Here is a 72,089-nt window from a genome sequence, read left to right on the forward strand (position 1 = left end):
TTCAGTTAGTAAAAATGCACCCCCGTGCAAGTGGCTATAGGGTGATCTGCAACATCAAGACTTCCCCCATGTTATCCTATGGGTCTGAAAATTGTCCATCCCTGCATTGTGTTCTGCTGCAAAATTTACATTCCACAGCGTAAATAACGTGTTGCGGATTTTCTATATGAGAATCTCTTCATTCAATTCAATGGCAAACTGATTCTGCAATGAAAAATGCTGCAACCATCAATGAAAAATGAATTGCATCTGGCACAATATAAACACAATATAATTTAGAACATGCTGCAATTGTTCCTGAATGCAGAGATGATCAGTAATAAATGGGGCTCATGTGAAATGAATGGGCCAGGATTCAGTGCGGATGCTGTCTGTTCACAACACATCGCATCCGCACGGAAAACTCGCTTATGTGAAAGAGGTTTATAGGTTGCCTATACCTAATGTGGTCCGTCATCGGCATCACCCTAATTATTAGGCCATAGCTTTACGTTCCCAGCTTTACCCGTACATGCTTGTTTCACGGGCCCGGGAATTACAGGTGCAGCTCGGCAATCAGCAGTGATCTGCATGTGGATTAGGACCAAACCATGTATGGGCAACCTTCTGGCCAAAGTGGAGTGACAGGCTAGAGCTGGTTCAGAGCTTTGGCCTAGCTACTAGCAGTTATGATGTGCCATCAATGTCCAATAGAATGAGGCCCCCTAAGTGAACGAGGGTGCACCTCGCAAGCATGGCCACCCTCCATTCACTTCCATGGGAGTGCCGAAATTAGCTGACCCACGGCTCGGCTATTTCTGCAACTCCATAGAGGTGAATGGAGAGGTGGCTCGCTTGTGCTGTGCACTCTATTCACTTCCATGGGAGTTCCGGAAATAGCCAAATGCGTTCACTCGGCTCTTTTCAAAACTCCCATAGAAATGAATGGATAGCACGCTGCATGTCTTTTTTAGTTTTTTTTCCGTCAGCATTGCATCTATTTATTACGTTCACGAAGATAAATTGAAGAATGACATGCAGCATCTCCTAGCAATCATCAGTGAAAAACAGACTACATCCAGATGCCATTCACATGCTGTCCGTTTTTTTTCACTGAACCATTGCCTTGAATAGACCAGTCCTGTGTGAAAAATTGATGAAGATGGAACATGCTGCTATTTTTTCCTGAATGGACAGATGGTCAGTGAAAACACAATGCTCACGTACATATACCCATTGAAATAAAGGGGTCAGGTTCATTTACGAATTCTATCCATTCACAAAACGGATTGCATCCGGACAGAAAACTCATGTGAAATAGGTCTAACAGGTTTCTACTCTGTTTCACTTCACATACAGTTGAAGTATGAGGCTGGAGCTACATGGCGACATGGGAGTGGTAGTGGCTCTGTCTGTAACGGTCAATCACAGTGGCAATCCTCAGACCAATGCTCCATAGGGCCAGGGCTGTGTTAGCAGGGCGCACCCTCTCTTTCCTTGGGGCATACCCTGATGTTGGGGCTCCTGCCTGATGGTAGTTGGGATGCCCTCGGCGTTATGGTTTGATGCAGGTGCAAAGGAGGAGGTCAAGGTGCAGTGACCGGCGAATGGTCCTGGAGGCAGTAACCAGACCAGTTGTAGATAGCAAATATCTCTGTTTCCAAATAATGCACAGTGGAAATCCTCCCAGATGGGAATTAAAGTATACTACTCTTTCCTTTCCATCTTCTCAGTGTCTCTCTCTCTCTCTGCAGAATCTATGGCTGGCAATATAAAGATACGTTTGGTCAGACCATGTCCAAATGTGAAGGGTCTATCACCAATGTCACCCTCACTACGAGCACAGGAACCAGGCAGGTGGCAGATTTTACAGAACTTTACTTCAATGATGAAATATATATCTTTGGGTTGTACAATGACACGCTATCAGTCTGTGCACATCTCCACAAACTGCCCTCAGTTTCCAACTGTCACCTTTCAGTGGTAACAGTCTAAATCGCTCTCCTGTAGCTGTGTTGTCTTTAACCATGGTCTCAGTCTTTTTATCTCTCTCTCTCTCTCTGTAGAAGCTGCACTCCTTGTCTCAGGCATCTCTCCGCAATCTCACCATACTCTCCTCTCATACCTCTCCATAACCATTCCTCGCGTCCCTACTCCTTGTCACCAGCAAAACTTCATCCCCTCCTTTCTAGCCATTTCTGCAATGGCACAGGCTGTCTGAGCATGCTCGGTATACTCAGTCACATATAGTAATAGATTCACTGCACAGATAGACACATAACTGAGAACCACCCTCAGTTACATATCAAACATAGTAAACAGTGGAATACATGTTATACAAATAATAGGAGAGGCTGAAATAAATATATATGTCTTACAATAATACGTAGTATACTACAGACATGTCTATCCTTTTTACACTTGTCCATTACAGTCCTCTACAATGTTGCAGTCATATTGGGAGTCCTAGTAGAGTGCATCTAACACGTTGCACGGGATTCTTGTTTGACTTTAATGGGAAAGTAACAGGCCCAGTTACGTTTTCCACTTTTGGACCTGTGGGGTTTCGCTCTGGTATATAGGGTAAGCGGACGCAGTACAGAGGCAAAATACAAGTTCTTAACTCAAACTTCAGTGTTTATTGACACTTGCGGCAGTTGCACAAAACAACACGTCACTTTGCAGTCTTTGGTGTTAATTCACACACAATGGAAAGTTCATATTGCACAAGTCACTTTGTTGGCAGTTCTGCCTCCAGTAGTTCACAGCAGGCTTTAGGGGGCCTGTTCCCCCTACACATGGGTCTCAGCCCTCCAGTCCTGCACAAAACCTCAGATCCCAACACAGAGACTCAGCTGCTGAGCCCAGCTGCCTATTTAAGGACAGCCCGGTGTTTCCAAAACTTAAACGCCGGTCCGGTATTTGACCTCACCTGGCTGGAAACCAGCCCAGCTGCACATGTTGGGAGGAGAATACCTGCCTTCCCAGACAAAACCCCTCGCTATGTCACATACCCCCCTCCTTTGTTCAACCCTGAGGGGGTGAACACACGGCAGACAGTGTACCCGGGACAGGGCATCCGCGTTTCCCTGTAACCGGCCTGCCCTGTGTTCCACCGAAAACATAAAGTTTTGTAAGGACAGAAACCATCGGGTGACCCAGGCATTTCTGTAACGCTCCAACGGGTGTGGACTCGCTGTGCCACTTACCTGTTTGGCTTTCGGCCAAACTTGGGAGTGGAATCTAAGTGTTCCCCTGGTCTTCACCCTTTATCCCGCTCCAGGATGCAGAAGCTGGTCTTAGCTGCAGGGGAGACACCAGGTCGCTACCGCAAGAATGGTCCCGGCTAAGTGGCAGCTAGCCGAGCAGGCCAGAACGCCCCGGTGCAAGCACAGGGAATACAGGCAGGTGAAGCGAGCTGTCGCTGGATGGGAGAAGCGCAGCAGCAGAGTCAGATGAAGCAGAGCTGAGTTGGTGATTAAGCAGATCTGGAGCTGTTAGAACAGCAGAGCTGAATAGCTCAGGTGCAGCAGGTGTAACAAGCTGAACAGCAGACAGTGGCGTGGTCGACAATCCGAATCATACACTTTAGAGCAGCGAGGTACAGGAGGATCAGGCAGAGACGAGGTCAGCATACAGGCTAAGGTCGGAAGCAGGATAACAACACAGGAACAATGAGCTGGAACCTTCGCTGTAGAAAACTACAATATTGCTCAAGCATCACAGGAAGGGGGAAGCACCCTTATAAAGGTGGTGCCTGGCCGGGATTGGAGAGAAGGCGGAATCAGGGGCGTGCATGAACCCTTAAAGAAACAGGACGCGTGCGGCTCCTACAAGGTGCAACTGAAGTTGTCGCGCCTGCGACAGTGCAGGAAAGCAGGTCTGGAGCCTGCAGCGGAGAGGAGGAGCCTTGTGTGCAGTTCGACTGAGGTACATAGCAGGATGCGCTGCACGCTGGCGGCTGCCAACTGTCATTGTTACAATTTCTGTCCTTGGCCTGGCTCATCCATTTGAGAAGGGAGTGGTCAGTCACCAGGCGGAACTTTCTCCCCAACCAATAATAATGGAGAGACTCGAGTGCCCATTTGATGGCCAGGCACTCTCTCTCTACTATACTATACCTGGTCTCGGCTGGGGTGAGCTTACGGTTGAGGAACAGTGATGGACGAACATCGGCCGGGACGATTCGCGAACGCATTCAAATGTTCTCGAACTGCAAGTTTGCGGCAGGCCCCGTTCATTTTAATGGCAGGCGAACCTGAAAAACCTTCAGGTCATATTTGCAGCCACCAAATACTTACTAGAAGTGCACAAATAGTCCCACAACATGGACAGTGACATACCAGAGGGGGATCATTGGCAAAAATTCCCACAAAAATATGCTTTTTAATCAGAGGCCATTTTTATGCATCTTAAAAGGAAACTGTCAAAAATGTGCCCTGCTGGAGCCTAGGAAAAAATTATTTTAGGCCACGGGAGTACGGGCCTTAAAAATTAGGCATTCACCTGACATAAAAGAAATTCTGATCATGTGGCTCGAGGTCAATGAATAAAAATTTTACTGCAGGCCAGTAGACTTCAGGCCCCAAACATTAGGCATTCACCGGACAGAAAAGAACAAGTAACTATGTAGCTGGAGGTAGATTACACGGTCATTGGATATCAATTTTACTGCAGGCCAGTGGTCTACAGGCCCCAAAAATTATGAATTCACCGGACAGAAAAGAACAAGTAATTATGTGGCTGGAGGTAGATTACACGATCATTGGATATCAATTTTACTGCAGGCCAGTGGACTACAGGCCCCCAAAATTATGCATTCACTGTACATAAAAGATCAAGTGATTATGTGGCTGGAGGTATATTAGACGGTCAATGGATATAAATTTTACTGCAGGCCAGTGGACTACAGGCCCCAAAAATTATTCATTCACCATACAGAAAAGAACAATTGATAATGTGGCTGAAAGTACATTAGGCGGTCACCTTATAACAATTTTACTGTTGGCTAGTTAGATTACAGGACCCAAAAATTATGCATTCACCAAACATAAATGATCAAGTGATTATGTGGCCGGAGGTATATTAGACGGTCAATAGATATCAATTTTACTGGAGGCCAGTAGACTACAAGCCCCAATAATTATTCATTCACCGTACAGAAAAGAACAATTGATAATGTGGCTAGAGGTACATTAGGCGGTCATTGGATATAAATTTTACTGCAGGCCAGTACAAATACATGTCAAATACATATGTTTAAAAGAACAAAAAATATAAAATTAGATTAAAAACATGGCTAATGAAATCCCCCCTCTTCAACACCTGTGGTCGTCACAGGTGTTGAATTCCTCCGAGGTCCCAAACATTAGGCATTCACTGGACAGAAAAGGCCTTTTATACCGCTGCATTTACATAAGACAGGGACCATTATTTGTTCTGGGTCGTGGCGGATATTTGTGGGCTGTCATGAGGAAATTCAATTAAACGTGGTCGCCACAGGTGTTGAATTCCTCCATGATCCATGCCTCTATAATATTTAGAAATGTGAGGTAGTCCACACTGTTGTGAGCTAGGCCGAGTGCGCTTATCAGTCACGATCCCCCTGCTGCACTGAGCGTCCTTTCGGACAGGACACTTGACGAGGGGCATGCCAAGAGTTCCATGGCAAATTTTGCCAGCTCTGGCCACAAGTCAAGCCTGCACACCCAGTAGTCCAGGGGTTCCTTGCTTCTCAGAGCGTCCACATCGGCCGTTAACCCGACATAGTCAGACACCTGTCGGTCTAGGCGTTTCACTGAGGCTGGATCCGGAGGGCAGCTGTCGATGGATTGGCTGCAAGAATGATCTCATATCCGAAGTGACCAACACATCTTCAAACCACCCTCTTCTTGCATGCGCTGTAGAATTTGTACTCGCAACAGTTTCTCTATGGGTGGAAATTCCTCTGCCAGCACCCGCAACAGCAGAATGCAGCATCTCTCGAAACAAGGCCTGGAAATGCTGCATTCTGACAGCCCTCTGTGATGCTGGTAACATGTCCGCCATTTTGTGTTTGTACTGCGGGTCTAAGTACGTTGCCACCCAGTACTGGTCCTTGCCCTTTATGCTTTTTATACGGGTGTCCCTCTTCTTGCGGCAGTTGCACAAAACAACACAACACGTCACTTTGCAGTCTTTGGTGGTAATTCACACACAATAGAAAGTTCATATTGCACAAGTCACCTTGTTGGCAGTTCTGCCTCCAGTAGTCCACAGCAGGCTTTAGTGGGCCTGTTCCCCCTCCAGTACAGCACAAAACCTCAGATCCCAACACAGAGACTCAGCTGCTGAGCCCAGCTGCCTATTTAAGGACAGCCAGGTGCTTCCAAAACCCGGACCGGCACTTAAACTCCGGTCCAGTATTTGACCTCACCTGGCTGGAAACCAGCCGCACATGTTGGGAGGAAAATGCCTTCCCAGACAAAACCCCTTGCTGTGTCACAGACCTTACAGTTCATCAACAATGTTCAATTTCACAGACCCTGTTTTTTTATATAGCAATATAGCTGATCAGAGTGACTCTTTACAATTGCACTTTAGTGCAGAAACACATTGTTAGTATCATGTTGTCACAGGTAATGGGGAGGGGAAAACACCAGATAACACAGAAGGAAATAGACCGGAGTCTAGGCCTCAAAGCTAAGGGAGAGGGATGGTGACCTCCTAGGAATCCCTAGACCTCTCCCTGACTACTGCCAATATGAGTAGACCCTGAAGGTGGAAATACTCATACACCGGAATCTTAGCCCTGGAGACCCTGGAAATCCCTAGGAGTGGTGGCAGGTAATGAGACTACTGGTTCCTTCCCAGATGAAGGAACCAGTGTCTCCCTGAGGCCTAGAAAACAACAAACACAAGCGAACAACAAAATGCACTTAGCTTAAAGAAGAATGGAAGAGCAGGAGATCCAAAGGAACAACACACCAGCTCAACCAACTCTAGCAGGAAATATCAACCGCATGGTAAGCAGTGTGAGTCAGAACTAAATAGAGCCTCAGTAATGACCACAAGCTGCACATGACAAGAGAAAACAGAGAGACTGTCAGATACCCTCACGCCAGTCTCTCAGATCTTCTCACCTCTGTCATGGGAGGGACGTGACACATGTCTCTTAATGAGGCCATAACTTTTGTATATATTGAACCACTACACAGTTCTTGAAAGCTTTATTGTTGGCACATTCCTCTCAGACACTGGAGCTGCCCTTGGCTTGGCAGTAGTTGCTCTCACAATATAAGTGGTCTGTGTTCTTGTACCCACCATGTTCTGGACAGTGGTAAATATGGAAGATCCACCTTTCATATTCTTTGAGCTGTCTTGCAAAATAGATCCCAGACATTTCCCAACAAAAAATACTGGCCAACTTTACACAGGTTAAAAAGGGTGTGTGGCTTAACATGGGGTGTTATTTGATCATATTTAAAGTTTTGCTTCTTTTCAGTAAAATCAAATGTTTCACTGTTGGGGACACCCTGTGTATTTAAGGGTATTTAGCCTCTGTTTTTTAAGTGTTTCTGCTGGGATTTGACAACTATCTACATTAAAGGCAAGAGCCTTGACCACTAAGCTATATAGCTCAATGTTATAGTGCTGCAGCTATATTATGTCTAAACACCTCAGTGGTAGTTTCCCATGTATTCATATATAGCAGAAGTATCATTTTGTTCTTAGCCGCTTTCAGGTAGCCATGTTGTCTCTATCCCTGGTCTCAGTCTTCTCATCTCTCTAGAAGCTGCTCTCCTTGATGACTCTCCTCTCAGGGAACTCTTCACAATCTTTCCAGACTCTCCACTCATAAATCTCCATAATAGTCTCTCATAGCTCTACTACTTGTCACCAGCAAATCTCTGCCCCCTCCTTTCTATCTCTAGCTTTCTACAATGTCTATAAGTCCAGCAGGGCCATCAGACGTAATGGATGCATGGGTTTACAATGACTGTGTTGGTTTATTCCCTCCCCTTTTTTGTGGTTAATGGTTTTAGCTGTAAGTTCATTCCGAGGTCAGTGAATCTATTTGGTCTGGTCTAAACTGGCAAACAGCAACTCCCTGGGATTGGTGGACAGCATTTCGGGAGGAGTATATATTTAGATCCGTGCTTCAGGGCAGCCTAAGTCCAGTTGAAGAGAAGATCCGGAGCAACTCCCGCCCCTCCTTCCCTTATTGTCATGGTATAACTAGCGGCATGGTCGCCTACTTAAGGTGGGCCGACTAGGTCTGTTAAGATTATTTATTGTATGGTATTAGTAGGCTTGAGTTAGGTAAAACTAAGTCCATGGTTTTATTCTGGTAAAGTTTTTAATTACTTATTACATTTATTCAATGTTTATTTATTGGTAACCCTTAATAAATTCCTTTAGTTATCCAATCTATCTTGTGTTGGTGTGTTTATTTCATTTATGTTTGTGTTTGGTATCTGTGATCTCATGACACAGTCTGAGCATGCTCAGTAAACTCAGTCACATATAGTAATATATTTATTCTACAGATAGATGCATAACCCAAAACCAACCTGTCACGCTCGTGTCAATAATATAGAAACATACATAGAATGTGTCGGCAGATAAGAACTTTTTGGCCCATCTAGTCTGCCCAATATACTGAGTACTATGGATAGCCCCTAGCCTTATGCCTATCCCATGCATGCTTAAACTCCTTCACAGTATTTGCAGCTACCATTTCTGCAGGAAGGCTATTCCATGCATCCACTACTCTCTCAGTAAAGTAATACTTCCTTATATTACTTTTAAACCTTTACCCCTCTAATTTAAAACTATGTCCTCTTGTAGCAGTTTTTCTTCTTTTAAATATTCTCTCCTCTTTTACCTTGTTGATTCCCTTTTTGTATTTAAAAGTTTCTATCATATCCCCTCTGTCTCGTCTTTCTTCCAAGCTATACATGTTAAGGTTCTTTAATCTTTCCTGGTAAGTTTTATCCTGCAATCCATGTACTAGTTTAGTAGCTCTTCTCTGAACTCTCTCCAAAGTATCAATCAAGTGTCTGGGAGGAAAACACCACACCGAGCATAGGAGGGAAAGGGGATACCGGAATAAGGCCTGGACACTAGGGAAGGAAGATGTACACCTCATAGAGAAAACCCTAACTCCAGTCCTGACAGACTACCAGTATGAACAGGCCCCCTAGAATCCCATGTCACCCTATAGGACCCTGGAACTAATGTCAGGACTGGGTCTACCGGTTCCTCCATAGGGAAGGACGAACAGGAATCTCCCTCAGGCCTAATGACAAACAGGGAAAGGCAACACACACATATATATATAAACAAAATACAAATGGTAAAGGAAACACTTACCTTCAATGAAGCTTTGGTAGCACCAGGAACTCAGCCGAGATCCACACACCAGCTATTCACAACTCAAACAGAAGCTATAAACCGCATAGCATAGTGGGAGAAACAACAATAAATAGAGAAGGTTAAATGACCATAATAGCCACACCTGAGAAAAGAAGGTGTGGCAAGCACCAGAAACAACACAGACGTCATTTGATCCAAAAGGAAAACATGTCTGATCAAACCACGGTTGCCAGTCTCACAGATCTCCTGCCACCTGTCGCGGGAACGTCCTTATGTCTCCGTACGTCCGTGACACAACCTCAGTTACATATGAAACATAGTAAACAGTGGAATACAGATTATGCAAATATTAGGATAGGCAGCAATATATACTACAGCAAATGAGAAAATCTCCAGACACTGGTAAAAATGACTTTGGATCTTTAACTCTTTCACTTGAAAAAAAATCCACAGCACATGTAAGTATCTGACACGTTTCGGATGTTAGAACTCCCTTAGTCATAGTACTAACATTTGAAACGTGTCAGCTGATACATGTGCATGAAGGCTAGAGATTTTCTTAATTGCTGTGCTTCGGCGTCCTAGCGCCTGCTTTGCTCTGGGTCTCTGTGAGGAGCTTGCTGTAACCTGTCTTGGTAATATATACCACAGCCATTTTTACCCCTTATAAGCTAGGGGTGACTCTAAGTGTAGGTGTAGTTTACCCCGTCTCATCTATACGAAAGCTATACTGGGTACATTACAAGGCATGAACATATAAAATAGCATTAACTCTTTGCTGCAATTGGACGTAGCTGTACATCCAAATTGCATGTTACTTGCAGCTATGTCCGAACTCCTAACCGGGGCTGTGTGACACTATAAAGTGTCACAGGCCAGGAATCTCCGCTAACCAATCGTAGCATAGACAGTGTTAAAATGCCGGTTTCAGGCTCTGATCTCCACTCTGGAGATCAGAGCCTGAAATCAAGCATGGCACTCAATGTCCACTGTGCCCTTGATGCCATGCCCTTGTAGCCTGCCCTACACGCCCCCTGCAGCCTGCCCCACATGCCCCCATGCAGCCTTCTGAAGTATTGTATGTGATGGTGGCGGCTCAGAAACTGAGCCGCCGCCATCAGCAGCAAGTGTCAGCTGTAACATACAGCTGATGCTGTTCTGAAATGACTGAGATCCTGGTTGTTTAAGCCCTTAGATGGCGCTGTGAGTAGCCACCCACGGCATCCATAGGGTTAACAGAGGGAGGTGGCTCCCTCTCTTCCCCATCGGGCCACTGTGCTGTGATGGCAGTGACCCAATGGTTACATATTTTACTGCAAAAAAAAGCTTCCTCATAGTTCAGTCAACAAAAAAATGTATGGCCCTTAAATAGATTACAGCAAATTCCATGTTAGCAAATCTAGGAATGGCTCCTTCCTTTCTGACTACAGCAGTTTGCAACCACATATGAGGTGTTGCCATATTCAGGAAAAAATGCATAAAAAGTTGTGGGGTGCATGTTTCATTTTCACAAGGGGTAACAGGAGGTTACCCCTTGTGAAAATGAAACATTTGGTGCAAAATCAACATTTTATTGTAAAAAATATAATTTTTTACCACCAAGTGTTTCTAAATTCTTTAAAATGCTTGCAGAGTCATATCTCCCACTGCACTCTTCAATAAATTCTTTGAGATTATATTTTCCAAAATGGGGTCACTTTTTTGGGAGTTTCCAATATTGAGGTATCTCAGGGTCTCTTCAAATGCAACATGATGCCCAAATGTCCAAAGATTATTCCAGCAAAACCTGGCCTCCAAAAACAGTATTGTGCATCTTCCCTTCTGCGCCCTGCCTTGTACCCATACAGCAGCTTAGGACCACATATGGGGTGTTTCTGTAAACTGCAGAATCAGGGTAATCAATATTGAGGTTTGCTTTTCTGTTAACCCTTGCTGTGCTGCAGAAAAAAAGGATTAAAATAGAAAATCTGCACAACAAAATTACATTTTAAAATTTCACCTCCATTTTCCTTTAATTCCTGTGGAAGACCTAAAGGGTTAGCAAAGTTTCAAAAATCAATTTTGAATAATTTGAGGGGTGAAGTTTCAAAAATGACTTCATAACTGAATCGGTCCTTTTTTGTTTTTGAAAACTTTCTTAAAAATTAAAAAAAAAAAATTAAAAATTCTAAGCTTTCTAACATCCTGAAAAAATTATATTATTTTTACAAAATGATGCCAACATAAAGTAGATATATGGCGAATGTAAAGTAATGACTATTTTATAAGGTATAACTCTCCATCTTGAAAGAAGAGAAATTGAAATAGCTAAAATGGCAAATTTTTATGAAATTTTCTGCAATTTTTTTTTATAAATAAAGGTGAAACATATCAACTCAAATTTTTTGCTTACATCAAGTACAATGTGTCACGAAAAAAACATTTCAGAATGGCTTAGATAAGCAAAAGCATTCCATAGTGACACATGTCAGATTTGAAAAATAGTCCAAAATTGTCGGCAAAGGGTTAAATAACATTGTATAATATATAACAAGAGAAGTTTGCAAGTACCCTGTTCTGGAGTGCTGCACACAACCACAAATATTTCTGAAGCTTGCTGTCACACGACAATTTTGGAGCTGTAATTTAGCAGTAAAAACACTGCCAAGTAGCCAAGTCCCAGGCGACTTTCATTGTGGTCTATGATGACAAAGTAATTCTCCTCAATCAACCACAAATCTAACAGGTGGTCACATCGCAATCCCATTGGAGATCTTTAAATGTGAGGTCGCGATACCATATCACAACACCTGTCACGGTGTAGCCCCATATTTTACTTTGTCTTGTTATGGCATGGTGGAGTTATGTCTACATTGTTGTGTACATTTGCATACCTGGAGTTGGAAAATATGTCCATATCTTATCAGGTTTTTCTGAACCTTCTAATAAGTACTGCTACAAACAGATAAGAATTCAGCAATTGTGGACTGAAGAGCTGGTAACCAGAAAGTCTTCCTGTCAGTCACCTTATGTAACATTCAGTCCAAACAGGGCATGCAAATGGTCAGGTTACTACAAACAGACTCTTTGTTGGCTACAGTCTATTAGCCTAATCCTGATTTGTGCAGAATGTTTTTATGAAGAAACAAGTATTTCCTGTCCACACAAGCAAACGAAAGTTCAGCTTTTTAGATGCCATGGAACATGAGACATCCTCTGGAAGGAGCCCTCTGTCTCTCTCATTCTCTGGCAGTGGTTTTCTGGCTTTGTATCAGATTGGAGCAGTCAAAGCCCTCCTTGACCTGGCCCCAGAAATATTGAAGTCCGCACCACAGGTGTATGGAGCGTCCGCAGGGTCTCTTGTTGCAGCTGCTGTGGTCTTCAATGTCGATCTAGGTAAGAACTGCATGCGGTTTATTACTTTACACTATTGACACTTTGATAAATGTTACATAACACTAGGTTATTGGACTTCATTCTGAAAAATTAACCCTATTCTTCTAGCTGTTTACATACTTGTTAATGTGAGGGGCACAGAGAACATGCTGTATATACATGGCTTTATGTGTAAAACATGTTTCTGGAATGTTTTCAACATGGTGCACATGGTAGTATATAAAGTTCCAAATTTATAGCACTGTTGGGTAATGCGGTAAAAATAAGTAATTGTTGTGATGCAAATGCAAAAGCGCCTGTACAAAAAATTGTTGCCACTGTTGTAGAACGTTTGCAGAATTCCCCAAAAGTTTGGAGCACTTAGGGTATGTTCACCTACACTGAGTTTTTTCAGCATGGATTTCGATGTGGATTCCATGGCCAAAAGCTGCCAAGAAAACTCTTTTGATTTCACTGGGAAATCCGTCTAGTAATTTACATGGTGCTGTTTTTTTCAGCTTGTGGTTTTAAAAATTACTGCGTCGAAAAAAGAATTCATATTTTCACTTTTTTGCTGTCAGTGTTATCCAATACATTCCATAACTGTAAGGGTTACATAGCATCATAAATCAATATTTATGAGTATTTTTGTGCATTTTTACGTGATTTTTGTTGCAGATTTTCTGTTTATGTTAACAACCCACTTGAATCCTATGTGGAAAACCATCCTACAGAAAGTGTATCACCGAAACAATTGACATGCTGCAGATTCAAAAAAATATTTAAAAATTAAAAAAGGTCACTTTCTGACCAGTGATTTATACGCTGGTTTTAATACCCCTGCGTTGGCAGTGAATGTGCCTAATTTATGCATGTACCGGCGGCATACAAGCTTAGGCTACTTTCACACTAGCGTTCGGAGCGGGTCCGTCTGATGTTTCATCAGACGGATCCGCTCCTATAATGCAGACGTTTGCATCCGTTCAGAACGGATCCGTCTGCATAATAACTTAGAAAAATTTCTAAGTCTGAAAGTAGCCTGAGCGGATCCGTTCAGACTTTACATTGAAAGTCAATGGGGAACGGATCCGCTTGAAGATTGAGCCATATGGTGTCATCTTCAAACGGATCTGTCCCCATTGACTTCCATTATAAGTCTGGACGGATCCGCTCGCCTCCGCACGGCCAGGCGGACACCCGAACGCTGCAAGCAGCGTTCAGGTGTCCGCTCGCTGAGCGGAGGCTGAACGCTGGCAGACTAATGCATTCTCAGCGGATCCGCCTCCACTGAGAATGCATTAGGGCTGGACGGCTGCGTTCGGGGCCGCTTGTGAGCCCCTTTAAACGGAGCTCACGAGCGCACATCCGAACGCAGGTGTGAAAGTAGCCTTAAACATATGCAAACTCCCTTGCTGGCATAGATTTAAGCCCGTTTCTATGCCAAAAACTAGTGTACAAAATGATAAATGAAATGGGCCTGCCCTTTATGCGCCCCCCACACCATGCCCCCTTTTCTCACACTGCCGTAAGTGACGTAAGTGGGGAAAAAGCTGCAGATTTTGCCAGAAAACACCTTTGCACCAAAATGTACGCCTAATATACACCAAAAAGTGGCATAGATTGGTTGATAACTGACCCCCAAATTGTGCATGAGATTTGTCAAATCTCATTCACCTTGCTGGTACTGTATTAGGCCTCTTTCACGCAACCGTATGGCTTTTTCAGTGTTTTGCGGTCCGTTTTTCACGGATCCATTGTTCCGTTTTTTGTTTCCGCTTCTTTTCCGTTTTTCCGTTCTGTTTTTCCGTATGGCATATACAGTATACAGTAATTACATAGAAAAAATTGGGCTGGGCATAAAATTTTCAATAGATGGTTCTGCAAAAACGGAACAGATACGGAAGACATACAGATGCATTTCCGTATGTGTTCCGTTTTTTTTGCAGACCCATTGACTTGAATGGAGCCACGGAACGTGATTTGCAGGTAAGACATGGTCTATCTTTTAACGGAAGGAAAATACGGAAACGGAATGCATACAGAGTACATTCAGTTTTTTTTGCGGAACCATTGAAATGAATGGCTCTGTATACTGACCGTATACAGAATGCAAAAAACGGCCCGTAAACGGGGAAAAAAAACGTTGTGTGAAAGAGACCTTATGCTGTGGTTTTTCCATATGAAAATCCCTTAGGGAACGGCCATACATTCAGTATCTTTGATGCAGTTTTTTAAACCAAAACTAGGAGTGAATTAAAAAAGAGCAGAAGCAGTATTTATCCCTAACCCTTTCATTTTTCACCCCTTGCCTTCCTGGAGCCATAACTTTTCTCCGTTCACATAGTGCATCGGGACTTGTTTTTTGAGGGACAAGATGCACTTTCTAATGGGATCATTTAATATAACATAAAATGTAATGAGAAGTTAAAAAAAAAATATCCAAATGGGGTAGAAAAAAAAAAAAAAGATTCTGCCATAGTTTTACGGTTTTGTTTTTACAGCATTCCTTCTGCGGTAAAAATGACTTGTTATTACCTTCATTTTAGGGATCAATGTGATTATAGGGATACTAATATATCATTCAGCAGGCACTCTGTGACACTGCCGAGGGGGGTCCTGTGACCCCCCCCGTATCGGCGACCGCGGCAAACTGCAGGTCAATTCAGACCTGCGGTTTGCTGCGTTTCCGGGTTATTCGGGTCTCTGGTGACCCGATAACCCGGAATAGGATGGTGATCGGTGGTGTGATAATACACCACCAATCACCATCCTTATATCCTGAGAGGTGATGGTGACATCACCTCTCAGGATCGCTTCCAATTGGCTGCACAGGCTGGTGGGGCGGTTGACTTCCCCCAGCTCTGCCTCCTCCTCCACACTGCGTCCTGGAGCGTGGAGAGAGGAGCCTCGTGGAGCCCAGCACCCCTCATCTGTGCCCAGCACCCCCCATCTGAGCCACCACAGTTACCTAGGGACAGGTTTAGGGACAGCTTAGATTAGGCAGGGAGATTAGGGAGAGTTTAGGGGAGGGAAAGTTTTTTTTTTTCAGCATCACCCTGATCGGGTGTCTGGGGTCCACAGCACACTCAGCTGTGTGACCCTAGATTCCCCCAGGGGTGCTGCAGTTTGCCCCCCTGCCCCACCGCCTCCCCACACACATTTTTTGGGGCACAAGCACTTTTAGCACTCTTAGCATCCGGCCACTGTTAGCGCATCGCCCACCCCACCGCTGATCAGCTTCGGACCACTGATCAGCGAGTTAGAATCTTTTTATTTATTTTTTACTTTTTTGGGCTTTTTTTATTTAGTTTTTTTTTTTTTCTGTTAGGTTTAGGGTAAGTACGCAAACACCCGTGCCCCCCCACACACACTAAATAAAGTTTTCCACACACGCGCGCACACACACTCCCCTATGGCCCGCCGGACGTTCTGGGCCGAGGAGGCTGAGCCCCAGTGAGGACGAGGATGACCCCACTTTCCTCTTGTCATTCGCGTCCTCCTCATCATCTAGTGATGATGATGAGCCCCCAAAGCGGCGGAGACGTCGCCAGGTGGAGCAAAGGGACCCCATACCAGGGACCCTGCGGCCCACACTAGTACGAGCAGCTCTGGGGCTCGTACTAGTTTTACGGCCCACCAGATAAGTCCACCTGAGCCCCCTACCGGTGAACTTGCATGTGTACCCCAGAGGATTTTGAGCCCATGATACCTGATTTTGTTGGCCAATCAGGAATCCAGATTTCCACAGTGGGCTTCAGTGAATATGACTATTTTAGTTTTTTTTTCAGTGACCACTTTGTGAATCTGATGGTGGAGAAAATGAACTTGTTCGCCCAACAGTTCATTGCTCAACACCGGGTTCCTTTTTGGCTAGGTCCGGTGGCTGGACTTCGGTCAGTGCAGCCGAGATGAGGATGTTTTGGGACCTCGTGCTGCACATGGGCCTAGTAAAAAAAAAAAACAGTCTCAGGCAGTACTGGAGTGGGGACGTCCTCTACCAGACCCCACTCTACTGTATGGCCATGACACATTCCCGTTTTGAGGCTATCCGGAAATGCCTGCATTATGCAGATAATGCAGCATGTCCCCCCGAGGTGATCCTGCCTATGACCGACTGTACAAAATCAGGCCGGTCATCGATCACTTTGGGGTCAAATTTTTGGAGGCCTATGTACCTGGAAGGGAGGTCGCTGTTAAGGAGTCTCTCATTGCTTTCAAGGGGAGACTCATTTTCCGCCAGTATGTTCCCTCTAAGCGGGCGAGGTATGGCGTGTACAAACTTTGGGAGGGTACCTCAGGGTACACTTACAAGTTTCGTGTGTACGAGATGCAAGATTCCCGTATTGAACCCTCAGAATGTCCTCCCACTCTGGGTGTTAGCGGGAAACTTGTGTGAGACCTTATGCACCCACTGCTAGATAAGGGTTACCACCTGTACGTGGATACGTTTTATACTAGTATTCCCTTGTTCCAGTCCCTCGCCGCCAGATCCACGTCCGCTTGTGGGACCGTGCGGAAAAATCAACGCGGCCTCCCTACCCACCCCCTCCAGGTACCTATCCCCAAGGTTGAGACCCGTGCCCTTACCAGTGGAAACCTGTTGCTGGTCAGATATAAGGACAAGAGGGATGTCCTTGTACTGTCCACAATTCACGGTAACGGCATCACCCCTGTCCCTGTGCGAGGTACCGCGGCAATGGTCCTCAGGCCCGATTGTATCGTCGACTACAATCGGTATATGGGAGGAGTTGATCTCTCTGATCAAGTCCTCAAGCCATATAACGCCATGCGCAAAACCCGGGCATTCTACAAAAAAGTTGCGGTCTACTTGGTACAGGTTGCCTTGTACAACTCTTTTGTGCTGTCCCGGAGCGCTGGCAGCACAGGGAAATTCCTCCAGTTCTATGAGGCAGTCCTCAAGGGCCTGACCGGGGCAGAGCAGGCCGGAGTACCTTGGGAACTGGAGGCGCCCGGATCGTTGATGGCCAACACTTTCCAGGTGTGGTCCCCCATACTGGAAAGAAGGGACGGTCCCAAAAAAAGTGCAGAGTGTGTCACAGGAGGGGGATATGGAAGGACACCACCACTCAGTGTGACACGTGCCCCGATCATCCGGGCTTCTGCATTGACAGTTGCTTCAGGGAGTACCACACTTCCATGGAGTACTAAATTTATAATCCCCTTCCCCAATTTTAATTCTATTTAGCCACTGACAATCGCCCAGAAAATTAAAAAAAAATTAAAAAACTATGGCTCTCATGACCTAACCCCTCAGATGAACACAGTCAAAAAAATTAAATAAAAACGTTGTAAATTTTTTTTACACGTTTTTATTTAATTTTTTTGACTGTACGCAATATGTGAAACTTCACATTTTAGCAGGTCTGCATGTATATATGGAAGCAGAACCCTACCTAAAACCCTGGACTGCAACAGCTACACTATATTAGGATATAACCTACACTGACTATCTCCCACTAACTATATGTATTATATATATAAGCTATCTAACTATCTAATGTAGTGTGGAAAGCACAGAACACAGCAATGACACTGCTGTCTCTCTAAGAACTTTAAAAAACTGTAGAAAATGGCTGCTGGGGAGGTTCTTATATAGTACCTACCGGCAGCTTTCCTATTGGTTGTTAGGGATGTTGCTAAGCTCAGACAAAGACATTGCAGCCTTCTCATTGGCTCACAAGCAAGAAGGGAGGTTACTGATGAAAAAAAAATCTAGAATATTCGAAATTATGAATATATAGCACTATATTCTAAATATTTGCGAATTCTCAAAGTGCCGATATTCGCAATTAATATTCGCGATTCGAATTTTCGTGATCAACACTAGTGCTTTATATAGTAGTTTCAAGAGTTTTGGCAGCATTTTTAATTTGGTTACATTTATAACATGTTTTTAGGGCACTTTTCAAGTCCAATAGAGAAGCCTATAGGAAAAATGGCAAGCAGCATGTTGTGTTTAAAAAAAACATGGAAAAACACCCAAAAAACTACCAGAAACACTGTAATTTTGTAACTGTAATTTTCTCTAAAATTTAAAATAACATTTGGCTGTAGAGTTTTTGATCCCCCCTAAATTTTTTTTTTTAAAAAGCCATTAAAAATAGCAATAATTATCACAGGGAAAAACACAGTGTGCATGAATCCAGCATTATGATTAGTAATGCAGTTAGGGCCTGTTCATACTGCTGTTTATGTTGCTGGAATTTTGGTGCAGACTTCAAATTCCAACAGTGGCCACATGGTGTCTGCCTCCCATTGTTTTCAATAGGAGGCAGTGCTGCAGTTTGCACAGTCAGAGTTTTAAAGTCGCAACTGTGCCAAGAATGGACATGCCCCTTCCAGGTGCAGTACCCAGTCAGATGCTCCTTGAAGCTGCGGTGGGTGTCCGTTAGTGGGTCAGCTTCATCCATGAACAACTGCACCAGAAAAGTGAACAACAGGGTTAATGTCTGCCATGTAAACGTATCCTTAGTGTGGCAGCAAATAGTATATATCGTAATATCTTAAAGGGGATGTCCAGTCCTCAGGATAGGCCATCAGTATCTGGTTGCAGATTACCTGTTGAGAAGTAGTTCTGGCACTGGACCAACACAGCTCGGTCCATTGTGTAAAAGACAGAGCTGGTTACTACAATGCTGTTCCCATTCAAGTGAATGGAAGCAGTTCTGCAGTAACCAGTTCCACACATTATGCAATGGACAGAGCTGTGTAGTTCCAGCATTGGAGATATTGTTTGCCTTCGTTGAGGATATCAATATATTAAAGGACTAGACAACCCCTTTAACCATTGGAGTATACAAAGAATAAAATATACCTTATGTAATATACAGCGTAAGGGCTCATTCAGACGGCCGTATGCTGTCCGCAAAAATACTGAATGCTATCCGTTTTTTTGCGGATCCGCAAAAAAACGGATCTGCAAAAAAACGGATAGCATTCAGTATTTTTGCGGACCCATAGACTTCAATGGGGCCATGTCCTGATTTTCACGGACAAGTATAGGACATGTTTCATTTTTTTTGCGGATCCGCAAAAAAACGGATAGCATTCAGTATTTTTGCGGACAGCATACGGCCGTCTGAATGAGCCCTAATACAAATGTCCCTGCTAGAGTTAACAAAAAATATTTACTTCCTGTTATGCTCATCCTTCCAATTGTCAAACAAATGATCTTCTGCCATTGACCTGTATGTGTAAATGAAGTACGAACTTTAAGTATAACTATAGTATGTTACATAAAAATCATTGAAGCAAAATAGAAGCTTATTTAATAAATGTCAGTAGACACTATTTATTAGAAAAATGCTGGTTATCCTCGCATGGATTCTACAGTTTCATATAGAACTCGGTTTCTACTACACATGTATATGTTGAAATCACCATTGCAGGCTGACCTCACCCACGGTCGGGGATTGTTTGTATACATGCTGCTTAGCATACCTCGATGGAAGGCTGCAACATATCACACCGTATAGGCATAAGTGGGATTCATTGCGAATGGGCTCCCAAGAAAATATGGTATATATGTTTTTTATTGTATACCTCTATATAGAATAGCATAGTCTTCTATGCTATTCCATACCACAGAAAAGGTATATTGGTGTATACTGGCATGCTCGAAGACAAAAAGACACTCCTTTGACCTTCTTCAGGTAAATGGGACCCTACAGACATATTCGGAATCTACACTGGCAGCTTTTCCTGGAGTATATGCCAGATGTAGACTGTGAAGAGTCTAATCTTTAAGAACCAGAGTGCTAGTTCTTGTAGTTGATGTGTTGTCTTGACCACAGTGCCTGGGTATGGTTTTGGTCATTAAAGTTGTTCTTCTTCTTTTGAATGTATTATCTGCAATATTTATTATTTAAAACATATCATGGTAAAATATTTAGAAAATTCAAAAACTGTTCTTGAATATTCTGTGTCTTGGAAGCCTCCAAAACTAGGTACTGTAAGTTTTCAGCATACCGTACATATACTCCTCAACATTGCAAATGCACCACAAAAAAGGAATTATGGAAATTATGGAAATCAAAGGATCAATAGATATGTTAATGATATGCAAATGATTAAAAATGCCAGCAAAATGTTCAAAACATCTAAATTTATTCAGTATTGAGCATAAGCGCCATGTTCAGAAACACACATACTTATACGCCTTGGCATGCTGTCAATGAGGTCGTCTGAGTAATGTTCTGCCATACTGAATGCACTTGGGCACGCAAATCTTTAAGATCTGCTGCTGGCAAGTCCCTTTTGCAATTTCCGACCAATGATGTCCTAAATGTGCCAAATGTGCTTCATTTGAGACAAGACCAGAGATTCTGCAGGCCATGGTAGCATGTTTACGCCACTCATGCTGCTCACAGTAGCAGAAGCAACATATGGCTTGGCATTGTCCTGTTGAAAAACAGTTCCTTGGACAATTTGGAGAAATTGCCTTACCACTTGTCCATGACCAAATCAATGAAATTCCTAGCTGTTAGTCCACTTGAAATGAAGACTAGAGGGCTCCTGCTACAGTACATTATGGCACCCCACAACCTAATACCAGTTTTAGGACCTGTGACATTCCTTTGGGAAGACCTCTTTAGGATGTTCTCCATGTGGTCTCCAGACCATCACTGGCTATCATTACATCTGAGACAAATGCGGAGCTCATAGCTGAAGAGGATAGACCTCTATTTCAGCCTCCATTGCCATCTTGCTGTGCACCATGATAGCCTTTGAGAGCAGTAGCGTGAGGTTAGTGAAATTCCTGTAGCTCGATGTCTGGCTTGTAGCCCAATGTGGTGCAAACTCCTGATACTTTGTGTATTATTTGCCACCCTAGGCTTGGTATGTAACATCCAATTTCACTATACAGAAGAGATCACTTCATACGCAACATTCTTCAAATCAGATGATCCATCTATGCAGAAATTCTCTTCTCTGCCATTCCAGTTCATTGTCGTTCTCCTAACTACGGGGACACAAGACAAGTTGAACAGTCCTGGTATCTTGGCCTAGGCACATAGCCATCTGCCAAAGTGATAAACCTAGGTCTCTCAGTTTAATAATTCTGTCTCTCCGTTTGTGACAGGTGGTGGTCATAACTGGCACGTCGATGAACAGGCATTGCATAATCACCCCACATGACTTGATCTGAGTTTTGAGGTGTTGTGTGGCTAGGAAACTTTGCTTTCAATATGGCTTTTATGCACTTCCCACATGCCATAGATTGGAGCTAGGTTCTAGAATATTTGATCACTTGCAGATTTTAGCAACACCTACTACCTCGATTTGCACAACCTGACGGCTTGTCCTTGGCGTTTTTCAATATTGAGGAATGTAGTTACAGAAGTTAAGAGCAAAGGTCATGGGTACAATATTTATGACACTTTACTTCAGCATTTTGGCTATTCTTGTAGTCAGAGACCAGAATTATGCTATTTTTTTCAATGGAAATTTTTATGAATTGTACAGAATGGTTTTGCATGTTCTATAAGGCTTTCCAATACGTTGGAGAGGTTATGTAGTCTTCACATCACATTAAGGATTTCAGAATCTGCTTAACTTAATTACGGTTGGTCTGTGAATGTTGTCATTTGAGCAAATGACCAATCCATCTCTGTGGTGATCTGTGGCTTAGACAGGGCTATCATTGAGGTACGGATGTGACTGAAAGAATTCAACACAGCAGATCAAATTTTCAACATACATCTACCATTGGTTTGCATCTGTCATGCTTGTTCATAATGGTGCTGAAGGTCAGCCAAAATGGTTTAGATCAGCCTTTTTGGCCATTCAATACAGTTTGGTTTCCAAATGTTGCCAAATGTTAGCTGAATAACTTTTCCATAACGTTTACTTAAAGGGGTTTTCCAGGTGTTTAATACTGATGACCTATCCTGAGGATAGGTCATTAATATATGGTCGGTGGGTCTGACTCTCTGTACCTCCGGCAATCAGTTTTTTCTAGGGTTAGGTGCAGCAGCTCAGTCACATTCAAGTGAAAGGGCTGAGCTGCAATACCAAGCACAGCCGCTATTCAATGGACGGAGTGTCGCAACTCGCAACCTCTTCACTTGAATGGCGGGGGTGTCAGTTGTTGGAACCACACCGATCAGATATTGATGACCTATTATGAGGATAGGTCATATTAAACACCAGTAAACACCTTTGCTGTGTTTACTATAATCTTAGACAAATAGTATTGTAGTTTTTCTGATTATCTTTTGTGATTACAATTCTAACTTTTGCCCCTTTTTTTTATCCTTAAAGATGAGCTACAGAAATTTATCTTACATGCAGCCAATGAAGCTAGGAAAACCATATTTGGCCCATTTTTTCCAACCTTTAATTTGCTAGCAATTTTACGAAAAGCTCTCCTCACTTTTTTGCCTGAAAATGCACATCAACTTGCAACTGGAAGACTCCATGTTGCTCTCACACGTCTGTCAGATGGAAAAAACATACTGGTTTCTGATTACACCTCCAAAGAAGAAGTCGTTCAGGTACAGTATCACTATAATTCATGTAAAACATTTTCTTTCTAGAAATCTTGCTTCCATATGAGAGAACGCCACCAAATGCATAGTATTCTCTTATACTTGGTTTTCTTGCGTTTTACATTCTAGTAAAGTAATACATGTTATAGTTAAAATTTTATTGTTTGTTAAAAGGGGTATTCCAGTAACAACACATTATCCTCCATAATATTCAATTCGCCTCAAAGCCGAATTTTCTCGCGCTTCGTGGTAAATAATAAATTTTTCCTGAAATGGCGGCAAAAAAAGAAAACACTCATATCATCCATTTGCTTGCGGAAAGGCCGTTATGGCTATCTTGATTGAAGAAACCGCGCAAAATCTTGCAAGCAGTGACATCACCACATCAGCGCACTGGCCGGGCACAGTGACTTCTTCAATCAAGATGGTCGTGACAGCCTCTCTGCGAGCAAATGGATCAGGTGAGCATGTATTTTATTTATTTTTTTACTACTGGTTAACCCCTGAAAGGCTTCAATGTTAATGTCAGATAACTCAATCAGCAGTGAACATGGCATCTAAGAGGTTCAATGATGGGTGGCGGCGAGATTGCCGTTCCCCATAATTGCGCCCGCTACATACAATGGAATGCGATTCATGACAAAGTATTTGTAACAAATCGATTTTCTTTGTGAAATTCGATGAAGCAGCTGAATCAATTTTTTTGATAACTCCGCTCATCTCTACTGGTCAGTATCAGTTGATACCAGCCTAAATCATATACCTGACTTTTGGCTCAGACAGGATAATATAATAGACATAAAAGAAAAGATGCTCCAGAATTGTTATTACATGAGGAATGCAGGTAATTTCTAAAACTGTGATGCTTGTATACTATAACTAGCCATGCTCCCTTTACTGTATTCCTGCTCCCCTCATTCTTCAGTTATTTCCCCCTAAAGCTCCAGCATCACGCATGTTAATCTGAAGTGACTAGCCATAGAGGTGAGGCTAATCACTTTGCTTCTTTGCAAGGCAAGGTTTTTCCGTGCTGTGATAATCTCTGTCACAGCATGCAGCATGATCTCCTGAAACCTAGTAATTCTGCACAGCGTCTCAGTCTGAAAAGAGTCTCCTCTTGGTGGCAACATCTAACTGTAGTGAAAGTGAGATGCTGTTCTAGTGGAAGAGAGTACAAAGCATGATCTCACAAGAATTAGTAGGTTTTATGAGAACACAGAGGGGAAAAATCTTTGTTTGCTAAGAAGCAAAGTGGTTAGACATACCCAGGGCTTTTTTTCTCAGAGAAAAGGTGGTGGAACTCACCACCCCCTCCCCTGGCCACGCCCCTACCCAACCCTAGGACTGCCCCCCCCTACCCGCCCCTAAGACCGCCCCCCTACCCACCCCTAGGACTATAAAAGTCCAGCCCAGCAAAGAAACCCCCCAGATGGGGATGGCACTGTTAATGGGGGATCTGGGGATGGCACTGTTAATGGGGGATCTGGGGATGGCGCTGTTAATGGGGGGATCTGGGGATGGCACTGTTAATGGGGGGATCTGGGGATGGCACTGTTATGGGGCGGAGGATCTGGGGATGGCATCCACAGATCCCCCATCCTATAACAGTGCCATCCACAGACCCCCCCCATCCTATAACAGTGCCATCCACAGACCCCCCCACCCCCTAACAGTGCCATCCACAGACCCCCCCACCCCATAACAGTGCCATCCACAAACCCCCGCCACCCCATAACAGTGCCATCCACAAACCCCCCACCCCATAACAGTGCCATCCACAGACCCCCCTCCACCCCATAACAGTGCCATCCACAGACCCCCCTCCACCGCATAACAGTGCCATCCACAGACCCCCCTCCACCGCATAACAGTGCCATCCACAGACCCTCCCCACCCCATAACAGTGCCATCCACAGACTCCCCCCACCCCATAACAGTGCCATCCCCCGGCCCCCCCACCCCATAACAGTGTCATCCACAGACCCCCCCATTGCCGCTCCAGTACAGTTATAAAATGTGTAATTAAATGAATAATGATTTCTGCTGCCCCTCAGTAGTATAACTTTCAATATATTGTACTCACAGCCGGCTACTGTTATCGTAATGCAGGCCGGACGGGCAGACGAGCGGCAGCGTCACTGACTGACGTCACGTGAGTGCGCCGCCTACTTTATGAATAAAGCAGGCGGCCCAGGCAGGTGACGTCAGTCAGTGACGCTGCCGCTCGTCTGCCCGGCCGCCTGCATTACGATAACAGTAGCCGGCTGTGAGTACAATATATTGAAAGTTATACTACTGAGGGGCAGCAGGAATCATTATTCATTTAATTACACATTTTATAAGTCTCTACTGGAGCTGCGGGGCCGGAGCACAGTGAACGCACCGGCCCCCAGCTCCTCCTCCCAGTCCCTCCCCGCTGATACATCACAGGCTGCGATGTCAAAAGGTGGCGGAACGCCGTTCCGGTGCGTTCCGCCAGAAAAAAAAGCCCTGGACATACCTCTGTAGCCAGTCGCTTCAGATTGACATGTGTGGTGCTGAGGGCATAACTGAAGAATGAGGGTGTTGTGGGATAGTGGTGCAGGACCATAGAATAAAGTATGCCATGCTCAGGGAAGCATGGCTAAGTTAGACAAGCAGCACATTTTTTTGTTTTGTTTGGTGGCAAGTCCTTTATAAGGTGTGCAAATTAAGGTCCCTCTGCATCTGGTTAGCTAAGAGGCATCAGGTGGTGACAGCTCCATATGGCCCTAAGGTGTCAGGAACACAACCACATGATGCTTCTTGTGTAATGAGGACCTGTTAGTTTTTTTTAAGTTTTTTTTAATGTTATTTTTATTAAATGTTTTTAGTTAATACAATAAGACAAAAAATCAAAGAAGATCCAAGATGACTTTACAGTCAAAGGTAGCTTAAGAGTCAAAAATACAAAATGCCTCAATTTTGGATAAAATAAAGCTCAAGACTGTAATGCTTGTAGAAGGAAGAAAAAAGAGCCAGAGAAGAAGGAAGGAAAGAGAGGAAGAAGACAGGAAAACATCTCCAGCACAGGTTTGACACGGTAGGAAAACATTTATGTAAATTGTCAGGGCAACAGTACCATCTTGACAAGATCTTGTAATTTTTTCCCTGAGTTTGACATGCCACAGATAGTTTATGAGCTCTGGTATAGACCTTTTGCCACTCCAACTCCAACAAACTCAGTCCCAATTCTCTCTCCCAAGCAGTGTTGAAAGAGGGAACCGGAGACTCTGGCTTATTGAGGCAAAGACTATAAAGAGAGTTATAGATGAGTGAAGTTATAAAAATTTGATTTGGCTGCTTCACCGAATTTCAAACAGAAATTCGTTTTGTGGCGATCGCACCTCGCCCAGTCATTGAACACCTCTGATGCCATGTTCAGTGCTGATCGCAGCATCTTATGCTACAATTTAGGCATTTCAGGGGTTAATCAGGGTAAAAAAAATACTCACCCTATTAATTTGCTCGCGTAGAGACCGTCATGGCCATCTTGATTGAAGACACCACGCAAAATCACACTGGCTGGGTGCGATGATGTAATTACTGATGATATCACCACACCCGGGCAGCATGGCAATGTCATAAGTCACCCCGCACGAGATTTTGCGTGGTGTCTGCAATCAAGATGGCCACAACTACCTCATCACGAGCAAATAGATGAGGTGAGTATGTATTTTTTTTTACCAGCATTTCAGGTAAATTTGATTAGTTACCACAAAGCGCAAGAAAATTCTGCTTCACGGTGAATTGAATTATTCATGAAATTCGGATCGAAGTCAATTTGTTTGACTTTGATTCGCTCAACACTAAAGAATGGCTATAACAGAAAACATGGCAAGATGTCCATCTTAAAAACATTAATCCAACCATACCAAGAGAGTTGAGGCCTATAATATGATTTATTGTCTCATGCTGTACTGTGTAATAAGGGTCAATAATTTGAAGTATACAAATCAGATAGATAGGAAGGAATCTGTACCCCAAGATACTTAATAGCTTTCTGTTGCCACAGAAAAGAAAAATTTAATTTCAGCTGCGTAAACAAATCTGATGGTAGAGTTAGGTTAAGGGCTTCAGTTTTGGAATAATTTACTTCGAAGTTACTAAGTGTCCCAAACCTTTTAAACTCTTGCAATAAGAGGGGGAGGAAAATAAGAGGGTTAGTGACAAAGTAATAAGTCATGCATAGAGGGCTAACTTGTGGTGACACTAGCCTATTTTGATACCTTGGATATCTGTGGAGTTTCGAATAGCAAAGGCTAATTGTCCCATGGCAATGACATACAGTAAAATAGGGCGAACAAGGGACATACGTATCCCTGTCTAGTGCAATTAGTAATGGGCAGGGAAAGAGAACCATTTACCCTAATCTGTGCAGAAGGGGAAGTATAGAGGGAGAATATTTTATGCAGAAAGGTCGGACGAATACCTATTCGTTTAAAGGCTGAGTGTAGAAAAGTTCAATTGTCCCAGTTGAAGGCTTTATCAGCATCGACCAAGATGAAGCAAGAAGGGATAGCTTTTTTAAGGGCATGGAAAATCAATAAAACAGTTTTGTTGGTGTTATCATGAGACTCTCTCTTGGGTACAAATCCAACTTGGTCAGTATGAATAATTTTGGGAATTAGATGAGTCAATTTATTAGCTAGGACCTTGATGAAAAACTTTATATCAGTATTAATGAGAAAAATAAGGTCATAATTACAGCATCGGGTGGTGTCTTTGTCAAGTTTTGGAAGGACCGTGATAGTGGCTATTAGGGACTGAGGCGTGAAAGGAGAAGAAGGGGAGACCGTGTTGAATACCTTAGTCATAAAAGAGAGCAAGCCAAATGCGTATGGGGGAGTCAGGAGAGATAGCCGTCAGCCGAACGTTCAGCCATCAGCTATTAAGTCTGTATGGGCTTATTTAGTATATATCTATGGCAGGGATGGGTTGAGGGGTAGGCAGAATAAGCAATGGTCGCCTGAATATCTATATTTATTTTATTTTTTACTAATTTATATTACTGTGACTAAAAACTAGAAACTGGTGGGAAAAGGAGCAACAGGGAACAAGTAAATGAATGACAGTTTATTCAACACCAGTCATGTTGAATTTTAGGTGCCAAAGGGCAGGAGCTTCAGAGCCACCACCTTGCACATGTTGCCCTGCCTCAGAGGTTTATGGTCACCTTCTAGTAAAATTTTTCGATAAGTATGGTAGAATTACTGCGTGTCCAAGCTGACAATCTTAATTATAAAATATGCTGCTAATCCAACGTAATAATTATTTTCACAGGTTCTTATCTGTGGTTGTTTTGTTCCTTTTTATTGTGGGTTTATGCCACCTACATTCCGAGGAGTGGTAAGTGAAGATAATTCTTCTTATGTAAAATATGCAGTAAGTATCTACCTATAGTACTGTATATACAGTGGGATGCGAAAATTTGGCCAACATTGTTAATCGTCATGATTTTCCTGTATAAATCGTTGGTTGTTACGATAAAAAATGTCAGTTAAATACACTGCTCAAAAAAATAAAGGGAACACTTAAACAACACAATGTAACTCCAAGTCAATCACACTTCTGTGAAATCAAACTGTCCACTTAGGAAGCAACACTGAGTGACAATCAATTTCACATGCTGTTGTGCAAATTGGATAGACAACAGGTGGAAATTATAGGCAATTAGCAAGACACCCCCAATAAAGGAGTGGTTCTGCAGGTGGTGACTACAGACCACTTCTCAGTTCCTATGCTTCCTGGCTGATGTTTTGGTCACTTTTGAATGCTGGCGGTGCATTCACTCTAGTGGTAGCATGAGACTGAGTCTACAACCCACACAAGTGGCTCAGGTAGTGCAGCTTATCCAGGATGGCACATCAATGCAAGCTGTGGCAAGAAGGTTTGCTGTGTCTTTCAGCGTGGTGTCCAGAGCATGGAGGCGCTACCAGGAGACAGGCCAGTACATCAGGAGACGTGGAGTAGGCCGTAGGAGGGCAACAACCCAGCAGCAGGACCGCTACCTCCGCCTTTGTGCAAGGAGGAACAGGAGGAACACTGCCAGATCCCTGCAAAATGACCTCCAGCAGGCCACAAATGTGCATGTGTCTGCTCGAAAGGTCAGAAACAGACTCCATGAGGGTGATATGAGGGCCCGACATCCACAGGTGGGGGTTGTGCTTACAGCCCAACACCGTGTAGGACGTTTGGCATTTGCCAGAGAACACCAAGATTGGCAAATTCGCCACTGTCGCCCTGTGCTCTTCACAGATGAAAGCAGGTTCACACTGAGCACATGTGACAGACGTGACAGAGTCTGGAGACGCCGTGGAGAACGTTCTTCTGCCTGCAACATCCTCCAGCATGACCGGTTTGGCATTGGGTCAGTAATGGTGTGGGGTGGCATTTCTTTGGAGGGCCGCACAGCCCTCCATGTGCTCGCCAGAGGTAGCCTGACTGCCATTAGGTACCGAGATGAGATCCTCAGACCCCTTGTGAGACCATATGCTGGTGCGGTTGGCCCTGGGTTCCTCCTAATGCAAGACAATGCTAGACCTCATGTGGCTGGAGTGTGTCAGCAGTTCCTGCAAGACGAAGGCATTGATGCTATGGACTGGCCTGCCCGTTCCCCAGACCTGAATCCAATTGAGCACATCTGGGACATCATGTCTTGCTCTATCCACCAACGTCACGTTGCACCACAGACTGTCCAGGAGTTGGCAGATGCTTTAGTCCAGGTCTGGGAGGAGATCCCTCAGGAGACCGTCCGCCACCTCATCAGGAGCATGCACAGGCGTTGTAGGGAGGTCATACAGGCACGTGGAGGCCACACACTACTGAACCTCATTTTGACTTGTTTTAAGGACATTACATCAAAGTTGGATCAGCCTGTAGTGTGTTTTTCCACTTTAATTTTGAGTGTGACTCCAAATCCAGACCTCCATAGGTTGAAAAATTTGATTTCCATTTTTCTATTTTTGTGTGATTTTGTTGTCAGCACATTCAACTATGTAAAGAACAAAGTATTTCAGAAGAATATTTGATTAACTCAGATCTAGGATGTGTTATTTTTGTGTTCCCTTTATTTTTTTGAGCAGTGTATATCATATAGGAGACACACACAGTGATATTTGAGAAGTGAAATGAAGTTTTTTGGATTTACAGAAAGTGTGCTATAATTGTTTAAACAAAATTAGGCAGGTGCATAAATTTGGGCACCAGAAAAAAGAAATGAAATCAATATTTAGTAGATCCTCCTTTTGCAGAAATGACAGCCTCTAAACGCTTCCTGTAGGTTCCAATGAGAGTCTGGATTCTGGTTGAAGGTATTTTGGACCATTCCTCTTTACAAAACATCTTTAGTTCATTCAGGTTTGATGGCTTCCGAGCATGGACAGCTCTCTTTAAGTCACACCACAGATTTTTAATTATATTCAGGTCTGGGGACTGAGATGGCCATTCCAGAATGTTGTACTTGTTCCTCTGCATAAATGCCTTAGTGGATTTTGAGCAGTGTTTAGGGTCGTTGTCTTGTTGAAAGATCCAGCCCCGGCGCAGCTTCAGCTTTGTCACTGATTCCTGGACATTGGTCTCCAGAATCTTCTGCTACTAAGTGGAATCCATGCGTCCCTCAACTTTGACAAGATTCCCAGTCCCTGCACTGGCCACACAGCCCCACAGCATGATGGAACCACCACCATATTTTACTGTAGGTAGCAGGTGTTTTTCTTGGAATGCTGTGTTCTTTTTCCTCCATGCATAACGCCCCTTGTTATGGCCAAATAACTCAATTTTAGTCTCATCAGTCCACAGCACCTTATTCCAAAATGAAGCTGGCTTGTCCAAATGTGCTTTAGCCCACCTCAAGCGGCACTTTTTGTGCTGTGGGCGGAGAAAAGGCTTCCTCTGCATCACTCTCGCATACAGCATCTCCTTGTGTAAAGTGCGCCGAATGGTTGAACGATGCACAGTGACTCCATCTGCAGCAAGATGATGTTGTAGGTCTTTGGTGCTGGTCTGTGGGTTGACTGACTGTTCTCACCATTCGTCGCTTCTGTCTATCCGAGATTTTTCTTGGTCTGCCACTTCGAGCCTTAACTTGAACTGAGCCTGTGGTCTTCCATTTCCTCAATATGTTCCTAACTGTGGAAACAGACAGCTGAAATCTCTGAGACAGCTTTCTGTATCCTTCCCCTAAACCATAATGGTGAACAATCTTTGTCTTCAGGTTATTTGAGAGTTGTTTTGAGACCCCCATGTTACTACTCTTCAGAGAAAATTAAAAGAGGAGGGAAACTTACAATTGACCCCCTTAAATACTCTTTCTCATAATTGGATTCACCTGTGTATGTAGGTCAGGGGTCACTGAGCTTACCAAGCCAATTTGAGTTCCAGTAATTAGTTGTAAAGGTTTTGGAATCAATAAAATGACAACAGTGCCCAAATTTATGCACCTGCCTAATTTTGTTTAAACAATTATAGCACACTTTCTGTAAATCCAATAAACTTAATTTCACTTCTCAAATATCACTGTGTGTGTCTCCTATATGATATATTTAACTGACATTTTATTTATCGTAACAACCAACCATTTATACAGGAAAATCATGACGATTAACAAGGTTGCCCAAACTTTCGCATCCCACTGTACCTGTGTGTATATCATTTTATTTAATATGCCAAATGTTGCATACCATATTCTATACAATATTGATGACCTATCCTACTGAAAAGTCCTCAATATGTGATCGATAGAGGTGTGACTTCTGTCACCCTTGCTGATCATCTGTGGAAGGGATTGTGGCACTTGGGCGCACACTGCGTCCTCTGACTGTAATTGCACATCTAAGGATGTGCTAACCATGTTGGACCGAACCAGGTTCAGTTCAAATTTCAGGTTAGTTTTTGGACAAATCCGCTAAAGTGGCTCTATTTTACTGTACATGTCGGCAGAAAAAAAAAAAAACACAAGAGAGGAAGAAAAAGGGTTCTCACATGACCCTGAGAGGAAGTGGGGGAGAGGACTTGCCCCAATTGGCTGTCAGGCTGACAGAGAGCCTGAATGATCCAATCAGTGATGCAGCAGGCAGGGAGGCACCCTAGTAGAACAAGCAGAACGTCATTCTGTGCTGAGCTGTGAATGAGGGTGGTTGGGTCTTACAATGTCTGCCAAAAAAAATATCTTAGGGAGTCAGGGAGAGTGAAAAAAATTATCAGGGACAGTGATAAATCAATCAAGCTTGCATTTTACAGCCAGGGAGAGTGAAGGGAAAGGCTAGAATGGCAAGAAAAAGAAGATGAAGAATTGTGTGTGTAGAATAGGGAGGCAGGGAAGCTGGGAAGTGAGAAGAGAGAAGCAGTGGCTGCTGTGCCTCCTATTAGAATTGCAACTTTTTTTTTGTTATTGAATTAAATAAAACCAGCATAAAGGTGATCAGTACACCAAAACACTATAGGGTAATAAGTTATCTGTGAGTGTTAACGTGATATTAAGGGTCAGGACTCAATCATCCGTTTACATATATTCAGTTTCCACATGGTTGGAATTTGTTTTTTTTTGGATTTGTCAGTTTAATTAAAGTAGCATATATAAATGAATACTACAGCAAAACACAGGGTAGGACAGGAATGTACCTGTGAGTGATAATGAGAAATTGGACATCAGGCCTCAACCATCTGTTTTATGGATTTTATTTTTTTGGGACTTGTTCAATTTAATTAAACCAGCATATAGGTGATCAGTGCACCAATACACAGTCCAGCACACAAAAGTATCTGTGTAACAAATTTAGGCCCAAATCCATTTATCGTTATTTCCCTGTTCACATGTTTCCAATATTATTTTTTTGGGCAGTATATATATATATATATGTATAATTACTACACCAATGCACAGGGTAGTGCACAACAAGCCTGAGAGTCAGAATGTGAGTAGCAGCAGCACTAACTATCCGGCCAGAAGTAGTAGTTGTAGTAGGTCCCAGTTGTCCGTTGTGTCTTCTAAAAGGCGCAACATTGTTATTGAGGAGAAAAAGGATGAAATTGGGGATTGGATGGCTCACTTCTCTCAGTCGCACCAGGATGATGTGGAGTTTACTATGCCATGGAGCCAGAGGTCACAGTGTTCCTACTGCTCCTCCTTCTTGTCGCCCCAAAGAAGGCTTTCAGTGGAGTCCTCTCAATCTGCACTGCCCCTTCCTAGTGGGGCACCCTCTTTTTTCCTAAGAAGTGGCATGAAAAACCCACCACACCCTACGGCTAGTCAAGAGAGTCTCCCTGTTGACGACTTGTGTGAGAGCAGTCAGCATTTGTACTGCCCTGAGGAGGAGGTGGAGGAAGAGGCTGCAGACCCCATCCATCGCTGTGCTGGTGGTGGTAGTAGTGGCACCCATAGCCACAGTATTGGCTTTGGGGGCAGCAACAGCAGCAGTCAGGGCAGAGCAGGAAAAGGGGGACAAAGAACCCACGATGATATCCCACAATCTTATAAAAGTGAAAGGGAGGGTGAGGACTCCGATGACGATTGTGCTCTGGACAGAACCTAGAGCAGGAGGGTGATGGCGACAGCAATAAATAGCAGAGGCCACGTACCTCCTAAAGAACAGCAAGGGCCATGTCTGCTTTGGGATCTGGTGATGCGGTTGATGTTGTGGGTGGGTAAGGGCCAAAATGTGACAGAGATAAGCCGAGCTCGACTGCCTCTACCTCTGCTGCGCGAGTAGCTCTCATCTTGCATTTTTTTGTCCACACTGCGAGAAGACAAAAGCATTGCCTTGTGCAAGCTGTGCAAGAGCAAAATAAGACAACCTAGACATCACAGCTCTATTGAACTATATGAAGTGGCCTCGTCCCATCCTGTGGGCAAACAGAGGAGGCAGCTAGTCACCACAGCAGGAATTCCCTCCTTCTCCTGGTCCCCCTTGTGACAGCCAGGCCACATCCACTGGCAGTACCTATAAAAGAATTGCCAGACCGCTTGGAATCTATATTAATTTTATTGATAAATAAATAAATTCATAAGTTAAAAACAAGTACAAGTGCAGGGAAAAGGCAACATCAACCAGAGGAGAACACAATAGAAACAGTTCATATCTGTCCACAGAAAAAAGCAAACAAAGATAAAGTGCAAGTGCAATAAGTGACAATAACTAGATACATGCAGGACAGGAATTCGATGGCGCCAACCCCGACGTGCATTTTGGAAAACCTTCGTCTGGGGGTGGTGTCATCACTGCAGGACATACACTATACACAGTATTTTTCACTTTATAAGAAGCACTTTCCCCACCCCCCCAAAAGTGGGGGAAAATGGTAGTGCGTCTTACAAAGCGAATAGTGCAATTTTTACATTGTTGACACTCGGCCTGCGATGTATTAGTTACAGTTTACCTCTATCATGCGGGGTGGGAGGAGGGGCTGTAGGCCGGCAACTGCTGTTGCACTCGCGGCGGGGCCCGTCACTGTACTCCATTACACCGGGCCCCGCTCACAGCAGTCTTAATATGTAAAGTCTATTCATGTAATCCTCAACAAGTGTCTCTGGTTTGTTAACTAGCGTAATCGCCTGTAGTAGTACTTACTATCAAAGTGGCGGGCAGGCCGGCAGTGTAACGTCACTCACTCCATCATGCTCCTCCCACTTCATTAATGAAGATGGTGGAGCAGGAGCGTGAATGAGTGAGTGACGTTACGCTGCTGGCCTGACCACCGCTTTGATAGTGAGTACTACTACTGACGATTGAGCTAGTTTAACAAACTAGAGCCACTGCTTGAGCATTAAATAAACAGACTTTACATGTAAAGGCTGCTGTGAGCGGGGCCTGGTGTAATGGGGTCACTATTCACACAGGGACATGAGAAGACACAGAGGGGACCAGCATCAGATGTGTATATGTGTAATCCATAGATCCCCCCCATAACAGTGTCATCCACAGATCCCCCCATAGCGGTGTCATCCACAAATATCCCGATAGCAGTGTATCATCCACAGATCCCCCATAACAGTGTGCCATCCACAGATCCCCCATAACAGTGTCATCGACAGATCCCCCCATATCAGTGTGTCGTCCACAGATCCCCCATAACAGTATCATCCACAGATCCCCCATAACAGTATCATCCACAGATCCCCCATAACAGTGTCATCCACAGCTCCCCCATATTAGTGTCATCCACAGATCCCCCATAACAATGCATCATCCACAGATGCTCCCATAACAGTGTGTCATCCACAGATCCCCTCCATAAGTGTCATCCACAGATCACCATTAGTTCAAAACCCACCAAAAGCACACCTTTTGATTCAAAATATTTTTTTTATTATTTTCCTACTCAAAAATCTAGATCCGTCTTATCATCAGGTGTGTCTTATAAAGCGAAAAATACAGTACTCACAAACACCAATCATAGCACTCCAACCAAATAGTAACTAGATGATTAAATGCACCTGAGTTTGAAATCGCACAGGAAAATGGCCGCATGAATCTGACGCGAGACGTCACCTGACCTATCCGTCACATGATCACGTATAGTATCACATGATGATGCAGGCAGGCCTGGCATTGCCCTTCTTAGATTATAACCAATTAAGCATAATTATTCACAATAATTAATAGTTATTACAAGCAAAAAACAAAAAAAGGACAATATAGAAAAAAAGATTAATAATGTGAATGGAAATGGTGAGCACCAAAAATAAAATGATGATTAAAAAGATGATTAAAAATAAATCACTTCAAAACATAATTAAGTGAAATGTGATTGGAGTGCATCAAAGATGTGTACATAATCACATCTGGGACATCATGTCTTGCTCTATCCACCAACGTCACGTTGCACCACACACTGTCCAGGAGTTGGCAGATGCTTTAGTCCAGGTCTGGGAGGAGATCCCTCAGGAGACCGTCCGCCACCTCATCAGGAGCATGCACTGCTTAATTTGCGAGCATGCAGTGCTTAATTTTAATACACTGCTTAATCTGCGACGTACAAACTTGCTGGAATTTGACATTGCACATGCTCGAGCATTAGTACAAGCAGCAGAAAGCCGTGAAGGATTTTGTTATTCACCAGACAGCCTCAGCAGAAGGAAGCATGTGTTGCTCTGTCTGCAGCTGCAGCTGATTTGAAGCCCTTCGAAGAGGCCACAAAGTTTTCTCAGCAGGGACAACTGCAGCATCCCTCTCATATTTATCTTAGAACAGATGCTGACGCTCATGCAGCAGGGGACCACAGTGAATGAAGAGCAGCTGGAAAGAACTGGCTCCTTGGGCACACTGGCACAGAATTTTTTTCCAGCTTCCCACTACATCCTATGCAATATTTAATGGTGCTATTAGAAACTTGTCCCGCAAAACAACTTGTACAACTTGTCCTGCACAAAACAGTCCTCATATGGCTCCAAGAAGGAGCCATAAAAAACGAAAACGCAAAAACAGAAAATTGCCCCGTCAGCAAGGGGTTAAAGGGGTATTCCCATCTCACACATTGATGGCATATCACTCCTATCTCCATAACAGGCCCCCCAAAGTGACAGAGAGTGCACCCAAGCGCGGCCACACTACCACATTCACACTATCACACTACCCCATTCACTGTTATGGGAGTTCTGAAAATACTTAAGCTTTTGCTTGGCTATTTCCAACAGTCCTATAGCCGTGAATGGATACGTGGAAGTGCAGGTGTAGAGGTGGCACTGCACCTATCTGACATTGGTGACACTGGTGTAAATCATTGGGGACAAGAGAGCAGCAGCATGAGCCACTGATGAGAGAGGAAGTGGATTTCGGGCAACGTAGGCAGAGCAGCTAAGATGGAGTCATGGATCACAACTCTGCTCTGATGAAGTTAAAAAGCAGCCAACAGCATAGTCACTTATGGTATAATATTTGTAATATGTTAAACGTAAAACAGGTGTAGCTATAGGTGCTTCAGTTATATCCATGCCCTGGTGTCTAAGGGCTCCAATAGCCACTCTTGAACCCCTTTTTGCATTGGGGCCCAGAAACCTTTCTCAAGTTATACCCTCTGATAGTAATACCTTACATACAGTACATGAAGAATAATTTGTATTTATCGCTTTCTGGTTTTTTTCCCTTACTGTAGAGATACTTTGATGGAGCGCTTAAAAACTTCCAGCCTTTGTTTGATTTTAAATCTATGATAACGATATCCCCGTTCACAGGGGAGATTGACATTTGTCCAAGAGATTGCCCGGTCAGCCATCTATGCTTTCAGATTTGTAATACCAGCTTCCAGTTCTCGGTCCAGAACATGTGTAGAGTGGTCTATGCTTTATTTCCACCACCAGCCAGTGTAAGTATTCATTCTTTAATTACATAATCATATATATAGGAACATAACCTGTGACTATGCAGATTTTGGAGAACTAAAGATCCTAATTTGATTGTTTATAGCCCTGACTCCATGATTCACATGGCTAACACACCATATGGGTTTGAAACTACCTGCAATATTACTGTGAAGACACCAGACATCCTAAAAGGGCTCTAAAGTATTCAAATCTAGTGACTATGCTAGTCATTCCATTAGACTGAACTTTATTTTCTCACTTGTGGAATCAGGGTGAGATCATGGATGTAGAAGATGGATAGAGTGTGACCTAAAAATGATCCCCATGGAACCAAGCAAGGGTAGCCTGCAACATATGAAGGGAACCTGTCCTGCTGAATATATCTCTAGGTGTCACATTCTAAAACAGAAAAGGTTGAGCAGATTGATATATACAGTACTGTACAAATGTTTTAGGCAGTTGTACTGCAAAACAAGAATGCTTTAAAAATTGAAGTGTTAGTTTCTTTTTATCACACAACAAAATGCAAAGTGAGTGAACAAAAGAGAAATCTAAATCCGATCAATATTTGGTGTCACCACCCTTTGACTTCAAAACCACATCAATTCTACTAGGTACCTTTGCAAACAGCTTTTGTAGGAACTTGGTAGGGAAGTAGTTCCAAACATCTTGGAGAACTAACCACAGATCTTCTGTGTCTTCATGTAATCCCAAACAGATTTGATGATGTTGAATACTGTTGAGCGATGCAAGCGTCAAATCATAGATCTGAAATCGCTTCGGTCATAACTTTGTTTGAATGCTGTACGGAGATGTCTACTTACAGCATTCAGATGTATAGGCTCCGCCAAGGTGAAATTCTTTTTATCAGAAGTCGCGCAAAACGTTGTTGAATAACTTCGGACATCGATTATTCAACTTGAAAACTATTTTAAAGCTGGGATCCGAAGTCGGCTTTGGTACCCAGGTTCCAGTAAGAGTAGAAGTTGAAAAATTGAAGTCTGAAGTTATTCACCAAAGTTTTGCAAGACTTCGGATATAATGAATTTCCCCTCCACAGAGCCCATACATTTGAAGCTTTGGGCTAAGTGACTTTGGATCTATGATCCGAATCTTGCTTCACTAAACACTAATGTTGAGATCAGGGCTTTGTGGGGGCTTATTACCTCCTAGACTCCTTTTTTTTTTTAACTGACAATTGCTGTATGTTTGGGGCCCTTGTCCTGCTACAATATAAATTTGGACCCAATCAGATGCCTCTTTGAAAGTACTGCATGATGGATAAGGATCAGTCTGTATTTCTCAGCATTGGGGACACCATTAATCCGGAACTAATCCTCAACTCCTTTTGCTGTAGTGCAGCCCCAAACATTCAGGAAACCTATATCATGCTTCACTGTTGTCTGCTGACACTCATATTGTAACTCTCTCCAGCCCCTTCAGCAGACAAAATGCCTATTTTTCAAGCCAAATATTTACATTTTTGATGCATCAGTCCAGGGAACCTGCTGCCACCTGCACCCCAGTTCCTCTGTTTTCATGCATAGTTGAGTCACTTGACCTTGTTTTCATAGTAAAGATATGCCTTTTTCCATGAAAACAACTTCTGGCCAGACTTATCCAAATAGTAGGTGAGTGCACCTGGGTCCTACTTGTTTGCCAGTTCTAAGCTGATGGCACTGCTGGACATCTTCTGATTTATTAGGGAATAAAGCATGATGTGTTTTTATTTTCTTGGCCGACCACTGCATCTATGGTCCTCAATGTTGCCTTTTTTTGTGCTTCGTCAAAAGAGCTTGAACAGCACATCTTGAAACCCCAGTCTGGTTTGAAATCTTTGCATGGGAGAGACTTTGCTAATGCAGTATAGCTACCGTGGGTCTTCTCGTTGTTCTCAGTCTTGCCATTGTGTGTGACCTGCAGGGGCGGGCTGGGCCGGGGGGCAGGGAGGCAATTGCCCCCCAGGCCGCCCTAAATAAACGGCCGCTGGGCCGCCCATGCAAAGAAGTCTTTAAAAAAAATGTATTTATATTTTTTATTCTTCAGGGCCGCACCACCGATCACCACAGGCGGCGCGGCCCTGGATGTAATTGCGGCCGTGCTGTGTGCTGTGGCCGGGCAGGGGAGGGAGAGGCGTGTACCTCCCCTGTTCTTCTGATAGGCCGCAGGCACTAATGCCTGCAGCCTATCAGAGGCCGGCTCAGGCAGCGCGATGACGTCATTATCATTGCGACGCCTGAGCCGGGCAGCACACAGCAGGGACACAGGCCGGAAGAGGCTTGCATCGCTGCTGATGGAGGCAAGTATTAGTGTTTTGTTTTTTTTCTTCTTTGCGGGGGGCTGGCACTATGGGGGGGGGGAACTGGCACTATAGGGGGAGCTGGCACTATAGGGGGGCTGGCACTATGGGGGGGATCTGGCACTATGGGGGGGCATCTGGCACTATAGGGGGAGCTGGCACTATGGGGGGGATCTGGCACTATGGGGGGGCATCTGGCACTATAGGGGAGCTGGCACTATGGGGGGGGGATCTGGCACTATGGGGGAGCTAGCACTATGGGGGGGCACTATAGGGGGAGCTGGCACTATAGGGGGGCTGGCACTATGGGGGGGCTGGCACTATGGGGGAGCTGGCACTATGGGGGGGCTGGCACTATGGGGGGGCTGGCACTATAGGGGGAGCTGGCACTATGGGGGGGAGCTGGCACTATGGGGGGAGCTGGCACTATGGGGGGAGCTGGCACTATGGGGGGAGCTGGCACTATGGGGGGGCTGGCACTATGGGGGGGCTGGCACTATGGGGGGGAGCTGGCACTATTGGAGGAGCTGGCACTATGGGGGCATTTCTTACTGGCACATTATGGGGGGGGCACCATGGGGGAGAGGAGCACTATGGGGGTATCTGGGGGCTCTAAAGGGGCTTTTTTTTAATTATTGGCACATTCTGGGGGGCACTATAGGGGAGAGCAGCACTATGGGGCATCTGGTGTTACTATAGGGGCATTATTTGGGGGCACTATGGGGAAGTGGGGGCTCTAAAGGGGCCTTTTGTATTTGAACATTATGGGGGGCACTATGGCATTTGGTGGCACTAAGGGGGCATTTTTTACTAGCACATTATGGGAGGCACTATAGGGGAGAGCGGCACTATGGGGCATTATTTGGGACACTATGGGGGAGTGGAGCACTATTGGGGCATATGGTGGCACTAAGAAGGGGCATTTTTTTACTGGCACATTGTGGGGGAGAGGAGCACTATAGGGGCATCTGCTGGGGGCACTAAGGGGCATTTTTTTACTGGCATATTATGGGGGACACTATGGGGGAGGGGGAGAGGAGCAGTATGAGGGCATTTACTGGGGCACTATATAGGGGTATTTTATACTGGCATACATTATGGGGACATTAGCTCAACTGCGGGCACTAAGCGGGGGTATTTCATGTACTGTCATATTATAGGGAAAATTAGTACTACTAGGGGGTATTATGGGGAGCTTTACTACTACTGGGGGGCTATGAGGAACATGATTACTAGGGCACTATAGGGGCATTATTACTACTAAGTGTGCTCTGGCAGAGAATTATTTCTATTGGTGGGATTTTGGGGAGCACTGTTACTTTGGGGGCACCCTGGCATAGTATGAGCTTAGCACAATTATTTTTGGGGGACATTATCTTTATACTATTAGTGTCTGGGCGCAGTTATTTTTTAGAACACTGTGTGCCAATAATTGTTTAAGGGGGCACTATCTGTGTGGTAGTAGTATTCCCAAGGGTACTGTTTCTGCAGTATAGTATTGGGGGCATAGCGGGTACAGTATTGGGGGCACTATCTGTGTGGTAGTAGTATTTCCAGGGGGACTGTTTCTGCAGTATAGTATTGGGGGTAGCAGGAAACTAATGTCTGTTTCTCAATCTCTGCAGAGACGGGAGATGGCAGAAAAATCATCATGGCGGTCTGGTCTGAATGGAGAAGATGAGGAAAGAGAACGTCTACAATCAAAGGTGACATCACTGGATGTAAGAGGTATGGGGCGCTATGTAGGAGAGGAGATGCTCCGGCTCCTCCTCCTGCCATTTGCAGAAGGAGGATTCAGAGCTGAGTGAGAACAACGAAAGGGGGCAGCAGGCCACGGACGGGTGGCAGATGGTGGGGGGGAACCACAAGCCTTGAGCAGGATCAGGGGAGGGAGGAGAGCGGAGGAGCTTCCTGGCTCTCCACTCTCCTCCCTCCCCTGATCCTGCTCAAGGCTTGTGGTTCCCCCCCACCATCTGCTTCCTCTCCGTATGATGTGTAGACAGGCCTCAACTATAGAATGTCAGCTGTACAGTGTGTGTTGGGAGTGGCCTATTATATGTAGGAGGGGCTTTTAATAATGGGCGGGGCTAAAATGGGCCACTTGACTGGATTTGCCCCCCAGGACTAAGGCTGCCAGCCCTCCCCTGGTGACCTGTGACATGAAACTGTCTATCACAACCTCACCTTTGTAGCAGAGTTAATCACCCAGTTTTAAGCCTTCTACATAGCTGTTTCTTGTTTAGTTAACCCTTTCATGACCAAAGGTCATTGATGCCCCAGTGTCCAGGTCAAAATTTACAAATCTGACATGCGTCACTTTATGTGGTAATAGCTTTGGAACACTTTTATTTATCCAAGCCATTCTGAGATTGTTTTCTCGTGACACATTGTACTTCATGACCGTCATAAATTTGAGTCAATATATTTTACCTTTATTTATGAAAAAATCCCAAATTTACCGAAAATTTAGAAAAATTCGCAATTTTCAAAATTTCTATTTCTCTGCTTTTAAAACAGAAAGTGATACCTCAAAATATTTATTACTTAACATTCCCCATATGTATACTTTATGGTGGCATCATTTTGGAAATGTCATTTTATTTTTCTAGGACGTTACAAGGCTTAGAATTTAGAAGCAATTCTTAAAATTTTTAAGAAAATTTCCAAAACCCACTTTTTAAGGACCAGTTCAGGTCTGAAGTCACTTTGTGGGGCTTACATAGTAGATATCCGCCATAAATGACTTCATTGTAGAAACTACACCCCTCAAGTTACTCAAAACTGATTTTACAAACTTTGTTAACCCTTTAGGTGTTCCACAAATTTCTAAATTTCACTTTTTTGCCAGATTTTCCATTTTATTACATTTTTTTCTTTAACACATTGAGGGTTAACAGCCAAACAAAACTCAATATTTATTACCCTGATTCTGCAGTTTACAGAAACACCCCACATGTGGTCGTAAACTGATGTAAGGGCACACGGCAGGGCGCAGAAGGAAAGGAGAGCCATATGGTTTTTGGAAGGCAGGTTTTGCTGGACTGGTTTTTAGATGCCATGTCCTATTTAAAGCCCCCCTGATGCACCCTTACAGTAGAAACTCCCAAAAAGTGACCCCATTTTGGAAACTACAGGATAAGGTGCCAGTTTTATTGGTACTATTTTGGGGTACATATGTTTTTTAATTGCTCTATATTATGTTTTTTGTGAGGCAAGGTAACAAAAACCTGGCTGTTTTGGCACCGTTTTGTTATTTTTAATATTTTACAAGATTCATCTGACAGGGTAGATCATGTGCTATTTTTATAGAGCAGGTTGTTACGGATGCAGTGATATAAAATATGTCTACTTTGTTTGTTTCAGTTTTACATAATAAAGCATTTTTGAAAAAGAAATTAAGTTTTTGTGTGTATATTTTCTGAACGCCATATATTTTTTATTTTTCTGCCGATCATCTTGTGCAGAGGCTCGTTTTTTGCAGAAAGAGTTGAGGTTTTTATTGGTACCATTTTTGGGTACATATGATTTTTTGATCATTCATTATTACACTTTATGGGGCAAGGTGACCAAAAAATTGCCTGTTTTGGAACAGTTTTTATATATATATATTTTTTTACAGTGTTCATCTGAGGGGTTAGGTCATGGGACATTTTTATAGAGCATATTGTTACGGACGTGGCAATACCTAATATGTATACTTTTTCTTATTTATTTAAGTTTTACACAATAGCATTTCTGAAACCCAAAAAATTATGTTTGTGTCTCCACAGTCTGAAAGCCATAGCTTTTTTATTTTTTGGGCGATTGTCTTAAATAGGGTATCATTTTTTGGGGATGAGGCGACGGTTTGATTGGTAATATTTTGGGGTGTATACGACTTTTTGATCGCTTGGTGTTGCACTTTTTGTGATGTAAGGTGACAAAAATGGCTTTTTTTTTTACACAGTTTTTATTTTTTATGGTGTTTATTGGACGGGGTCGATCATGTGATATATTTATAGAGACGGTCGTTACGGACGCGGTGATACCTAATATGTGTGTTTTTTTGCATTTTTTTATAGGAAAAGGCAATTTATTTTTATAATTTACATTTTTATTTATTTATTTTTACTTTTATTATTTTCACTTTTTTTTATCAAGTCCCTCTTGGATCTTGAAGATCCAGTGGGGCTGATGGCTGTACTATACTTTGCAATGCTCTTGCATTGCAAAGTATAATACTACCAGATTTCCTGTAGGTGGCAACACCGGACGCCTTTGCAAAGCGTTGCCCCTCCCTCTATTAACCCAATGGATGCCGCTACGGCGGCATCTAAGGGGTTACAGCAGAGTGTCAGCATAAAGCTGACACTCGCTGCTGATGGCGGCGGCTCAGGAATGGAGCCGCCGCCATCAAACACAGCAGGGGCACCGCATCGGGGGCAGGGGGCACAAATGGGGCATGGCTGGAAACGGTGGGTACGGCCAGCATGGAGGGGTCACAGATGGGGGCAGGATACGGGGAAGGGGCAGGGCACGATACATGGATGGGGGTGGCGGGGACGAACCGCATCAGGGGCAGGCAGAGGCAGGGCTCACGGTGGGGAGGGGGGGGTTGGAGGCGCACAGGAAGGGGGCACAGATCGGGGGCACCAGGACACATTACCTGATTTCAGACTCTGATCTGCAGATCAGAGCCTGAAACCGGCATTTTAGCACTGCCGCGATCCGATTGGTTAGTCTGCACAGACTAACCGATCTGATCGATTGCCGGCAAGGGACCACTCTGATTGGTCCCTTGCAGGCATTACTGCACTGTATGCTGTCCGTGACAGCAGCAGGGCAGGGGCAGAAGCTTTAATCCAAGCGCTTTGCAGCGCTTGGATTAAAGAGCTGGCTTGACGTTTATACACGTGGTAGCTGCACGGGGCATGTGCAAATATCACGTATATAAACGGATTGTTTCAATCTAATGGTCTAATGGGTTAATCATACACCTGACTGTAATCCTACAAAATCATTGATTTTGTACAAGTGTACATAGAATAATTGTTCATGTTTTGAGGGCAAAGTGTGGTCACATCACATATTGATTTTATTTAGATATCTCTATTATTCATTCACTATTTTTATCAGTTAAAATACAAACACATCTGAAAAGCATTCTTGCTTTACTGCAATTTTGTACACCTTCTTAAAACTTGTACAGTACTATAGTTTTATGGTAAATGATTTAGTAAAACTTGTACTTTATCAATCTAAAACTATGATAATTTTGAGTTTAGGAGCCCATTTGGTGGTCCTACTCAGTGACTGGCAACTAGTGATGGACAACCATCGGCCGGGACGGTTCGCGAATGCGATCAAATGTTCGCGAACCGCAAGTTCGCGGCGGGCCCCATTCACTTTAATGGCAGGCGAACCTGAAAAACCTTCAGCTCATATTTGCAGCCACCAAATACTTAGTAGAAGTGTACAAATAGTCCCACAACATAGACAGTGACATACCAGAGGGGGATCAATGACAAAAATTCCAACAAAAAATATGTATCTTAATCAGGGGACATTTTTATGCGTCTTAAAGGGAAATTCTCTGAAATGTGCCCTGTTGGAGCCTAGAAAAATATTTTAGGCCACGGGAGTATGGGCCTTAAAAATTAGGCATTCACCTGAAATTGTGATTATGTGGCTCGAGGTACATTATGCGGTCACTGAAAAACAATTTTACTGTAGCCCACTTTTTTTAAATTTTTTTTGGGGGGCATCTGTAGCTGAAGTAACGCAGCAAAGCCACAAACAAATGCTGCACTACCCAAATGCACTATATAGAAAGTATATAATTGGTATATAACACCCCTGCTTCAATCAGTTTTTTGGGGCGGCAACTGGTATTTCACAACAGTAGAAATTATTTGTTCCAATAGCATTTGTCCCTCTATCTAGCTACACACAACTGCTGCACAATACAAATGCACTATAATATACTTTCTATGTTAGAAAGTATATTATAAGTATATTCCACCCTCAGTAAGTCACACCTATAGATACCACCCCTATACCAGTCCTTAAAATGACTTTTGTGGCCCCATTAGCTAGTGTTTGGTGTCCCTAACAGTCTGTCCCTGCTCCACACAGCAACCTCTCCCTACACTGTCAAAAGACTGATTGTAAAATGGCGGCCAGATCAGGTCTATTTATAAGGTAGGGGGTATGTCCATGTGCTGAAACTTCTCAATTGGCTGTCCTGTTCCACCTGATGGATGTGTCAAAGTTCTTCACAATGTAAAAGAATATGGCACCGGCGGACATCGCCACATGTTCGGCGAATCGCGAACAAGCAAAGTTCCGTCGAGCCGCAAAGCCATCTCTACTGGCAACATTCCTGCATGAATTGCATGCAAAAATAGCTGTCAGTCACTGATGAGGACCACCCACTTGATTCCTAAGCTTAAGGTGACCAGAGGTTTAGCTCAATAAATGAAAAGTAAAGAATCTCTTCCCACATAGCTATATATCAATCTTCTTGGCTTCTCCTGCTCTACAATCGAATTGCATTTTCAATGTGTCAGGTTCCCTTTAAAGGATATATACAGTACATATTTACATTTTTTATTACTATAGTTCATCTCAAACAAACAGTACAGCACCTTTATAAATAGTGATTATTAGAAAATATCCTACCATGTGTTGCTATGGTTACAGACTACAAAGAACCCCTGTGTAGTCATTCTTTTTTATGTCCCAATCTCCCTGCTGTCTCACCTAATGTATGTAAGGAATAAGTAGGGGACAAGTGGAATGGAGTATGCATGCAGAATTAGATTACTCCACCATACTCCAGATTAATCCTTTGTCACTCGTGCTGTTAAAACTAATTTTAAAAAAAATTGGAAACGCATTAAAAACATCCACGTTAAACAAAACATAATATAGCAGCATACAGAAATACTATGCGTTTCGGATGTATAAACACATCCTTCCTTATGGCATGGCTGAATCAGACTACACCTGGTTGGTCTGTAAAATGGAACCATGGAGACATATAGTTCTGCATAAAAGCTGTATGCACAAAATAAAATAAAATGTCTATTGTAAATTTGTACATTTGCTTAATTCTAATATTTTAGATGCATTAGAGCAATAAAATAACTGGTTGTAAATGTATTTATTCCCTTTAAGCAATACTCAGTTGAGAGATTAATAAAACATTCTCCTCAACCTATAAAAACCTAGTCCAGTGAACGTGTAGCCTTAGTTTTCTGCCCATAAGTGGCTGAAGTGCCACTCAAGTTGGTCTCCTTCTGTAACTCATCAACTTCAAGGTTGAGATGCAAGACAGAACTATGTCTGGCTATTCCATCCTTGGGTTCCTCCAAGAATAAGCAGATTCCATTCCTAGAATTGTTACAGTACTTGTAACCTAAGGTTGACCCTGTATGTTGTTTTGAATGAAGAAATAGTTCATACTGTTTTACATTTTTATTTTCCACCCACAGGTACTGAAGAAGTTTTACTTCCAAGGTTATAAAGATGCAGTTGTGTATCTGATTTCCAATGGCAAAATCAATCTATGCTCTGATAAAGGCTTCACAAAACCTGAAAAAAGACTATGTGAAATGATAATTGGAAAACAGCGTATTGAACTGTGCATTTAAGCCTCAACATTTAGTGAAAAAGAAAGAATTGGATACAGCAGGATGCAATTCTTTTGTACAAACAATGATGCACATTCATTATTTTGTATCTCATGAACAGTGGCGTACATAGAGAAGTAAGGGCCCCATAGCAAGGATCAAACCAGGCCCGCCACACAGGACAGAAGGGTTTGTGCCTAAACCCTTTTCAATGACCCTTGGGCCATTTTTCCACTGCCTCAATTGCTAAAAGTTGTTCCTTTAGAGGGTAGAGTTCTGACCAAGTTTTCACCTCCAGTAGAAGATAATCCAAACTAAGACTGGGCCCCCTCTTGCCCTGGGCTACATAGCAGTCGCATGGTCTGTCGCTATGGTAGTTACGCCCCTGCTCACAAATGTGTCTTCCATGCAACTCAAATACACATTGATCCAGTTACTACACCTTGCAATACAACTGGATACCCAAAAATCACATTCTATTCAACATATGTTATTTTTTATAATGGTATTCCATGGCAGATGTGTTTAGGCATACAGCTGCATATATCTGATGCCTACGTTAGGCGGCACTCTTGAAATGTACAATTCACCTAATGCCCAGCTGCTTTTTTACAATGTTTAATGCATTCCCTTACCAGAACTAAACTTGGATTCGAAACGGAAAACCAAAGGGACAGTTTTCCTACTGTCCAAGGGAATATGTGCCCTGTGCTTCTATTGGATCCATTGAGAAAATCTATTCTACACTCCTTATGGCATCTGGTTGCATGCTACATTATGACATTGATATAATAGTAATATTGATTTATGACAGCACTAATACTGCTTAAAAACCTATAAACTATTTCAGTTTATCAAATGTTTTATTGTTTTATTAAATACAGTACATGGCTGCAGGAGTCATAGGAATCATTGCCTCTTTACACAGTAACATTATTATGCAAGCGGGCGTGGACCCACCGTGTCACTGACTGGCTATACTCTGGAGGGACATGACTAAGCAACTACCTGGTCTTCACTAACGCCTCAGATGGTGAAGATAGGCTTTAGCCGTTAGGGTAGTTGCCAGGTGCCACTCCAGAGCAGTTCCTGAGTCTGGCAGCTGACCAGGGGGTCAGAGATAGCGGTGCAAGCATCGAGGGGAAGTACGTGGTCAGGAAGTCTGGGGTCAGGGCAGGCAGAGATCAAGCAAGGTCCATAAATTAAGTCAGAGGTCAGAGGCAGGCGGCAAAATCCGATAATTCCAAAAGCAGGGTCCGGTACACAACAAAGCTGTCACCGCCAGATCTCTGAGAAGTTCTGATAGACGTTCTTCAGTAACTCCTGCATGATGTTCTTTTGTTTTGCTTTGACATCTCTTCTCCCTCTCCCAGCTGTCATCTATTAGCAGTGATTGCCTCCCTATATATCTCCTCCCATACTGCTTCACTTTGCGGTTTATACTACTTCCTGGATTGGTTTCACTGCTTGAAGTTGCTACTGCTGGTCCCTCAAGATAAGCCTATTTCTGTATTTGTGTCTTCCTGTTGGCTTGATTCTAGGTGACCCTGACTCCCTCCGTATTGAGGGCAGGGAGCCGGTGGTCGTGTCCCCTCACTATTATAGGGTTTGCAGGTGTCACTCAGTCTAAGGTACGTGGACATGCAACTTTCTATCATTGAGATCTTTGCATGGGCTGAGCAGTGAGGGAGAGCTCTAGGGCATTAATAGGGCTTAACCTTTTGTTCCTTAGTTTGGGATCAAGTCAGTCGGATCTTTATTTGTTACTTATTGTTTCCTGCTACACCATCTGTGACAAAAGCAGAACTTGAAAAACACATTCACACTTGAAACTAGACAAGCTAGTGACCATGAGTTGCTCAGGCATCTTCCTATGGTAGGAAGTGCCTTTAAATACTTCCTGTAATCCAGCCATAGACTGATGACACAGAGGACGTGTACGTGCTGCCTCACAAGTGATGAGAGACACACCCATGCAAGCCCTAACAACAGTACAGGTCTCCAGCAGGAAGTAAACTCTGGCACGGAGCACAGATGGAACAGTTAAGCTACCTGCTGCCCGCGCTTGTCAGCACGGCGCATGACAGCAGGAGGGAAAGAGGGAGCCCGACGTCCGTGCCCGCGGGTCGGGGCAACAGTGCTGGCATGGACCGCTGGGCTCACAAAATCCACCCCCTACTTATGATCTTATTAAATGGAGGACCCTTATTAACAAATATTGGGAGATCAAGGTTAAGGGGCTCAAATTATGTTGATCAAATCCCTATGCTTCCAGTTTCAGTACATAATAAAAAGTTATATAATTTTCCAATATTATTCTATATCAAGATCTTTAAGACCTCTTCCTGCAGCCATTCACTAAGAACTTTCATTGTGTATCCATGACATGATGCAGAGAGATTTTTTGATCCACAGAAAGTAAACAATGAAGATGCACATTGACTGAAGGCAAGCAGTGAACTACAGTAAGGCTATTCTCACTTGAGTAAGGCATTAAGAGATCCAGCAGGCTGTTCTGGCAGGGCTTTTGTCCGGCTGATGCTTGGCATATTTGACCAGGTTGCGGGCAGATCTCCACAGGACCCCATTATAGTTAAGTGGGCATTCCAACACCGTCCGGCAATGCCAGATTCGTAGACGACCAACAGCCCGTCAGATGTCTTAACTCTAGTGTGAAACTAGCCTTGTTGTACTGGAAAATTCTATAGTCTTTTATTGTACTGTATATAAAGGATACAATTTATTTGCCAGTTCGATGCATCAAGACATACAGGTAAGTACACTGACACAAAGACAGAAAACTCCAGTATTCAGAGAAGGTAAGTAAGAAAGCATTTCTGAATTTATTTCCCTTATTCTCCTTGGTTTAACCCCTTCCAGACACAGCCATTTTTCACCTTAGTAGTAAGAGGGTATATGGTTCGTCAAAGTGACAGGTACCACGCCCCCTTTTATATCGCTTGCTATAAATTTTATATCGCTTGCTTTATATCGCTTGATATTAATTTTATATCGCATCATATTAGGTTTATAATAGTTATCACTTCGCCGATGTCTGTTAATATCAGTCAATTCACAATTGCATTTAAAAAGCAAAATGATTAGCTCATGCTTTTGTCATGATTTTGTCAGACCCCCGTCACAAGACGTGCTCTACAAGGGCATGACAGATCACAGGGTGTATTCTTGTAATCGAGCCGTATCTAATGCAATGGTCATGACACCTTAATACAAAGGCTTTCTTCTACAAGCTCGTGACAGTTGTTTTAGACTTTCTACAGACATGCTCGTGACACCCTCTGGAGATTCCACAGGCTGTATTTGTGTAATCGAGACGTTTCTAATGCATAGGTTACCCCATCTGTATAAATTCTATCAATTTATCTACCTATCTATCTATCTATCTATCTATCTATCTATCTATCTATCCATCTAGCTGTTATCTATCTATGTAGCTAAACAACCATATAACCCATCTATCTAAAATGTATCTATCAATTTATCTATATATCTAGCTAGCTATCTATCAATTATCTATCTATCTTTCTATCTACCTATCTATAGTCTATCTTTCCATCTGTTATCTATCTTTCCATTTTATCTATCTATCTATCTATCTATCTATCTATGTATCTATACATCCATATACCCCATCTATCTAAATTATATCTATCCTTCTATCTATCTATCTATCTATCAACTATCTATCTATCTTTCTAGCTACCTATCTATAGTCTATCCATCTAACTGTTTTCTATCAATTATCTATCTATCTACTTATCTGTAGCCTAGCTTTCCAGCAATCTATATTTATAGTGCTTGATATTAAATGTTATATTGCTTGATATTAAATTTATATACTGTTGTGCACTGTCACAGATGTCCTAAGACATATCCTACACAACCAACCCCCAACACTCTGGGTCAATACACACCTTAGTATTTCTCTGTGTCAACCATCCCCACCACTCTGTGGCAATACACACCGCAATGTTGCAAAGTTGTATTCATTTAAAATGTTTACACAATACAAAATTTAAAAAAATGTTGTACAATATGCTGTAAAAATGTCAAAATGATCAATTTATCCGTATATCTATCACAATCTAATGTTTCAATAGATAAAATATTTATCTATCAATCTATCTAACAATTTATCCATTTATCTATCTATCTTTCTATCTATTTCTAACCAGCTAGCTACTATAACATGGCTATCTATCAAACATCTAATTACATTTCTATCTATCAAACATCTATTTATCTTTCTATCTATCTAACTGGCTGTCTTTCTATCTTTCTTTCTATCTATTATTTGTCTTTCTATCTATCTATCCATTTATCTATTTTCCTATAAATCTATCCATTTATCTAACAATTTATCCATTTATCTATCTTTCTATCTATTTCTAACCATCTAGCTACTATAACATGGCTATCTATCAAACATCTATTTACCTTTCTATCAAACATCTATTTATCTTTCTACTTATCTAACTGGCTGTCTTTCTATCTTTCTTTCTATCTATTATCTATCCATCTTTCTATCTATTTTATCTATTTATCTAGCTTCTAATATCTATCTAATGTCCAATCTTTCTATCTATTTTCCTATCAATCTATCCGGTTATCTAACAATGTATCCATTTATCTGTATTTCTATCTTTCTATCTATTTCTAACCAGCTAGCTAACAAAATGATCAATTTATCCGTATATCTATCTACCCCAATCTAACGTTTCAATAGATAAATATTTTATCTATCTACCTATCAAGCTATCTAACAATTTATCCATTTATCTGTCTATCTTTCTATCTATTTCTAACCAGCTAGCTACTATAACATGGCTATCTATCAAACATCTATCTATTTACCTTTCTATCTATCAAACATCTATTTATCTTTCTATCTATCTAACTGGCAGTCTTTCTATATTTCTATCCATTTATCTAACAATTTATCCATTTTTTATTTTATTTATTTATTTTTTGTTTAGCTACCACATAGCTATTTATCTCATTATCTACCAATCTATTTTATCTATCTATTTATCTAGCTTCTAATATCTATCTAACGTCCAATCTTTCTATTTTCCTATCAATCTATCCATTTATCTAACAATGTATCCATTTATCTGTCTTTCTTTCTATCTATCTTTCTATCAATTTTTCTATCTATCCAGCTATCTAACAATTTATCCATTTATCTATCTATGATCAATTTATCCGTATATCTGTGCCAATATAGACAGACAAACACCACCACTGTCAATACACACAGCAATGTTGCAAAGTTGTATTCATTTGAAATGTATACACAATTCAAAAAGTCAAAGTGTTGTACAATATGCTGTAAAAAGGTCAAAATGATCAATTTATCCATATAGCTATCTATCTTTCTATCCTTCTATCAATCTATCTATTTATCTTTCTATCAAACATCTATTTATCTTTCTATCTAACCGTCTATCTTGCCACGATCTTTCTAGCTAGCACATATCTATTTATCTATCAGTTTATCTATCAATTTACCTATCTATTCATCCATTTGCCTATTTATCTAACAATTTATCTAGACATCTATCTAGCTATCAATTTATCTATGAACAATCTAACTATCTACCAATCTATCTATTTTATCTATCTATCCATTCTGTCTTTCTATCTATTATCTATCTTTCCATTATCTTTCCATCTATAACATATCTATTTATCTATCAATTTATCAATCAACAACCTATCTATCTATACAACTATTTATCTAGCTTCCAACAGCTATCAATTTATCTATCTATCTTATTATTTATCTAACTGTCTAGCTTTCCACTATCTTTCTATCTAGCACATATCTATTTATCTAACAATTTATCTATCAACAATCTAAATATCTGCCAATTTATTTATCTAGCTTCTAATATCTATCTAACAGCCTATCTTTCTATTTATCTTTCTCTCTATCAATCTATCTATATATCGACCTATCTATTTTAGCTGTCTTTCTATCTTTCTATTATCTATCTTTCCATTATCTTTCTAACACATATCTATTTATCTATCTATCTATCCATTTATCTTTATATCTATCTTGCCATTAAGCTGTCTATATATCTACCTATCTTTCCACTTTCTATCTATCCATAGATAGGGTTTTACTGGACGCCGATCCGGGTGATTTCATACATTTGCGTTTAGACGACGGCAAAACGTTTGATTCGATTTTTTCTAATAGGTATTATAGAGATGGATTTAGAGCCGAAACATTTTTGGACAATATCGCTAACGCTTTACAGAGTAACGCGGAGTGCATAGCCGGTAATACACTTAAACTAGTTGTCGTCATTGTCAGGTGTCACCGTGGTGGGTCCAGAAGACGTTTGGGGGGGGGGGGGGTGTCGCGTATAGTCGGATTATTGATCGTAAAAAACAACATTTATACGATTTTAATAATTACGATAATAACGTCTGTCTGGCAGCTAGTGTTTACGCTATTTTGGAGGGTGCTGCTTTGAGCGATGTCACCTTGTTAGAGAAAGCTCAACAACTGCATAGAGACTTACAAATACCCTAGGGGTATTTGGTGTCTTTTACTGACGTTGCTGAATTTGAAAAATTAAACATCACAATTAAAATTTTGTACCACAATAGGGGGCAGTGGCGTTATTATCACACAGCCCGCACAGCTAAAGAAAAGACCGTCTATATATTGCACCATGAAAAGCATTATTATGGCATAAAAAATCTAAAAGCTTTTATCGGTTTCGATTTATTTTTACGACGTTTGTTGCACTGTATACAAACATAATATAATATGCTTTTCAAAACAAGCCTCTGAACGGCAATACGTCCTACATATCGGGCACCGTGTATTATTAGACTGCTCAACACAATTCGGGCTCTGGCACGCTTGACAAAACTGCATACACCCGTGTCGATATTATATTATGTTTGTATACAGTGCAACAAACGTCGTAAAAATAATCGAAACCGATAAGCTTTTAGATTTTTTATGCCATAATAATGCTTTTCATGGTGCAATATATAGACAGTCTTTTCTTTAGCTGTGCGGGCTGTGTGATAATAACGCCACTGCCCCCTATTGTGGTACAAAATTTAAATTGTGATGTTTAATTTTTCAAATTCAGCAACGTCAGTAAAAGACACCAAATACCCCTCGGGTATTTGTAAGTCTCTATGCAGTTGTTGAGCTTTCTCTAACAAGGCAACGTCGCTCAAAGCAGCACCCTCCAAAATAGCGTAAACACTAGCTGCCAGGCAGACGTTATTATCGTAATTATTAAAATTGTATAAATGTTGTTTTTTACGATCAATAATCCGACTATACGCGACACCCCCCCAAACGTCTTCTGGACCCACCACGGCGACACCTGACAATGATGACAACTAGTTTAAGTGTATTACCGGCTATGAACTCCGCGTTACTCTGTAAAGCGTTAGCGATATGGTCCAAAAAGGTTTCGGCTCTAAATCCATCTCTAGAATACCTATTAGAAAAAATCGAATCAAACGTTTCGCCGTCTAAACGCATTTGTATGAAATCACCCAGATCGGCGTCCCGTAAAACCCTATCTATGGATAGAAAGATAGATAGATATATAGACAGCTTAATGGCAAGATAGATATAAAGATAAATGGATAGATAAATAGATAGATAGATAGATAGATAGATAGATAGATAGATAGATAGATAAATAGATATGTGTTAGAAAGATAATGGAAAGATAGATGATAGAAAGATAGATAGAAAGACAGCTAAAATAGATAGGTCAATATATAGATAGATTGATAGAAAGATAAATAGAAAGATAGGCTGTTAGATAGATATTAGAAGCTAGATAAATAAATTGGCAGATATTTAGATTGTTGATAGATAAATTGTTAGATAAATAGATATGTGCTAGATAGAAAGATAGTGGAAAGCTAGACAGTTAGATAAATAATAATATAGATAGATAAATTGATAGCTGTTGGAAGCTAGATAAATAGTTGTATAGATAGATAGGTTGTTGATTGATAAATTGATAGATAGATAAATAGATATGTTATAGATGGAAAGATAATGGAAAGATAGATAATAGATAGAAAGATAGAAAGACAGAATGGATAGATAGATAAAATAGATAGATTGGTAGATAGTTAGATTGTTCATAGATAAATTGATAGCTAGATAGATGTCTAGATAAATTGTTAGATAAATAGGCAAATGGATGAATAGATAGATAAATTGATAGATAAACTGATAGATAAATAGATATGTGCTAGCTAGAAAGATCGTGGCAAGATAGACGGTTAGATAGAAAGATAAATAGATGTTTGATAGAAAGATAAATAGATAGATTGATAAAAGGATAGAAAGATAGCTAGCTAGCTAGATATATAGATAAATTGATAGATACATTTTAGATAGATGGGTTATATGGTTGTTTAGCTACATAGATAGATAACAGCTAGCTGGATAGATATATGTATAGACTTTATATTAGGACATGTCCTTGTCACGGCTGTATGTGAGCAACAAGAGTATACACAGTAAAAAGAGCTACTGACCGGACCCAAACTAGGGAGGATAAAGGGTGACCCCTGTCAGACCCTCAAAGCTCTCCCTATGCTGCTAAAGCACATGCCCGGATCCAAATGGCGGAACAAGGCATGCCCGCGTACCTAAGACTGATGACCACTGTAACCCCTACAATAGTGGAAGGGGCACGGCCACCAGTGCCCTGCTCAGTATATGGAGGGAACCGTGGCCACCTCAGATCCAGTCAGAAACAAAACCAGGTACACAACAATGTCTGCACACTTAGCTGAAGGAGCTGCAGCCGCAGAGAAGACGGATCCAAGGACAGCTGGCAATATCCGGAGTGCTTGCTGCAGCAGAACACAGGTCAAGTGAACTGATAGCTACAAGTGAAGATACTCAAGCAAGAGCTACAACTGAAATGAGAAATATAATCCACGCCCTACAATAGGAGGAGGGGTGATTTAAAGGCAGGGAAATCAAACGCAGGAGGAACAGCTGGGAGGAAGGAAACAGAAAGTAAAGACTTCCTCACAGGGGTGGAGAAACAGAGCAGTGAGAACTCCTCCAAGCTCTAGTAGTGACATCATCACAGGGGTGGAGAAACAGAGCTGTGAGAACGTCTCCAAGCTCTGGTAGTGACAGTCCTGACATGTCTGTAGATAGACAGAATAGATAGATAAATAGATAAATTGATAGAATTTAGATAGATGAGGTATATGGATGTATAGAAACATAGATAGATATATAGATAAAGGAATAGATAGCTAACCGATAGATGGAAAGATAGACTATAGATAGGTAGATAGATAATTGATAGATAGAAGGATAGAGCTGTAGCTAAATTGATAGATAGATAGAAAACCGGTAGATGGCTAAATAGACTATAGATGTTTGATAGAGAGATAGATAGATAATTGATAGATAGATAATAGATAGAATGATAGATAGAATTTAGATAGATGGGGTATATGGACGTATAGATACATAGATAGATAACAGCTAGCTGGATAGATGGATAGATAGGTAGATAGATAGACAGTTGTCTGGATAAAAATTGGATTGATAGATAGATAAATGGCTAAATTGTTAGATAGAGGGATAGATAGAAAGATTGATAGAAAGATAGATAAATGGATAAATTATTAGATAAAATGGATAGATAGATAGATAGAAAGATAAATTGATAGATAGAATTTATATAGATGGGGTAACCTATGCATTAGAAACGTCTCGATTACACAAATACAGCCTGTGGAATGTCCAGAGGGTGTCACGAGCATGTCTGTAGAAAGTCTAAAACAACTGTCACGAGCTTGTAGAACAAAGCCTTTGTATTAAGGTGTCATGACCATTGCATTAGATACGGCTCGATTACAAGAATACACCCTGTGATCTCTGTCATGCCCTTGTAGAGCACGTCTTGTGACGGGGGTCTGACAAAATCATGACAAAAGCATGAGCTAATCATTTTGCTTTTTAAATGCAATTGTGAATTGACTGATATTAACAGACATCGGCGAAGTGATAACTATTATAAACCTAATATCAAGCGATATAAAGCAAGCGATATAAAATTTATATCAAGCGATATAAAATTTATATCAAGCGATATAAAATTTATATCAAGCGATATAAAATTTATATCAAGCGATATAAAATTTATATCAAGCGATATAAAAGGGGGCGTGTAAAAGGGGGCGTGGTACCTGTCACTTTGACGAACCATATACCCTCTTACTACTCACCTTCTTTACAGCCTTAGTGCTCATGCACACAAATGTATTTTTGTCCGTATTTTTTGCTTGTCAGATGCCAACCCATTCAGTTCAATGGGGCAGCAAAATATGCGGACAGCACACCATGTGTTAGCATCCATATGTCTTTTCTGTACCATCTGCAAAATATAGAACATGTCCTATTCATATACAAAAATGTCGGGCGGCACTGTGCTTTCGGTATGGGTGCTCGGACAGCGGGTGTCATCCCAGGTGAATCAATGAAGAAGAAATCGGCACTCCATTTTGCTGAATGATTCTCTTTATTGGTCACTCATATGTAGTGACGCGCGTTTCGGCACATACATGTGCCTTTGTCAAACAGCTGATTGCTAAAATACAAAGTGAACAAGGATTTAAATAGCCCGCCCCAAGTCACATGACCTAAGCGTCACGTCACCAGAGAAACAGTGGGCGGTAACAAAGCAAATGAAAAAAATACATAATAACATACAAACTGTGATTCCTCTCCGTGTTCGGGTTACGAAGGATTCTTAGTTACACTGCGAAAAATCATAAATACGGATAATAAGACAAAAGAAGGTGTATGATAATTCCTGAAAGATCATGTGCATGAAACAAAAAATAATAATAAAAAACTTGGCACGGCATAATCACGATTTAACCCCTTGGGTGCTAATGTCAGCACTACATAACAGTATGTTTTTTACCTTTCTCCCTGCAGCCGTTTTGGTAAAAAAAGCACTTTTATTATATGCTAATGAGCCTCTAGGTGCTATGTGGGCGTAAAATCAGCACCTAGAGGCTCCGTCCACTCACCCTTTATCCCGCCCAGGTCCTCTGTTCTGCCCGCCCCGATCCTCTTGATTGATGGCACGGTCCGCCGCATCGCTGCCAAAATCCCACGCCTGCGCCGTTCACTTCTGTATTCACAAAAAAAAAAGGGGGGCCAGCACATCCCAATGCGTAGGTGCACGTCACAGTGTGGCTGCAAATATACATTTGACAAACACATAGGGCAACAGCACTCTACAAATCAAAGGTAGAGTACAAAAGTATATTACATAGTAAATGCTATGCTAATAACTTAGAGATGCTTAGCAAATACATTTTGTACAAAATCATTTGAGCCCGTCTGCCGCACGCCAAGGCGATCTCTAATAAGAAGGGTCCTAACACTAAAGCTCACCTGTTGGGTGCCATAACAGCGACCATGAAATCCAGGAAATGCAGGTCCCACATGCATGCTGGGCCCCTGTTGATACATATCTGTGTGGAGCCAAAATGGCCTACATGGAATCCAGGGACTATAAATACCAGCATGCATGCTGTGCAAACTATATACATGGGCAAGGTATTGTAACAATACAGCCTGGATCACAGCGGCTCCCTGTGACGATACGCTGACTTGCGCTCCAGCGTGGAACCCAGTGGCTGCTGGGCCCTCCTGTGACTCCGCCCACTTACCGTCCGGCCCTTAAATAGAAGACAGGTGCTAAGCAGGGTGTTCCACTAATGGAGTGCGCACCCTGCTAGCTCCACTGCATCTGAGGACTCTGTCCACATATCCAGACCTGGATCCCTAACAACAGCGTGAAGGACTGTCTACCTTCTTGCCACTGGCTTCCCCACTGCTGGCTTCCTAGCCAGGACCAACTAACCGCAAGTATATGCCTGTTACCTGCTCTGATTAATGTCCTGGAACTCTGAGTGGGGTGGTTCCTGACTGGTGTGAGACAATACTCCCAAACCAACTCTGAACCTACTGCATACTTTATACTAAACTGTGGACATGCTCTGAACCTACTGCATACTATATACTAAACTGTGGACATGCTCTGAACCTACTGCATACTATATACTAAACTGTGGACATGCTATACTAACTCTGAACCTACTGCATATTATATACTAAACTGTGGACATGTTCTAAACCTACTGCATATTATATACTAAACTGTGGACATGTTCTGAACCTACTGCATACTATATACTAAACTGTGGACATGCTCTGAACCTATGGCATACAATATACTAAACTGAGGACATGCTATATACTAACCCTGAACCTATTGCATACTAGATACTAACTCTGAACTGTGCACAAGCTTATACTAACTTGTGACTCCTGTAATACTGGGAGACCTTCCTCTCCAGCAGTAATACTAAATAGATGGATAGCGGTAAATGATTTTGTTACCCCAAACTCTCCGCCCAAGACTGAGAGAGACGCCTGGGGTACACACTGAGTAACCGCGAATCCCACAGCCAAGAACAAGGGCAGTGGGATAATAGTGCATGTCCATTGCTTCCGCAGTTGAGATCCTAACTGATCAACTAGGTGCGTTACATATTAGTGGAACCCACATGGATCCAGCGGAGGTTGCAGGTCACCTCGTCACCCTCACTAAGAGGGTGGAGACCCTCAATGTGACTATACAACATCTCCAGCTAGAAAACCAGGCAATACGGCAACTTGTCACTCAGGGGCCAGGACACCCCCGTGATGGACCAGAACCCAAGGTCAGCCCACCTGAGATATTCGCGGGTGACCGAAGGCAGTTCAGGGATTTCCTGAACGCGTGCAAACTAATGTTTGAGCTGCAGCACCGGACTTACCCAACTGACAGAACACAAGTACTCACCATGATCTCCTACCTCAGGGGGGAGCCCAGAGCATGGGCCAATACTTATTTAGAAAAAGAAGACCCAGTCCTGGAATCCTTCCCTCTGTTCCTTGAAAAAATGGCCCTTCTCTACGAGGACCATAGTAAACAGCTGACCGCTGAGACCGCTATACGCAGCCTTAAACAAGGGAGACGACCTGTAGAGGACTTTATTGCGGAATACACTCGCTGGGCCCGGGAGACTGAATGGAATGACCTCACCCTTAGGAATCAGTTTCGCCTAGGTCTTTCCGAGGCCCTGAAGGACGAATTAGCCCGAGGAGAATTACCACTTACACTTAATGCCTTGATGCAGAAGGCCACCACCATTGACAGACGGCTGAGGGAACGCAGAGCCGAGAGAGTCTCAGGCTTCACACCCAACCCAAGACCGTCCAGCCAGGGTCCTGCTGTAGAGATGATGGAGATTGGGGCGATCCGAGGTCCTCTGACCGAGAGAGAGAAAGCCAGGAGACGTAACCTCAACCTCTGTTTATATTGTGCGTCTGCTGACCATACCGTTGACGGATGCCCCGCGATACGTAAGAAGTGCGAAGGTAAGAGCGGCACGTCTTGTACCTTAGGCAGTACAAAAAATAGTACTGGTGGTTACATATACACGTCTCTCACCTTACAGTGGGACCAAAACCGGATTATCGTTGAAGCCATGGTGGACACGGGAGCTTCGGGGAATTTTATCGATATGCATCTGGTTGAGCTAAATAAAATTCCCCACATGAGAAAAAACGTTCCGATATCCGTGAGTTTCATTGACGGTACCACTTCTAGTCCTATCCACAGTCAGACTCAACCCCTCATGGTGACATGTGAAAATAACCACACAGAATTCTTATCCTTTGATATCATACACTCTCCATTGTTTCCCGTGATTCTTGGGTTGCCATGGTTGCAAATACACCAGCCAGCCCTCCTATGGAAACAGGGGAGAGTTCAGTTTACGTCACCTTATTGTATGGAGACCTGCTTTCCTCTCAAATCTCTCATGCACGTGGGAGTGAACCAGGTCCCCAGCCAATACGCAGACTTTGCTGAGGTATTCAGCGCAAAGAAGGCGGAATCTCTTCCGCCCCATAGATCTTACGATTGCCCCATAGACTTGCTGCCGGGTAGTGAGATACCCACGGGTAGAATTTATCCATTGGCACAACCAGAACTTGTTCACCTCAAACAGTACCTAGAAGAGAACTTACGAAAAGGTTTTATTCAGCCTTCAACCTCCCCGGCAGCAGCAGGGATGTTCTTTGTGAGAAACAAAGACTCAAGCCTAAGGCCCATCATAGATTACAGAGCCTTGAACAAAGTAACAATCAAAAATCGGTACCCCTTGCCGCTAATATCCGAACTCATAGAAAGATTACAAACAGCAACAATCTACACCAAGCTGGATTTGAGAGGCGCATACAACTTAATTAGGATCAGAAAAGGTGATGAATGGAAGACAGCTTTCCGCACTCGGTATGGTCTCTTCGAGTATACAGTGATGCCCTTCGGGTTGTGCAACGCCCCTGCCACATTCCAAAATTTTATTAACGACATCTTTAGGGATCTACTGGACGTATGTGTAATCATCTATCTTGATGATATACTAGTGTATTCTGATAACTTACACGATCACAGGAAACATGTCCGTTGGGTTCTCGCACGGTTAAGTGTTCATCGCTTATACGTCAAACAGGAAAAATGTGTATTCGAGACTACCTCTCTTCCCTTCCTCGGATACATAATTTCACCCAAAGGTATCCAGATGGATCCCTCAAAAATCACTTGCATCCAAAATTGGCCGATTCCGGATTCCAGGAAAGCTCTTCAACGGTTCCTGGGGTTCTCAAACTTCTATAGGAAATTTATTAAAGATTTCTCCGCTACCACTAAACCACTAACCCGCTTAACTAGTGTCAACACGAAGTTCATTTGGTCCAAGGACGCCCAATCAGCGTTTGAGTTATTAAAGAACAGGTTCACTACGGCACCGATACTGACTCTCCCAAATCCGAACCATCACTACGTGCTGGAAGTAGACGCATCCCAGGCAGCCATAGGAGCTGTTCTGTCCCAGCGAAGCTCTTTTTCAACTCCGTTACATCCTATCGGGTTCTACTCCCGGACGCTAAATACAGCCGAATTCAATTACCCCATAGGCGAAAAGGAACTCCTCGCCATAAAGTGCTCCCTGGAAAATTGGAGGCATTTACTTGAAGGATCAATACACCCCATCACAATTTATACGGATCACCGTAATCTACAATACCTGAAAACCAATAAAACATTATCAGGCCGTCAAGTACGGTGGAGTTTTTTTTTTGACAGGTTTAACTTCCAAATTACATACCGACCAGGCTCAAAAAATGGGAAGGCCGACGCCTTGTCACGACTGGCTGAAATTCGCACCTCAGACACGGCCCCCACATGGATCATTCCACCGAAGAAACTCGTCCTTGCCACCATAACGTTGGAAACCCAGCTCAAGGATGCTCTAATTAATGACCATGCTAATACCCCCCCTGGTCTTTCGCAGAACCAACAGGGTCTCCTTTACAAGGACAGCCAACTGTACATACCACCCTCCCTCACCAATCAGGTGATCAAACTTTGCCATGATTTACCCCTCGCGGGACATCCCGGCATTGCTAAAACCACAACCCTGATACGCAGGAACTTCTGGTGGCCAAAGATGACCAAACAAATTGAGGAATACGTTTCCACGTGCGAGACCTGTGCCTCATGTAAAACTGACAGAAACCGACCTTATGGTCTCCTAATGAGTCTTCCCATCGCCAACAGACCCTGGGAATGGGTCTCGATGGATTTCATAGTTGAACTTCCCCTTTCCAGAGGAAACAACACCATCATGGTGGTAGTGGATTTGCTGACTAAGATGGCACACTTCGTGCCCCTCAAGAAGTTACCCTCCTCCAAGGAAACGGCCGTGGTATTCCTGTCTAATATTATTAAGTTACATGGAATTCCTAGCCAGGTCATATCAGACAGGGGTTCGCAATTCGTATCCAAATTCTGGAGAGCACTTTGTTCCAGACTTCAAATCGACCACAGAATGTCTACCGCCTATCACCCTCAAACTAATGGGCAGACTGAAAGGGTGAATCAGTGTCTGGAACAGTATCTCAGATGTCACTGCTCATTTCTCCAGGATGACTGGGAGGGCCTACTTCCTCTCGCTGAATTCGCCTATAATAATTCTACGAATTCCTCCACATTACATACTCCATTCTTTGCTAATTACGGATTTCACCCTAGGTCTCTTCCTCAAACCAGCCTTCCCACAAACGTTCCAGCCACAGACGATTATCTGACCACTTTGCAAACTACCCTTAAGACGCTAAAAGACAACCTTCAACGGGCAAAAGAAAGACAGAAGTGTTACTACGACCGTCGTAGGAGAGAAAGTCCTCCCTACCAGGTCGGGGACTCGGTTTGGTTATCAACAAAAAACCTTCGGTTGGGGGTACCTTCCAAGAAATTGGGAAGACAATTCCTGGGTCCTTTTCCGATAGAAAGGATTATTAACCCCAACACGGTGAGACTCACCCTTCCTCCGCGATTACAGGTACATCCCACATTCCACGTGTCACTACTGAAGCCGTTTAGATCTAGGCCATTCCCATCAAGTGATCCTCGACCCTTGCCTCCGATAGAGGTCCAAGGAGAAGAAGAATTTGAAGTTGAGCAGCTCATTGATTCCAGAAGAAGACGGGGGAAGATCCAGTATCTCATTAGATGGAAGGGGTATGGTCCCCAGGATGACTCTTGGGAAGATGTGCAAAACGTTCATGCTCCCAGACTCCAAAGATTGTTCCATAGAAGATTTCCCAACCGACCCTCTCCTAGTGGGGTACCCCGGAGGGGTCCCTTAAGGGGGGGGTACTGTAACAATACAGCCTGGATCACAGCGGCTCCCTGTGACGATACGCTGACTTGCGCTCCAGCGTGGAACCCAGTGGCTGCTGGGCCCTCCTGTGACTCCGCCCACTTACCGTCCGGCCCTTAAATAGAAGACAGGTGCTAAGCAGGGTGTTCCACTAATGGAGTGCGCACCCTGCTAGCTCCACTGCATCTGAGGACTCTGTCCACATATCCAGACCTGGATCCCTAACAACAGCGTGAAGGACTGTCTACCTTCTTGCCACTGGCTTCCCCACTGCTGGCTTCCTAGCCAGGACCAACTAACCGCAAGTATATGCCTGTTACCTGCTCTGATTAATGTCCTGGAACTCTGAGTGGGGTGGTTCCTGACTGGTGTGAGACAATACTCCCAAACCAACTCTGAACCTACTGCATACTTTATACTAAACTGTGGACATGCTCTGAACCTACTGCATACTATATACTAAACTGTGGACATGCTCTGAACCTACTGCATACTATATACTAAACTGTGGACATGCTATACTAACTCTGAACCTACTGCATATTATATACTAAACTGTGGACATGTTCTAAACCTACTGCATATTATATACTAAACTGTGGACATGTTCTGAACCTACTGCATACTATATACTAAACTGTGGACATGCTCTGAACCTATGGCATACAATATACTAAACTGAGGACATGCTATATACTAACCCTGAACCTATTGCATACTAGATACTAACTCTGAACTGTGCACAAGCTTATACTAACTTGTGACTCCTGTAATACTGGGAGACCTTCCTCTCCAGCAGTAATACTAAATAGATGGATAGCGGTAAATGATTTTGTTACCCCAAACTCTCCGCCCAAGACTGAGAGAGACGCCTGGGGTACACACTGAGTAACCGCGAATCCCACAGCCAAGAACAAGGGCAGTGGGATAATAGTGCATGTCCATTGCTTCCGCAGTTGAGATCCTAACTGATCAACTAGGTGCGTTACAGGTATAAAGCACCGGAGTAATAGGATGTTGTTTTATTAAAAACTCACCTAGCTTCTTATCTATAACACATTTCTCCTGGCCTTCCTGTATAAGTTGTCACGGAACCATGAACCAGACGTACAACAAGAGATACGTGAAAATAAGAAGGCTTTATTGCAAATCAAGCTATAAAGCAAAAGTCCAAACGGATGGTGAAACCGAAGCAGAGTCTTTGCGTAGCCAGAGGTCAGGAAACCGGAAGGGTAGTCAGACGAAGCCAGGATCAGGAACCAGCAGGGTAGTCAGACGAAGCCAGGATCAGGAACCAGCAGGGAAGTCAGACGAAGCCAGGATTAGGAACCAGAAGCAGCAGCAGTCTTAGAAGCATGTGAACACAGGAGGACCAAGCAAGGAACTGACGCCACAGACCTCCTATATATATGAGCTGGGCATCCAGCTCCTCCCAGTCGGAAGGAGGAGCCGCGGGGTGGAAGGCTACAAGAAACCCAGAAACCAAGATGGCCGCCAGCACATGTCAAACGAGGGAGAACAGCAAGAAGGTAAGACCATGACAGTACCTCCCCCTCAAGGGCCCCTCCTCCGCGGAGCAAAAAACGGTTTCTGAGGGAAGCGTGCGTGGAAGGCTCGGAGCAAGGCAGGAGCATGGACATCTGCGGAGGGAACCCAGGAACGCTCCTCTGGACCATAACCACGCCAATGGACCAAAAACTGCACCCGACCGCGGACCAGGCGTGAGTCCAGGATATTGCTCACCTCATACTCCTCACGATTGCCCACTTGGACCGGACGAGGCCGAGGAACCGAGGAAGTGAAACGATTACACACCAGTGGCTTCAACAGGGAGACATGAAACACGTTGGAGATCCGCATGCCAGGGGGAAGCGCAAGGGCATAGGCTACCGGGTTTACCCTGCGAAGCACTCGGAAGGGACCAACAAAGCAAGGAGCCAGCTTGGGAGTGGGCACTCGAAGGTTGAGGTTGCGGGTGGACAACCATACACGGTCTCCGACCTGGTAGGAAGGAGCAGGCGCTCGTCTGCGATCAGCCTGGAGTCTCTGGCGCTGCGCAGAGACCTCAAGGGACTTCTGGATCTGTACCCAAGAAGCACGTAGGACGGAAAGGTGATCCTCCACAGCAGGAATATCCTGGGGAGAGAATACCTCCGGTAAGACGGCAGGTTGGAACCCATAATTGGCCAAGAAGGGAGACGTCCCAGAGGAAGAGTTCACCGCCGTGTTCCTGGCAAACTCAGCCCAAGGCAGGAGGTCAACCCAATTGTCTTGGTGATCGGAGACATAGCAACGAAGGAATTGCTCCAAGGCCTGATTGGATCGTTCTGCGGCCCCATTGGACTGAGGGTGGTAGGCCGAGGAGAAGGAGAGATGAATCCCCAACTGGGAGCAAAAGGCGCGCCAGAACCTGGACACAAACTGACTCCCCCGATCCGACACAATCTCCTTGGGCAAACCGTGCAACCGGAAGACCTCCCTGGCAAAAATCGTGGCCAACTCTTGTGCAGAGGGTAACTTCTTGAGAGGAACACAGTGGCACATTTTGGAAAACCGATCCACAATCATGAGAATGACCGTATGGCCTCGGGATGCAGGGAGGTCCACAATGAAATCCATCCCCAGGTGTGACCATGGGCGCTCCCCGGTAGCTATGGGTGGCAGAAGCCCCAACGGAAGGTGCCGAGGGGACTTACTCTGGGCACAAACGGAGCATGCCGCTACATATGCGGCGATGTCGGAACGTAGGGAAGGCCACCAGAACAGACGTGAAACAGCCCAGGACAGCTGATTCTTTCCAGGATGCCCCGCGGTCTTGCAGTTATGGTAGGTTCGCAACAACCGAGTGCGCAACTCCTCAGGCACAAAACATCTGCCGTTGGGTCTCCCAGAGGGAGCACCAGATTGAGCCGCCAAAATCTGCTCACCCAGAGGAGAGGTCAGGCTGGTGCGAATGGCGGCCAAGATCTGATTCGGAGGTATGACCGAGGTCGGAATCGACTCCTCCCTGGACAGCTCGGAGTACTGCCGTGATAAGGCATCCGCCCTGATGTTCTTGGAACCGGGTAGGTAGGAGACCACGTAATTAAAACGTGACAAGAACAGAGCCCATCTGGCCTGACGTGGTGTCAATCTCTTGGCCTCAGAAAGGTAGGTCAGATTCTTGTGGTCCGTCAGGATGAGAACCGGAACCACCGAACCCTCGAGCAAGTGCCTCCATTCTTTAAGGGCCTGCACGATGGCCAATAACTCCCTGTCACCAATCTGATAGTTGCACTCCGCGGGAGACAGTTTCCGGGAGTAAAACCCACAAGGAAGCAGAGGACCCTCTGGTGTTCTACGCTGAGACAGAAGGGCGCCTACTCCCGTCTCAGACGCGTCCACCTCGAGGACAAAGGGCAACCCAGGGTTGGGATGCGACAGAATGGGAGCCGACACAAAGGCGGATTTTAGGGTCTCAAAAGCTCGGATGGCCTCGAGCGGCCAGACCTGGGAATTACTGCCCTTCCTGGTTAGATCCGTGAGAGGCTTGGCCAGCATGGAAAAGTCCCTGATGAACTTCCGATAATAATTGGCGAAGCCCAAAAAGCGCTGCAGGGAACGAAGACCACTGGGCTGGGGCCACTGTAAGACAGCCGAAACCTTCTCAGGATCCATGGAGAACCCCTCAGCGGAAATGATGTACCCTAAGAAGGTTACCTGGGATCGGTGAAATTCGCATTTCTCAAGCTTACCGAACAGCTTGTTCTCTCGTAACCGTTGCAACACTCGTCTGACATCCAGAATGTGGGCCTCCATGGATTCAGAATATACCAAGATGTCATCCAAATAGACCACCACACACTGCTGCAACAGGTCACGGAAAACATCGTTGATGAATTCCTGAAAGACTGCGGGCGCATTGCACAACCCAAAGGGCATAACCAAGGATTCATAATGACCGGTCCTGGTGTTAAACGCGGTCTTCCACTCATCGCCCGCCTTGATCCTTACCAGGTTATATGCCGCCCTCAGGTCGAGTTTGGTAAAGACCGTGGCCCCTTTAAGGCGATCGAACAGCTCGGAAATCAAGGGTATCGGGTAAGCGTTCTTGATCGTGATGCGATTGAGACCCCTGTAATCGATGCAAGGCCTCAACTCACCGCCCTTCTTTTTCACAAAGAAAAATCCAGCCCCTGCCGGGGACGAGGATTTGCGAATGTGTCCGCGTGAAAGCGCCTCCCTCACGTACTCCTCCATGGCCTCATTCTCCGCTACCGACAGTGGATAGACCTTGCCACAAGGAGGAACGGCACCAGATTGTAACTCTATGGCACAATCGTATGGGCGGTGCGGAGGTAGGGCAACCGCACGCACCTTATCGAATACATCCCGGTACTCCTCGTATTCAGGAGGCAACAGAGAGTCCGAGGAAGTACACAGCAACTTGGCAGGCCCATGGATGCAACTAGCCCCACACTGCGGTGACCACGAGAGGATCTCGGCCGATCTCCAATCGAAAGTCGGATTATGCTTCTGGAGCCAGGGGTACCCCAAGACCACCGAGTAGTGTGGAGACGAAATAACCTGGAGGCAGACCGACTCTCTGTGAACGGCACCAATGGCTATCCCCACTGGAAGGGTCTCATGAGTCACGTGTGGCGGCAGAAGGGGTCTGCCGTCTATCGCCTCAAGAGCCAGTGGGGAACCTCGAGCTTGCAGAGGAATGGAATTGGCGGCAGCGAACATACTATCAATGAACAAACCACCAGCACCAGAGTCCACCAACGCCTGGGTCGTCACCGAGCCCCCGACCCAGGAGAGGACAACAGTGATCAGTGGTTTGTCAACACGGGAAACCGGGGACGAGGAGACTCCACCCAAGATCTGCCCCCGACAGGATCTCAGGTACGAGCGTTTTCCCGGACGGTTCGGACATGCCAACCGAAAATGCCCACCGAGACCACAGTACATGCATCGGCCCTCGCGTCTCCGGAGTGCCCTCTCCACCTCGGACAGGCGAGCAAACCCCAGCTGCATGGGTTCACCCCCAGACAAGTCATCCCCAGGAGGCGTGGGAGGAGAGGGAGGCACGGGTGGGATAGCAAACGTAGGCGCCAATCTGTTAGAAGACCTCCGCAGGCTCTCCTTAAAGGAAGGTCTCTCCCTGAGTCTGGAGTCAATCAAAATCAGGAAAGAAATCAGAGCCTCGAGCTCCACTGGTAGGTCCTTAGCTGCAACCTCATCCTTCAAGGCATCCGAGAGACCATGAGAGAAAGCAGCGACCAGAGCCTCATTATTCCAGCCCACCTCTGCTGCCAGGGTACGAAACTCAATGGCGCATTCGGCTACGGATCGTGAACCCTGTCTGATGGACATAAGGAGCTTCGCAGCAGAGGCAGCACGAGCCGGCACATCGAATACCTTCCGAAGAGAAGCAATGAAACCGGAAAACTCGGCAACCACCGGATCGTTGTTCTCCCATAAAGGGCTGGCCCAGGCCAAGGCCTTGTCTGCGAGCAGCGAGATCAAGAAGCCCACCTTTGATCTCTCAGTAGGAAAGGCATGTGGCAGCAACTCGAAATAAATGCCCACCTGGTTAAGGAAACCTCGGCACTGAGTTGGCTCTCCCCCAAAGCGCTGTGGAAGAGGGGCAGAACCGGACATACCCCGAAACACCGCAGGCGCAACAACAGGTGTCGGGGTAGACTCTGGCGCAACAACCGGAGCGGCAGTAGGAGCGAAATGAGCCGTGCGTTCAAGCAGGGTTTGCAACGCCACAGCGAACCGACCCAACAGGTGATCCTGCTGATCAAGTCTGGCAACCAGCGTGGGTAGCGAGGATGGCCCTGTACCGTCAGAATTCATGGCTTGGTCCTAATGTCACGGAACCATGAACCAGACGTACAACAAGAGATAAGTGAAAATAAGAAGGCTTTATTGCAAATCAAGCTATAAAGCAAAAGTCCAAACGGATGGTGAAACCGAAGCAGAGTCTTTGCGTAGCCAGAGGTCAGGAAACCGGAAGGGTAGTCAGACGAAGCCAGGATCAGGAACCAGCAGGGTAGTCAGACGAAGCCAGGATCAGGAACCAGCAAGGAAGTCAGACGAAGCCAGGATTAGGAACCAGAAGCAGCAGCAGTCTTAGAAGCATGTGAACACAGGAGGACCAAGCAAGGAACTGACGCCACAGACCTCCTATATATATGAGCTAGGCATCCAGCTCCTCCCAGTGGGAAGGAGGAGCCGCGGGGTGGAAGGCTACAAGAAACCCAGAAACCAAGATGGCCGCCAGCACATGTCAAACGAGGGAGAACAGCAAGAAGGTAAGACCATGACATAAGTGTCTGCAATTCGTGTTTTATATCAAAGACTGGATCCCTCAATAACACCTCGTATGTATTGCTGTCTGATAACTGACCCAGGATTTAACTCACATAGTACTCCTTATCTAATACAACCAGGGCTCCCTCCTTGTCGCCCCCCCTTGAAGATAAGGGTGTCACCATCCAATAAACAATTAATTGTTTGTCTTTCTAATACAGAAAGGTTATGATGTAGATGAAACTGAACCCCTTTGAACTGCAATAATAATCTCTCTATATCCCTTTTAACTAAACTGATATAGGTTTTGACGGGATGTTCAGTTTTGTGGGGCATATAATGACTTTATAATCACAGACCAAACTGTTGCAGTGATAACACATCATCAGTCCCCACAGAAAAATCTGTGTCATGTGATGAGGACTCCATTCTTAGAAAAATGGGCTTTCAGCCGCATCGAGCGAAAAAAACGCTAAAGGTCCATGTCCAAGCCAAAAGTGTCAAAGATTGCAGTCGGGCTAAAAGACAGGCCCTTCTGCAACACTTGAATTTGTGATGGACTCAGATTTTTGGATGACAGATTTAAGACAAGTGAGTCTGCTGTACCTGAGAGCGAGTCAATCGCGGGGCATCTGCCTCTCCGATGATGTCGGCGGCCTGCCCTCCTTGTATTGGCCTTCTTTGGCGACGATGTCTTCCTAAAAAAGAGGTCTGCTGGCCAGTGGTAGAGTCGCTCCCAGAGCCTGATGATACGTTGCCTGCTCTGCGGCCAGGGCGTCTGGTGTTTTGAATTGCTGCACCTGACTTGTCCTGCCATCGATATACATGATTTGTCAGGTAATCCTGAGTCCCGAATGTATTTCACCCTCTTGGTGGCCTGGATCAGAATTTTTAAATCTCCACATTGTTTGTCGATTTTTGCCTTTACTGTTTGCAGTTCCTCTGATTGCAGACAATCTTTCAGCTGATTCTCGATCAATGTGATGCTCTGCTTGCAATCCGTGATGGATTTGGATTAAAAATCCACGGTTAGAGTGATTAAGTCCAAAGAGCACTTATTTAATATATTGGCAAAGTGGGAACAGTAGGCCACGTTATCACAGAACAATGTCGGCCTAAGATTCACCCGCAAACCACGCATTATACGCTGTGCATGATGGTATTCTGCGAGAGTGGCCGCATGCAACTCCAGGGAGATGAGATGTTTGGACTCCTTCTCCAAATCCCGACTTCTAAATTCACTCGATGGAATCTTCAAAAATTCCACTGACGAATCAATCTGTGCCACTATTAGGCGAGCTTGTTCCTCGTTGTAACTAAGGGTATTCATCTGTACAATGTTATCTGTATTCACTCCACACGTGCACGCTCCAAGAAGACCTCAGATACTTATACAAAAATGTCGGGCGGCACTGTGCTTTCGGTATAGGTGCTCGGTCAGCGGGTGTCTTCCCAGGTGAATCAATGACAAGCATAAGTCCACCATACGCAACAAAAATGTACTGTTA

General features: G+C 43.7%; 1 protein-coding gene across 1 annotated transcript; it reads left to right on the forward strand.

Annotated features, from left to right (window-relative positions):
- The first annotated feature begins 12,401 nt into the window (after positions 1 to 12,401).
- Positions 12,402 to 47,675, forward strand: LOC120995056 (omega-hydroxyceramide transacylase-like). The gene is made up of 5 exons (XM_040424029.1): positions 12,402 to 12,711; positions 22,975 to 23,207; positions 28,503 to 28,568; positions 37,311 to 37,520; positions 47,293 to 47,675. Exons 1-5 carry the CDS (start codon positions 12,453 to 12,455, stop codon positions 47,449 to 47,451), a joined length of 927 nt encoding a protein of 308 aa, XP_040279963.1. The 5' UTR covers positions 12,402 to 12,452; the 3' UTR covers positions 47,452 to 47,675.
- Positions 47,676 to 72,089: the final 24,414 nt, after the last annotated feature.

This window comes from Bufo bufo, chromosome 3 (assembly GCF_905171765.1).
Source record: "Bufo bufo chromosome 3, aBufBuf1.1, whole genome shotgun sequence".
Lineage (NCBI taxonomy): Eukaryota > Metazoa > Chordata > Amphibia > Anura > Bufonidae > Bufo > Bufo bufo.

Bases quoted from the DNA above. Each gene is read 5' to 3' on its own strand.
- LOC120995056 (XM_040424029.1), top strand. From the start codon at position 12,453: ATGAAGAAACAAGTATTTCCTGTCCACACAAGCAAACGAAAGTTCAGC. The intron at 23,208-28,502 runs GTACAGTATCAC...TTATTTTCACAG, and splicing joins CCAAAGAAGAAGTCGTTCAG to GTTCTTATCTGTGGTTGTTT. The intron at 28,569-37,310 runs GTAAGTGAAGAT...CCCTTACTGTAG, and splicing joins CACCTACATTCCGAGGAGTG to AGATACTTTGATGGAGCGCT.